Here is a 71,658-nt window from a genome sequence, read left to right on the forward strand (position 1 = left end):
TGATCGTTTTGCACCATAAAACGGTCAGTAAAAAAGGTGAAAATCACAATTTCCAATTTTTTAACATTGAAAAAACAAATAATAATAATAATAATAATAATAGTAAAAAAAGGCAGCTTATTTTTTTTTTTCTAACTTATGTGTTCCCCAGGCACAGAATATAGGCGTCCGAGTCTCAAGAAAGCAGAAGCAGCTTGGAAATTGTGCTACATGTAGTGTGTACAGCGGTCAGAAAAAAATAAAATAAATAAACCATAGAATAAGGACCAGATAATTACATTTTTGATAAACTATAATTGAGAAAAAAAAAAAAAAAAATTATATATATATATATATATATATATATATATATATATATATATATATATATATATATATATATATATATAATTCCGAGAATGAATTACCATATTTGGTCCGTTAATCAATGGGATATTTTTTTTTTTTTTGTTTCTTTCTGCAACTCCTATCCAAAAATTCTATTAATTTTGTATTTGTCAATTTAAGATCTGTGGAATAAAAATTGAATGAAGTCAGCAAGAAATACACCGGATAATTCAATTTCTTATCCACAAGATCTTAAGACAGAAAGAAAAAAAAAAAAAAATAGTAATAATAATAATAAAAAAAAAAAAACATTGAAAGGCAAAAATCCATTCCCACAAATTGCTTTCCAGCCTGCCGAAAATAATCCACACTTCACAGCCCCTCCTGTTCCTCCTTTCTGCGCGCTGTGACGTCACTGTGTCAGCGATGCCTCCGGGCGTCTCTTACGGGTTTTGACATCGGTCATTGGTAGTAATTGTCACCCCGCCAGCCGAGCCGTCCGCCTGTTCCTCGATGCTGGTCTGATCTCCCGGACGATCAGAGGAATGATGAAGAGGATGGTCAGGAAAGTCTGCGGAGAACGGAAGCTTGGGTCAGTCACAGACCAGAACTAGGCGACCATAGAGGAGCCGACACCTGCAGCCTGCAGACCCCTATATCTGTTCTCTACCCCATATACTCATTCCACTGTCTCTGTCTTTGGAGGACTCGACATGTCCATGCCCTGTAAGGCCAGCCCATTGGAGTCACTGGGCACCATGCAGTACCACCATTTCCCCTCTGGAGGTGCTGCAAGAAAACAGAACGGCAGCCAAGATCCTCCATAGATAAAAGTCAATGGCTAGGGAGATCAGGGGGGGATTTAAAGAAACACCCTTTATGTTGGGTATTTTTGGGTACTCCCCCAAAAAGAGAGAAATGCTGGAATTATATTAGGTGACTGATATTTAAGCAATTCCCCATATTTAAGTAAATGTAATAGGATTTATCTACCAAATATTGATGGGATTGTCCCATTCTGGGTCTTTTATGTCAAATCCACCACTAGGTGGCCCCGATGTATGCCCTCGGGGTGGAGAGGTGTCTGGCATGTGCGGCTCTCGACATTCATTTCTACGGGATCTCAAAAAAAAAAAATTGCAGAGCGCCCACTGAAATGAATAAAGAGGGCAGTGACCCATCCTCTGTTAACAAATAAGCAGAGCGCACTGTCAGTGCACATTGTAAAGTGAGTAACAGAGCGAACTGTCAGTGCAGGTTGTAAAGTTAATGACAGTGTGCTCTGTCGCAGTTTCATTAATACTGATCGGAGCCAAAATAAAACTTCACTAGGTTGACAAAAACAGTAGGCTGCAGACAAAAATATATATAACCCCAAAAAATATCATAGAAAGGAAATGGGATAATACATTCTTCTCTTACCATAAGGATGAAGAAATAGAAAACCCACATCCAGCCCAGGGCGCCCTGTATCACCGACACCAGCACCTGCGGGAGAGAGAGTCAGAACCGGAGTAGTCATACATGGACAATACAGATCCATCTCGTGTCTGTCGATATATCCTGTCACAACTGGGCTTTCACTGCAGAGTAAACTTATAGCCACACACATATCGGGGGGCTGTGATCTGCCCACACTTATACAGTCACAGCTGAGTGCACTGCACCCCTGCATTCACCAGATGTAACCCATGCCATACAGTTACGGGGCTGAAGGGTTCTTTCCGGCTTCATAAATGGATATTGTGTCGGATAGAGAAGGTAAGAAAAAGCAATTTTGCACTTTACAGCTTGTTAAAATTTTCATCCGTTCTTGAAATATTAACGTTTTTCTTTTGTTTACAGCTCGTTGCCTAGGAGACCGACCACCGCTGCTTTCTAGTTTATAAGCAAAAAGTGTTAATATCTCCAGAACGGCTGCAAATTTTAACAAGCAGTAAATTGCAAAATTACTTGTTTTTACAAACACTAGCCAAATTTTATATATATATAAATATTTATTTTAAAAAGTGTGAATTCTCCTTTAAATAGCCACCTTACTTCCTACACACTCCATAGAACTGAACTGACTGGCCTCAGTAGATTATATTCATGCACCCCAAACAGGCATTATCCACAACTCATGAACCTACCTGGCCTAACGCGGCCCCGACGCTGCCTGTACCGTCCACGATGCCGGTGACCGTGGCCAGAGCCTCGCTGCTGCCTCTGACCATCTCCTGCCGCCCGAGGTCCGCAGAGATTGCAGAACTGATCATGTTGGAGGGACCCCCAATGAAAAATCCTACGAAGAAGCACATTTTCCAGTAAGGATTAGACAATGGTTTGCCAGTATTGCTGGTCTTCTCTCGTTCCCAACCCCCAGGGGCTGACATTTGTAAACGCGTATGGGCGGTGTCACATTTGGGACAAGCTGCGAGCCCATCTAGAAAACCAGGGGCCATGGCAAAACCCTGATATTGTTTACAGCCTCTCACACTTTTTTTTTTTTTGTGTGTAGCTAAAGACTGAGCTTGCTTCACTGGCGCAGTAAAAAGTTGTTGTCCAATTGAGGAAAAAAAAATATTTTTGCTCAGATCACTATTAACAAAACGGCAACAGAGCGCACTGTCAGTGCACATTGTAAGATGAACACCTTGCTTGCAAAACCAGTGCGGCCGTCCCCGGCAAGTGATATCACTGGCAGGGGCTTCTCTGGTCTCTGCAAACTGGGTATCCGTCTTACAACCGCAGTGCCAGTGCGCTTGGTTGCCGCATCATTACCCCTGATCTGAACCAGCGAAAGAGTGCACTGTCACTGTGCACATCCCATAGTGACAGAGCTGGGACTAACTAGCCCAGGCCCCTGAAAAGAAGGTCACTGATGACACTTTATTTCAGGATTTGGGGTTCAATTTCTTTAAAGGGGCAGTCAAACACAAATTAACGCAATATTTTCATACATCCGATTTTTGTGGCGATGCAGAAAACATTTTTTTTTGTTGTGTGATATCTTGATATCTGGATTGGGAAAAAAAAGTGTGCATGACGGGGGGGGGGGGCTCTGCATGTGCAAAAGAAAGATGCTCAGGGGTGTATGAGAATTCGGGAGCCATACCTGTGATTGCCATGAGGAGGCCGTTGATCAGCTTACTGTTCGGTGAACCTAAGAACAGGAAAATCAACAGTTAACTCCACCCGATGACGAGACACTGTACCAAACCCTCAGCTTTCTTATGGCAGCTAATGAGTTAAACCACATCAATCCCTGATCTCGAGGGAAACCGCAGACGCGGCAGCAATAGACGTTATCTACTTCCCCTTTCTCTGCGAAACACCAAGACCACCCAGTACAGTCAGCCGATACCAGCATCCTATGTACTGGTTTGTACTGGGATCACCCCCACACACCACAGCGACTCACGGCTGTATCCAAACAGGGAGCCCACGGCGAGCAGCAGACTCACGGCCAGGACCGGGGACCTCTGCTGCATCAGGTCAGAGATCCATCCTTGGATGGTGCCACCTGAAGGAGGGGGCAGAGCGAAACACTTTAGGACCAAGCGATTCCTACGGGAGTCTGAGAGAAAATAAATAATCCCTCACCTATGATTCCGCCTATGTCGTACCAGATGGACAGCTGGTCGGCCTCGGCCTCCTTCCAGTGGAAGTTATTGCTCAGGTAAAAGGGCAGCCAGAAGAAGAAGGAATAGTTGACCAACTTCAGACAGGCGTAGGCCAGAGAATACTACACAAGAGAACAGAGATTACACCTACGGAATCAGAGCAGCGCCTCCACAAACAGCACCCCCTTTACCTACAGGCCATGTCTGGTATTGCAGCTCATTCTTACTACGGTAAATGGGGCTGAACAGCAATAGCGACTATCAAAAGGGATGCCATAAAGGTGGTCACCCCCAAATCTGACACAGGGGCTGCAGATTTTCAGTTCTGGATTCAGGAAAGCTGGGTGATGATGACTGTGGAGGCCATAATCATAAGGCAAAGGTATAATGTCCTTCTCATAGCGAGGCAATAACCTCCACTGACACAATCTACACAGTGACTGCACCAGCAGAATAGTGAGTGCAGCTCTGGAGTATAATTCAGGATTTAACTCAGGATCAGTAATGTAATGTATGTACACAGTGACTGCACCAGCAGAATAGTGAGTGCAGCTCTGGAGTATAATTCAGGATTTAACTCAGGATCAGTAATGTAATGTATGTACACAGTGACTGCACCAGCAGAATAGTGAGTGCAGCTCCGGAGTATAATTCAGGATTTAACTCAGGATCAGTAAGAGTGGCTGGGACCCTAGGAGGTAGTGAATTTTGGATAACTAGAGGAGGAAGACCTGTGAAGACACAGACTTCAAGGTTAGATTTCAGAAAGGCAGATTTTAAGGGACTCCGAAAAGAATCTGAGGGATCCAATGTCCTTAAGGACAAAAATGTCCAGGAAGGATGTGAAATCTTGAAAAATTAGATTCTCAAAGCACAATCGTTAACAATTCCGAAAAGAGGGAAGAATAGGAAGCATTTAAGGAAACCAGGATGGATGAACACAGAACTTAAACACATGCTAAAAAGGAAGAAACAAATGTTTATCAAATGGAAAGAGTGAGGCATATCTAAAGAAGAATATAATGCTGTCTGCAGAACCTGCAGGGCACGAATCAGATTATCTAAAGCTGACAATTAATTAAGGCTTGCAAGAGACGTCAAAAGCAATAAAATAGGATTTTGGGGATATGTCAAAAGTAAAGTCAAAAGATGCTATAGGATTTTTACAGGATGGAAATTATGGAATGGTAAGAAAGGATGTTGAAAAGGCTGAACTTTTAAATTCCTATTTTGCATCTGTTTTCTCTCAGAAAGGAAATGTAACATCAACTGATCTTCACTGTCCTATTAAAGGAATAGAACAATCCAGGAAATCAATAAACAGAAAGATAGTGAGGAAACACTTAGCTAACATAAATTAATTCAAGTCTCCAGGTCCAGATGAATTACACCCCAGATTAATGAAGGAGATAGCAGAAGAAATTTTTGAACCACTCTCCATAATCTTTGAAAATTCTTGGAGAACAGAAGTCCCAGAAGACTGGAGAAGAGCAAATGTTGTTCCTATCTTCAAAAAGGGGAAGAAGGTGGACCCAGGGAACTATGGGCCGGTGAGTGACTTCCATACCAGGAAAGATCTTTGAACAAATTATTAAACAACATGTATGTAAGTCCCTGGATAAGAATGAAGTGATTAACCAGATACAGCATGGGTTTGTAACTAATAAGTCACGTCAGACTAACTTAATTTCCTTCTATGACAGAATCACTGACTGGGTGGATCAGGGAAATGCTGTAGATATAGTATATCTTGACTTCAGCAAAGCATTTGACAAAGTATCTCACAACATCCTTATTGAAAAAAAAAAAAAGAGTAAGTATGGAATGGACAAGGCAACTGTTAGGTGGATTCATAACTGGCTTAGTGATAGGACCCAAAGAGTGGTCATAAATGGCTGTGCATCCAGTTGGAAGAATGTCTCAAGTGGGGTACCACATGGCTCTGTCCCGGACCCTGTATTGTTCAACATCTTTATCAATGATTTAGATGAAGGAATTGAGGGTACACTGAATAAATTTGCTGATGACACAAAGCTAGGCGGGATAGCTAATACTAGAGAAAAGAGAGGAATCAAAAAGACATACATAAACTAGAGCAGTGAGCAGCAACTAACAGAATGGTTTTTAATCAGGAAAAATGCAAAGTACTACATCTGGGCAATAAAAATGAAAAAAGCATATACAGATTGGGAGGAATAGGGCTAAGCAACAGCACGTGTGAAAAAGACTTGGATATACTAACAGACTTCCCTCTGCTCTTTGCTTTCATATGGTATGCCTTTCAGCTAACCCCCAACTTACTCTGTGATATTTATGACCTTGTTTACTCTGGCTTGATTGTATGCATCTGGTCCACCCTTAATTCTCTGACCAAGATGAGCAGAGACCACTCCTCTCTGCTCCACACCTGAACGCACTTAGTTTTCCATATATTGCATAGCACAAGTCTGCAGGACTTTAGTCTGCAGTGTGATTTCTAGAAGTGTGTTCTAAAAGTGTGGATTACATTAGAATTAAAACCTGAATTGAACCTAAAGGGAACTGGCCAATCACTGCAAACAATGTTTCTGTTTGTTGTCACTTTTACCCCTATAATCTTTCACTTTCTGCTACCTCCCCCAATCCCCACACCAAGTAAGGAACTGTTCATCTCCTCTTCAATCCTCCCCATCCATCTCACCTCCTCCTCAGAACTGTTCCTTAACATACAATCCTCTGTCTCAAAGCACAGGCAGCCCCCTCACGCTCTCTCCTGCTCCCACCTGCTAACACTATCTCTGCTCCTTCTCACTGCTGGTGATATCTCTCCAAATCCTGGTCCTCCTCACCACATTCCCACAGTCATTTCTACCTCCCATCCACGCTCCATCACAAACTTCCGTAACCTCTCTAACCTTATACCCATTCGCCCAGCCCCCGCTTCCCCAGTCCCACTAACAGGAGCTCTGTGGAACGCTCGCTCTGTCTGTAACAAGCTTTCCTACATCCATGATCTTTTTGTTACTACCAAACTTTCCTTCCTCGCCATCACCGAAACCTGGCTCACCCCTTCTGACACAGCCTCTCCTGCTGCACTCTCTTACGGTGGCTTCCACCTTTCTCACACACCCCGCCCCAGCAGCAAGCATGGTGGAGGAGTTGGTTTTCTCCTGTCAGATAACTGCTCCTTCACCCCAATCCCACTGCCACCCTCTGTTACCCTCCCTTCCTTTGAGGTGCACTCTGTGCGCATCTACTCCCCCTCCAACCTCCAACTGGCTGTCATTTACCGCCCCCCAGGGCCAGCCACCATCTTCTTTGACCACTTCACCACCTGGCTACTTCATTTCCTTTCTGCAGACATCCCCACTATCATCATGGGCGATTTCAACATCCCCATTGACACTTCCCTCTCAGCTGCCACTAAACTTCTATCTCTCTCTTCCTCCTTCGGCCTCACTCAATGGTCTTCTGTAGCCACTCACAAAGATGGTCACACACTGGACCTCATCTTCACCCGCCTCTGCTCCCTATCTAACCTCTCTAACTCACCTCTTCCTCTCTCTGACCACAACCTTCTCACATTCTCATCTCTCTCCACTCCATGTCTAGAGTCCCCACCCCACAAACTTTCACACCCTCGCAGAAATCTTAAACATTTTGACCTACATTCATTCTCTGAATCCCTCCTCCCTCTCACAGACATAAGTTCCATACACAATGCGGATGACGCTGCCGCTCTATATAACGCCACAATAGCTGTAGCTTTGGAATCTGCTGCCCCACTTACACATACCAAAGCTCGCAAAATCAACAGACAGCCCTGGCACACCAGCCTGACCAAAGAACTGAGGCGAGCTTCCAGGGCTGCTGAGCGCAGATGGAAAAGATCCCACTCCAACGACCACTTAATCGCATTCAAACAGTCCCTCATTACTTTCAAGACTGCACTCGCCACAGCAAAACAAACCTACTTCTCATCTCTCATATCCTCCCTGTCTCACAACCCTAAACAGTTATTCAACACCTTCAATTCTCTCCTCCGTCCCCCAGCACCTCCTCCCTCCTCACTTATCTCTGCTGAAGACTTTGCCTCATTCTTCAAGCAGAAGATTGATAACATCAGAGACAGTTTTGGTCAACAAGCCCCAGAGCCCTTCCTCCCAACTTCCCTACCCTCCACCTCCAAAACCAACTACTCCACCATTACAGAAGATCAACTCGCCACTCTACTCTCAAGATCGCATTTCACCACCTGTGCACTTGACCCGCTCCCATCCCACCTCATCCCAAACCTCACCACAATCTTCATCCCAACCCTAACCCATCTCTTCAACCTATCACTAACAACTGGTGTTTTCCCCTCAAGCTTTAAACATGCCTCCATCACACCTATCCTCAAAAAGCCCTCTCTTGACCCATCCTCTGTATCTAGCTATCGCCCTATATCACTTCTCCCCTATGCCTCAAAACTACTGGAACAACACGTCTACCTTGAACTGTCCTCCCATCTCTCTTCTTGCTCCCTCTTTGACCGCTTACAATCTGGCTTCCGGTCACACCATTCCACTGAAACTACGCTAACTAAGGTCACCAATGACCTCTTAACCGCCAAGAGCAAGCGACACTACTCTGTTCTCCTCCTCCTCGACCTGTCGGCTGCCTTTGACACAGTGGACCATTCCCTATTATTACAGACCCTCTCATCCCTTGGCATCACAGACTTGGCCCTATCCTGGATCTCATCATACCTAACAGACCGGACATTCAGCGTCTCCCACTCACACACCACCTCCTCACCTCGCCCCCTCTCTGTCGGAGTCCCACAAGGTTCAGTCCTTGGGCCCCTGCTCTTCTCCATTTACACTTTTGGCCTGGGACAGCTCATAGAATCTCATGGCTTTCAGTATCACCTCTATGCTGATGACACACAGATCTACATCTCTGGACCAGATATCACCTCCCTACTAACCAGAATCCCTCAATGTCTGTCCACTATTTCATCCTTCTTCTCCGCTAAATTTCTGAAACTTAACATGGACAAAACAGAATTCCTCATCTTTCCCCCATCTCACGTGACCCCCCCAACGAACCTATCCATTACAGTAAATGGCTGCCCACTCTCCCCAGTCCCACAAGCTCGCTGCCTCGGGGTAATCCTTGACGCTGATCTCTCCTTCAAACCACATATCCAAGCCCTTTCCACTTCCTGCCGACTTCAACTCAAAAATATTGCACGAATCCGTTCATTCCTCAACCAAGAATCTGCAAAAACCCTAGTCCATGCCCTCATCATCTCTCGCCTTGACTACTGCAACCTCCTGCTCTGTGGCCTCCCCTCAAACACTCTCGCACCCCTCCAATCTATTCTAAACTCTGCTGCCTGACTAATCCACCTGTCCCCCCGCTATTCTCCGGCCTCTCCCCTCTGTCAATCCCTTCACTGGCTCCCCATTGCCCAGAGACTCCAGTACAAAACCCTAACCATGACATACAAAGCCATCCACAACCTGTCTCCTCCATACATCTGTGACCTCATCTCCCGGTACTTTCCTGCACGCAACCTCCGATCCTCACAAGATCTCCTTCTCTACTCCCCTCTTATCTCCTCTTCCCACAATCGTATACAAGATTTCTCTCGCGTATCACCCCTACTCTGGAACCCTCTACCACAACACATCAGACTCTCGCCCACCATCGAAACCTTCAAAAAGAATCTGAAGACCCACCTCTTCCGACAAGCCTACAACCTGCAGTAACCACCGATCGACCAAACCGCTGCAAGACCAGCTCTACCCTCACCTACTGTATCCTCACCCATCCCTTGTAGATTGTGAGCCTTCGTGGGCAGGGTCCTCTCTCCTACTGTACCAGTTATGACTTGTAGTGTTCAAGATTATTGTACTTGTTTTTATTATGTATACCCCTTCTCACTTGTAAAGCGCCATGGAATAAATGGCGCTATAACAATAAATAATAATAATAGATCACAGACTGACCATGAGTCAACAGTGTGATGCAGCAGCAAAAAAGGCAAATACAATTCTGGGAAGTATTAACAGAAGCATACAGTCTAGATCACGTGTAGTCATTATTGCTCTCTACTCCTCTTTGGTCAGACCTCATCTGGAATACTGTGTCCAGTTTTGGGCACATTTAAAAAAAAAAACAAAAAAAAACAAAACACATCAACAAACTGGAGCAAGTTCAGAGAAGAGCGACAAGAATGAGGACATGGTTTGCAGACCGGTCACATGAGGAACGGTTACAGGATTTGGGAATGTTTAACTTGCAAAAAAGAAGACTGAGAGGAGACGTAATAGCTGTCTACAAATATCTCAAGGGCTGTCACATTGTAGAAGGATCATCAATATTTTTATTTGCACAAAGAAAGACTAGAAGCGATGGGATGAAACTGACTGGGGGGAGACACAGATTAGATATTAGAAAAAAAAAAAACTTTTTGACAGTGAGGGTGATCAATGAGTGGAAGAGGCGGCCAGGAGAGGTGGTGAGTTCTACTTCAATGGAAGTCTTCAAACAGAGGCTGGACAGACATCTGTCTGGGATGATTTAGTGAATCCTGCTTTAAGCAGGAGGATGGACCAGATGATCGAGGAGGTCCCTTCCAACTCTACCAATCTATGATTCTATGACTGCGCCAGCAGAATAGTGAGTGCAGCTCTGGGGTATAATACAGGAGGTAACTCAGGGTCAGTAATGTAATGTATGTACACAGTGACTGCACCAGCAGAATAGTGAGTGCAGCTCTGGGGTATAATACAGGATGTAACTCAGGATCAGTAATGTAATGTATGTACACAGTGACTGCACCAGCAGAATAGTGAGTGCAGCTCTGGAGTATAATACAGGATGTAACTCAGGATCAGTAATGTAATATATGTACACAGAGACTGCACCAGCAGAATAGTGAGTGCAGCTCAGGGGTATAATACAGGATGTAACTCAGGATCAGTAATGTAATGTATGTACACAGTGACTGCACCAGCAGAATAGTGAGTGCAGCTCTGGAGTATAATACAGGATGTAACTCAGGATCAGTAATGTAATATATGTACACAGAGACTGCACCAGCAGAATAGTGAGTGCAGCTCAGGGGTATAATACAGGATGTAACTCAGGATCAGTAATGTAATGTATGTACACAGTGACTGCACCAGCAGAATAGTGAGTGCAGCTCTGGAGTTGACCATGCCACTATATGGAACAAGACTGGCGCTCACCAGTAATACTCCGGGTAAGCAGCAGGCCTGTACGAAGCCGATCGCTTTGGTCTGACTGACAGCAGTGTTAGGAGTCTGTATGGAGTAGTTGGACTCGCTGTCGCCCTCGTCCTCATCCATGAGGGGTCGGTTGGCCTCCTCCTCCTGTGCTGCGCTCTCGTCCTCCTGCTCCCCAGCATCGGGCAGACCTATGAATATAATGATGGAGACCATGGGCCTCACTGCACCGTGACACGGATTCCTATGGTCGGGTTACCGTCGGCGACTTACCCAGCTCTTTCGGCGAAGTCACCAGCCCGAAGAATATAACCAGCCCTCCGGCAAACTGCACCGAAGCCGTCACCAGGAAGGCGTACTGCGGAGAGACACGGGAGCGGTGAGGTCGCCAGGAGAGGAGAATGGCTACCGCTCATCGTAGAGGGGGCTCGCCGGCCTCGTGGGCCTATAGCCAGCCCCCGATTACAGTCTACAGCCGCGTACCTCGTATCCATACTGGAGGACCGATGACGCAAGGAAGGCCCCCAAAATATTTCCCACAGAAGCACAGGCGCTCCACAGTCCGAACACCACTCCGCGTCTGTACGGGGAGAAAGAACACAACATGGCGTCACCTCCTCACTCTGCGGACAGCCGGATGCCCCAATATAGGGGAACAATCAGCAATTAAAGGGGCGTATCAGCCGTGAATCTGACAGGACCCCCCCACTATTTCATAACATAAAGAGACAGTGCAGCACAGAGGCTCCTCTATGTAGTTTTCCATATTTTTTATTTTTTTTTAAACTTTATTTAATAGTCCCCTTAGGGGACTTGAAGCTGTGATCAGCCGATCGCCTGTCCTGTACCTATAGGGCTTCAGGGCTGCTATGTGTAACAGACATCGCGGTTATAATGACAGGCGTGGGGATCTGGTTTGTTTAAACAAAAGCGTAGATTAAACAAAAGCGTACCCCGATTTCCCGAACCAGTTCCCCATGACGGCCACCACGCAGGGCCACCCCGTCGACTGCAGAAGCCCGTTAATCACCCACGTGACGCAGTAGAAGATCTTATTGTAGAAGTGCAGCCATTCGGTGACTGTGCCGAACACGAACATCTGAAATAGACAAAGGGGAGGGGACAGAGTCACATGACGGAGGCGGCCATCGTACCATTCCCCAATGAAGCAGTTACATTGGCCTCCACCTTAAAGAAGCAGAATTAACCTGTCGGGAGACGAAGAGACACAGATTTAGTAACGGGTTGTGAAACCTCGCGGCGAAGAGGAACCTTCTCTCTACAGGAAACAGCCTCCGATTCCTGAAACCCTGACATCTACGGCCGCCCCACCCCATAAAGCCACAGGGGTGGAGGCTTCCGAGTGTCTCATTAGGTTCAAGGGGCTGTGTAATGTTAGGAAATGTCAACGCCCTGCCAGAAACAGCGCCACATAGGACTAGTGGCAGGACCTGGTATTGCAGCTTAAAAAAAAAAAAGTTATCTAATTATTGCCCAAATGAAAAAATGTACTAAATCGCTAATGTACTTACACACTGAATACTGAATACATCACCGCTGCAGCAAAATAGAAGTCGCTGATTGGCTGCAGCAGTCACCCGATACCCTTTCACCAATAGGGAGGAAGGTATATATTATTTTTGGTATGTATTTTTTTTTTTTAATAGTAGCATCTTTTAATATAAACTGAAAGCTGCAGTACCGGGCATGGCCACTAGACAAAAGAGGCGCTGTTTCTAGGAGAAAATTTATTCTGCTGTTATGGTGCCACCGAGTGGTAAGCTCTTGGAACAGGTACAACCATTACTCACCATTACTGCGGACCAGCACATGCCAAAAGTAAGGACGTAGCGCATGTTCAACCGATCCCCGATGATCCCACTGATAAAGAGACCCTGCAACCAGAACAAACCATAGAACATAAGGGATCCCCCAAATAGGAGGAAGGACGAGCAGCTACATAGAACACACTCCCCCAATACACACTGCGCAATGCTTCCTATCCCCTCTGGGGGTGCTGCAGGAATACTACAGCTCCTGAACCCTTTAAGAGGACAATCCCTTTAATAGGAAGCCCCTGTTTAGATTGCATTCACATGCAACTTTTTGCAGTAGCTTTTTCAGGTAAATGGTAGGAAAAAAAAGAATTAAAAAAAAAAAAAAAATGCACGAAATCTGATTATCCACCCCACCCGAAAAAAAAAAAAAAAGGCATAAAGGAGCCCTTAAAGGGGATGTCTGGGCGCATAAAAAAATAAATAAAAAGGTGAAAATTAAAAAGTAATATGTCACTGATTCTACATTCATGATTCCCAAGACCCCAACTTGTTTCTGTACTTCCAGCCTTGTGACCGCTGCGGCCAATCACTGGCCACAATGGTTTACAATACACATGCTGAAGCAAACTTTTTTTTTTTTTTTAACTAAATCCTAAGATTTAAGGTGTGGAATAATGAGCAAATAAATACTCAGGTCGTCTGATTTGCTCTTGGAATGAACTACAACTCCCAGCATGGTCCGACAGCTGCAGGTTAGAACCTCCGAACCTCACGGACGTGATCTGACCTGTAGGACCGAGGGTCTCCTGCCCATAATCAGCAACCATCAATGATGTAAGAAAATCGGCCGATGCGGATTTAAAGGCACGGTACGATCAGCCTTGGGAGATCAAAAGATCCTTTAAAGGGACGGGGACTCACCGTTGCATACGCGAAGAGGAAGATGGTGTCCAGTAGCCCCAGGAAGATGGTGGCCGACTTGTCGTTGGGAAATAGATGATTGTCATTCCAGGTCTGAAAGAGTTAAACAGATTTTACACCCCACCCCCATCTCGCGGCACGGCAGATTATCAGCGTCTGTGGATCGGGGGCTCACCACGTTGGGGTCCACGTTGTAGATGGAGACGTTCAGGTCGGTCGGGGTCCACTGGTTGCTGATGCTGACCTTCACGTTACTGAATGCCTTCCTGGAGGCGTGGAGCAGAGAGTAGCTGCGGAGCAAGAGAGGGGGTCAGCCGCCAAACATTCCGGATTATCGGACGGAGGAGTCCAATCACTGACAGCAAACGGTCCGACGTATGGCAGCAGCCAATCAGCACGCCCCGACAGCTTCACCTGGAATTCAGGTCAGACCGGGCGAGTCTGGGACGGCGGCCAACAGGAGTCATGAGACTACAGCACAGGGGAAAGGATCCCGCGCCGCGCCCTGCGGCCGTACAGACGTGTGCAAAAGGAGCGAATCATGGGGAAGTCTGGTAATCCAGAAAATGTCAGAACGCAGCATCTGCTGGGAAACACCGCTGCCAGAGCAAAGGGACGGATCACATCTCATACCTGTGAGCGCGCAGGAGCCAGGGCCCCCCCTCCAGGCTGAGAAAGGCACGGGCACCCCCCGAATAGAGGAAGGCACGGGCGCCAGAGGCTCCCCCAAATAGAGGAAGGCGCCAGAGGATCCCCCCATAGAGAAAGGCGCCAGAGGCCCCCCCAAATAGAGGAAGGCACCAGAGGCTCCCCCCCAAATAGAGGAAGGCACAGGCACCAGAGGCTCCCCCCAAATAGAGGAAGGCGCCAGAGGCCCCCCCCCCCAAAATAGAGAAAGGCGCCAGAGGCTCCCCCCCAAAATAGAGAAAGGCGCCAGAGGCTCCCCCCCAAATAGAGAAAGGCACAGGCACCAGAGGCTCCCCCCCAAATAGAGGAAGGTGCCAGAGGATCCCCCCCAAATAGAGAAAGGCACAGGCACCAGAGGCTCCCCCAAATAGAGGAAGGCGCCAGAGGATCCCCCCATAGAGAAAGGCGCCAGAGGCCCCCCAAATAGAGGAAGGCACCAGAGGCTCCCCCCAAATAGAGGAAGGCGCCAGAGGCCCCCCCCCCAAAAATAGAGAAAGGCGCCAGAGGCTCCCCCCCAAAATAGAGAAAGGCGCCAGAGGCTCCCCCCCAAATAGAGAAAGGCACAGGCACCAGAGGCTCCCCCCAAATAGAGGAAGGCGCCAGAGGCTCCCCCCCAAAATAGAGAAAGGCACAGACACCAGAGGCTCCCCCCCAAATAGAGGAAGGTGCCAGAGCCTCCCCCCGAAATAGAGGAAGGCACGGGCACCAGAGGCTCCCCCCAAAATAGAGGAAGGCGCCAGAGGCTCCCCCCAAATAGAGGAAGGCACAGGCACCAGAGGCTCCCCCCAAATAGAGGAAGGCACCAGAGGCTCCCCCCAAATAGAGGAAGGCACAGGCACCAGAGGCTCCCCCCCAAATAGAGGAAGGCACAGGCACCAGAGGCTCCCCCCCAAATAGAGGAAGGCGCCAGAGGCTCCCCCCAAATAGAGGAAGGCACAGGCACCAGAGGCTCCCCCCCAAATAGAGGAAGGCACCAGAGGCTCCCCCCAAATAGAGGAAGGCACAGGCACCAGAGGCTCCCCCCAAATAGAGGAAGGCACCAGAGGCTCCCCCCAAATAGAGGAAGGCACAGGCACCAGAGGCTCCCCCCAAATAGAGGAAGGCACAGGCACCAGAGGCTCCCCCCAAATAGAGGAAGGCACAGGCACCAGAGGCTCCCCCCCCAAATAGAGGAAGGCGCCAGAGGCTCCCCCCAAATAGAGGAAGGCGCCAGAGGCTCCCCCCAAATAGAGGAAGGCGCCAGAGGCTCCCCCCCAAATAGAGGAAGGCGCCAGAGGCTCCCCCCCAAATAGAGGAAGGCGCCAGAGGCTCCCCCCCAAATAGAGGAAGGCGCCAGAGGCTCCCCCCCAAATAGAGGAAGGCGCCAGAGGCTCCCCCCCAAATAGAGGAAGGCGCCAGGGGCTCCCCCCCAAATAGAGGAAGGCGCCAGGGGCTCCCCCCCAAATAGAGGAAGGCACGGGCGCCAGAGGCTCCCCCCCAAATAGAGGAAGGCGCCAGAGGCTCCCCCCCAAATAGAGGAAGGCGCCAGAGGCTCCCCCCCAAATAGAGGAAGGCGCCAGAGGCTCCCCCCCAAATAGAGGAAGGCGCCAGAGGCTCCCCCCAAATAGAGGAAGGCGCCAGAGGCTCCCCCCCAAATAGAGGAAGGCGCCAGAGGCTCCCCCCCAAATAGAGGAAGGCACCAGAGGCTCCCCCCCAAATAGAGGAAGGCACGGGCACCAGGTTCCAGGCAGGAGGACGTGCAGGTGCTGGGACTCGTTCCTCCCGGACATGCATTACTCCCTGGCCGGCGGTGTCGGTGCTCCTCTGGTCACTGGGGGGCGCTGAGCGCTACCACTGCCCCATCACAGGAGACCGGTACCGCCAGCTGTCAAATCACCCACCTGAAAAACGTGAGAAGGAAAACCGCCAGGTGGTGATGTGTGTACTGTGCGCAGAGCCCTCTGCGGGCGGCCGCTCTGCGGGGAGACACCGGGAACTCCATGGCGGCGGCGGCTCGTCGTGGATCAGCCCTCACACCGGCGCCTCATCGGGGGCAGTCTGCCGTCACTGGTAGGAAAGGAGAAAAAACATTGGTATTAAAGGGTCCTCCGACACAAACAGAACCCTTAAAGGTATCCTCCTAGGCTCCATCCGCCTCCATGCTATTCATGCAGCGGGTTAGTGTGGGTGTATCGCTTTAAAAATTCCCATGAATCCCCACTGCCCCATATAACACTAGTCACACTTGTCTCCCCTGTAGCCGCCTCGCACCTGCCGCAGCGTCCCCCGCTCCTCCGGCCGCGCTCAGCTCCGCTCCGTCATCCTCCCGGAGTCCGCTCATCTGGCAGCTGCAGACCCGGCAGAGGAGGACGTCAAAACAGCGAAACCCATCACGTGATTCTCCTCCCCAGAGCGGGGCACGCCGGGAGCTGTAGTCTCCAGCTTTGCAAATGGGAGGGGTTTGAAGTCCTCCCTGTATGGTGAGCGGCGGAGCCCAAACTAGTAATAAACGCAAAAAAGGTCAGAAAACAGAAGTGACATTAATTCAGAGAAATGGAAACCTTGTAAAGGGAATAATCTATATAATATATATTCTGTAAGTCTCCTGCCACCACCAGGGGGAGCTGCACTGGACACATGTCAGGGGGCAGAGCAGGACCTGAGCCTGCAAGGACATGCTCACAGGCAGCACCCACCTGCGCCCCAATACTTGCCCAGACCACCAGGGACACATATATTAACTCCTTAATGCCTCAGACCACCAGGGATACTGACATTAACCCCTTAAAACCCCAGACCACCAGAGATACTGACATTAACCCCATAAAACCCCAGACCACCAGGGATACTAACATTAACCCCATAAAACCCCAGACCACCAAGGATTACTAACATTAACCCCTTTTTATCCCAGACCACCAGGGATACTGACATTAACCCCATAAAACCCCAGACCACCAGGGGTACTGACATTAACCCCATAAAGCCCCAGACCACCAAGGATAGTAAAGTTAATGCCCCAGACCACCAAGGATACTATCGTTAACTTCTTTCTACCCCAGACCACCAGGGATACTGACATTAATCCCTTAATGCCCCAAACCACCAAGGATATTAACATAAACCTCCAGGGATAATAAAGTTAACCCCTTAATGCTCCAAGGCACCAGAGATTGCTAACATTAACCCCTTAGTGCTCCAGACCACCAGGGATACTAAAATGAACCCCTTACCGGCCCAGACCACCAGGGATACTGACTTTAGTGGCCTTATAACTCAGGACCACCATGAATAATGACATTAACCCCTTAATGTCCCAGACCACTACGGATGCTAACATATCTGCACCCGATCACCAGGAATACTAATATAAAAATTTCAATGCCCCAAACTACGAGAGATACTAAAATTAACCCCTTTATGCCCCTAAATCAATAAGGATACAACATTAACCTCTTAATTCCCCTGACCACCAGGGATAATAACATTAATCACCTTACAGCTGTAGATCATCTGTAGATCGATAACCAGGGACACTAACATGAAATATTTCACTGCCCTGAATCCCCTGAGATCTTTGCATTTTCCTTTGCACTGCCCTAGACCACCAGGGATATTAGATAATAAAGTGATCATTCTTATAATGATCTCGGATCAATCACATTTATCTATTCAGTACCAACGATTACCACATGGTGGTGCTGCAGCGCTCCTCTGCCATAAAGGCCAGATCGATGCCCCCTATCCCATACTAAGTACTGATAGCAAACTTGGTGTGGTCCTGAACTCTTCTCTGGGGGGAGTGTCTCCATGAAGACCACGCCCCTTTGGTAACAAGACTATATTTACATACTGATATTAGAATGCGCTAAAGTTGGACTTATAAAACACTAAATTTAACATCAGGGAGACAAAAAAAAAATAATACAACCATTCTACTCTGGAATTTGTTTTCAGAGCAAAAACACCAGCATCATCAGGTATCAGATATTTATATAATAAAGTAGACAGTTTTCGAATATGAAATCTGGTGATTGATCCCCATGAAGGGGTACTTTATTAGAATAGACTGTCCTGTAATACCAACTATAACCACATGGCGGCGATATGGAACTTGATGGATGGAATGATCAGTGCTCTCTGTTCACTTGCAGCGCCACCTATGCCCATGGGTTGTGGGCGGTATTGCAGCTCCATTGGACTGAATGTGGAAACAATACTTGACCAATTGGATGTAAGATCATTTTTATTTTCATTTTGAGGCTATGGGCACACGTTCAGGAAAGTGTGCAGAATTTTCCTGAGCAAATCCGGACTACTTTCGCAGGAAATCCACACACATATTTTTTGCTGGTTTTTTTCACATTTTTTTGTGCGGATTTTTAGCATTTTTTCTGGAACTTCCCAATGCAATAATATAGCGGGAAATCCTCGAAAAATCCGCAAAATTAATGAACTTGCTGCGTTTACGCAAAGCGTTTTTATCGTGGAAAAAAAACGCAACATGTGCTCAAAAATTGCAGAATGCATTAAAATTGATGGGATGCTTAACATAAGCGGTTTTTAAGCGTTTTTGCTGTGGAAAAACGCCGAAAAAAACGAGAAAAATCTGCAACGCGTGCACATAGCCTAAGGGGAAATATTAAAATAATTTTTAAAATAAATAGGGGAAATATATAAAAAATTAAGGATAAATAGTAAAATAAATAGGCAAAATATTAAAATAAATTTTCTGTGGAAATATGAAAATAAATAGGGTAAATATTAAAATACATTTTAAGGGGATATATTAAAATAAATAAGGGAAATATTACTTGTAGATTGTGAGCCCTCGCGGGCAGGGTCCTCTCTCCTCCTGTACCAGTTGTGACTTGTATTGTTTAAGATTATTGTACTTGTTTTTATTATGTATACCCCTCCTCACATGTAAAGCGCCATGGAATAAATGGTGCTATAATAATAATTAAAATAAATTTTAATGGTAAATATTAAAATAAATAGAGGAAATATTAAAATAAATTTTAAGGGTAAATATTAAAATAAACAGGGGAAATATTACAATAAATTTTAAGGTGAAATATTAAAATAAATAGGGGAAATATTACAATAAATGTTAAGGTAAAATATTAAAATAATTAGGGGAAATATTAAAATACATTTTAAGGGGAAATATTAAAATACATTTTAAGGGGATATATTAAAATAACATTTAAGGGGAAATATTAAAATAAATAGGGGAAATAAAATACTTTTTAATGAGAAATATTAAAATAAATTGTAAGGGGAAATATTAAAATACATTTTAAGGTGAAATATTAAAATAGGGGAAATATTAAAATACATTTTAAGGTGAAATATTAAAATAATTAGGGGAAATATTAAAATACATTTTAAAGGGTAAATATTAAAAAACATTTTAAGGGTAAATATTAAAATAGATTTTAAGGGGATATATTAAAATAAGTTTTAAGGGGAAATATTAAAATAAATAGGGGAAATAAAATACTTTTTAAGGGGAAATATTAAAATAAATAGGGAACATATTAAAATAAATTGTAAGGGGAAATAGAAAAATAAATAGGGGAAATATTACAATAAATTTTAAGGTGAAATATTAACATAATTAGGGGAAATATTAAAATAAATTGTAAGGGGAAATATTGAAATACATGATCCCTTATAAGAACATAGAAATGAGATGTGGAGCAGAGGCTTCAGCGAGTCGGCGTCTGCTGTATCCCGTTACATTAATGACAATGGCGCCATTGTGGCCCCAGCCGTGTATTGTAACCGTGTCACTCAGTACGGGACGGCCAGAACAAAGCCAGAGGCCTGGATCCGGTATCACATTTTTTTTTAATTCTCCAGTCTCCCCCATCCTTGACCTCTTGCACAAAACTGAAGGGCACAATAAGGTTGTTTGTCTCCTTTGGTGCTTCCTTATTGCTGCTGCTTCCAGAACTACATCTCCCATGATGCACTGCAGCGGAGGCGGCAGGCTTACCTGTTGATCCAGGTGAGGGCAGACCCAGGAAGGTGTGTGACAGGTGAGCAGGTCCTGGCAGCCGAGGCGACAGGTGAGAGATTGTATCGTGTTCTAGAGGAAAAAGACAAAACCGGCGAAATTCTGCCGACATTCCGAATGTTCTTTGCGTCTTTGTATTCGAGACGGGAAAAAAAAGGATAAAATTCTGGGCCAAAGACCCTAGAAAGGAAGATCTGCCCTGTACAGATGTGCTGCCGACAATGTGCCGCCTATGGGGACAGAGAGGTGATTTTCGGCTTTTGTTTTTCCTTCCAAGAGCCGTAACTTTTTTAAATTTTTTTTATATTATTGATTTTTAATGTTCATTTTACGATATAATATGACGAGACAACGCAATTCCACCATTATTTTTTTATACATATATTTTACGGCATTCGTTGTACTACAAAAATGATCTGCCAACGAGATTCTCCAGATCAGTACGATTCCGCCGATACCAAACTTATAACATTTATTTAGAAAGATTATATATATTTTATCTTTTTCATTTATTTTTTTCTGGTGTTTTTCCACATTTTTCAAGAAAGACTATAGAAAAAAAAAAAGCTCTTAAGGCCACGTTCACAGTATTTTAGTCACATAGAGCATTATAGAACGAAAAACTCCTTTAAGATGCTCATCATGGGAACTTAATATCCCGTCTCCTAGATCCTATCACCATATGTAGTAGGTGTGATAATGATAATATTACCAAATACCTCCAATTCGAAATGTTGCGTAGTTCTTCTGATTAACGATTTTACTTACCCATTTGCAAGGCATTGCAGTAGCTTAGATATCCATGGTTACGGCTACTGATATGGTGAGTTAGTTGTTAGTGGTTGTAACCATGGATACTTAAGAGACTGCAATGCCCTGCACATGGGGTAAGCGACATAGCTAATCAGAAGAACTATACTACATTTCTAAAATGGAGGTATTTTCTAATATTATTATTATTGCAATCTACTACGCTTTGGGATAGGATCTTGGAGAGGCGAATAGCCCTTTATCCTGAAGAAGTATTTTATGGAAAATGATCCTCTGATGACATGTTACTTTCTCGGTAGAACTAGAAGTCCCAGCATGGCCTGTTATTACCAGTAGTTCGTGTTCTTCCACTTCGGGGGACCATATATTGACTAAATATACAGCTGACATTTGTCTCGGTATGTGACCTTTACAGATAGACCTGAATGGCGAGAAGCGCATCAATGGAAATTCTGCTAATGGCGACTCGAGATCTGTGAAATTTCGGCCCTAGATTGAGAGGCTCTTGTGAGATGTCATAGATAAGATGTGAAGGGACAATATGGGTGACCTTTGTAGGCTCAGATCATCACTGCTTCTGAATGGTCTCTGTAAATGTATTGAACCCCTTGGGTACTGCTTGGATATTTCTCCTCCTGGAAATGTTATATATTATGACATCTTTAGGTTGATTTTAATGGATCTGTACTTAGAAAATGATTAGATTTCCAAGATCAGCAATCTCTGAGTCGTACCAAGGGAGTTTAGATGTTCTACAGAGCCCGTCATAGATAAGCAATCTCCAAGTCGTACCAAAGGAGTTTATCTGTTCTACAGAACTCCTCATAGATAAGCAATCTCCGAGCCGTACCAAAGGAGTTTATCTGTTCTACAGAACTCCTCGTAGATCAGCAATCTCCGAGTCGTACCAAAGGAGTTTATCTGTTCTACAGAGCTCCTCATAGATAAGCAATCTCCGAGCCGTACCAAAGGAGTTTATCTGTTCTACAGAACTCCTCATAGATCAGCAATCTCCGTGTCATACCAAATAAGTTTAATAGTTCTACAGAACTCCTCATAAATCAGCAATCTCCGAGTCGTACCAAAGAGGTTTATCTGTTCTACAGAGCTCTCATAGATCAGCAATCTCCGAGTCGTACCAAAGCGGTTTAAATGCTCTATGGAGCTTGTCATAGATCACCAATCTCCGAGTCATACCAAAGGAGTTTAATAGTTCTACAGAACTCCTCATAGATTAGCAATCTCCGAGTCGTACCAAAGGAGTTTAATAGTTCTACAGAACTCCCCATAAATCAGCAATCTCCGAGCTGTACCAAAGATGTTTATCTGTTTTACAAAGCCCTCATAGATCAGCAATCTCGGATCTGTACCGAAGATGTTTCTCTGTTCTACAGAGCTCTCATATATCAGCAATCTCCAAGTCATACCAAAGGAGTTTATCTGTTCTACAGAGCCCCCATAGATCAGCAATCTCCAAGTCGTTCCAAAGGAGTTTAATTGTTCTACAGAACTCTTCATAGATCAGCAATCTCTGAGCCGTACCAAAGGGGTTTATCTGTTCTACAGAGCCCCCATAGATCAGCAATCTCCGAGCCGTACCAAAGGAGTTTAATTGCTCTACAGAGCTCATCATAGATCAGCAGTCTTCGAGTTATACCAAAGGGGTTTAATTGCTCTACAGAGTTCGTCATAGACCAGCAATCTCCGAGTCATACCAAAGGGGTTTAATTGCTCTACAGAGCTCGTCATAGACCAGCAATCGCCGAGCCGTACCAAAGGAGTTTAATTGCTCTACAGAGCTCATCATAGATCAGCAATCTCCAAGCTGTACCAGTGGTGGGAAGTGATCACAGATTGCTATCTTCTCACTTGTGTCAGTCCCGATTTTTCCGGGACTGTCCAGGAAAATCAGTTAGCAAAATGTTGGACCTTGCCGAAATCAGGCCCCTAAATAAGCAAAGAAAGGTCCCAAATTTTGTGTTATTCAATGTTGGTATGTAGTGGGCACCTCTCACCACTAAATAGTGGAAAAAGAGGCCTAGTCAACATTAGCAATGGAGCACATCCAATCAGAACAAAGGTTTCTTATTTCAAACTGCTGTGGAAAAATTAAACGTGGACTGTGATTGGTTGTTGTGGGCAAAACACAAGGCCTAATCATGTTTTTCCAGCCTGCCTTGTCCTTACGCTGAGTGATGGCAGTAATTTTAAGTAATGGAGTCCTGAGATAATCACACACCATAGACTATGTAGCTGAGACTGGGTGACAATCAATATGGCTGCCATGAAAGACAGTCTGAAATTTGGCCTGATTCAGATCCAAAAATGCTGCCCACAGTCCTGAATTTCCTGCTCAGAAAGTCCAGTGGAAGAGGGGTTTAGAATAAAAAAAAACATTCCTGAATTATATGTTTTGAGCCATTTCTGGGCTGCTCCTTGGGGGCTGGACTTGTCTCTAATTTTTTTTTTTATATATGTTGGAAATTATGAAACTAACACATCCGCCAATATAGATCTTAAAGATGTCGAAAATTCCATTAAGCCATTTGTGTTCTCTTTTCCTTTACCCCAGATTTACAGTATGTCTTGTGGCCCCTAATCTGCATATCTTCAAACTTCTCTTGAGCTATTGACCACGCCCACGAGGAGCATGCCTGGATCTGAATGTGCAGAGGAGGATCCTTTTGATTTTTTATTTAAAATTATTCTGATTGGTGACTCCAATGTGGGCAAGACCTGTGTGGTTCAGCGGTTCCAGTCCGGAGTCTTCAGTGACAAGCACCAGAACACTATCGGGGTGGACTTTACCGTGAAATCCCTGAATATCGAAGGCAAAAAAGTCAAGGTAATAATTTCTACAGCTTATTTTCCCCCCTAGATAGAATATTCATGCAGATCTTCCATGACATCTCCTTGGAACTTCAGACATCAAACAAGTCTCTGCAGCATAAAGAAGCAGTCTACTGTATAGCAGTCAGAACATACTATGACTTCTTTTGTACACGTAACTAATATTATAATTATGTATGATTGATTGTCCATCTCTCGTAGGTACAAGTTTGGGACACGGCTGGCCAGGAGAGATTTCGGACGATCACGCAGAGTTATTACCGTAGTGCACATGGAGCCATTATTGCCTATGACATCACCCAACGCAAGACATTCGAGTCCGTTCCCCATTGGATCCATGAAGTGGAAAAATATGGAGCTGCCAACTTGATGATGATGCTAATCGGTAGGTCTACCAACGATTTTTATAAAGGGGTTTTCGGTATTGTCTAAATTTTGCAGCCATGACCATGTTTACAGCCCTCCATCAAGCCAGGCAAATCTCATTTTACAATAAAGCTGTACCACAGTCTTTCTCGAAAAGACCCTTTTGTATGGGAACCTTTTGTCCATGCCTAGTGTCTCCCTCTGTTCAACAGAGAACCCTTGCTTTCCATGTGGCTTCAGCCACACACTCCCGAACTTCCTGCTTACGACCAGGGGGCATGTGTAGCACATGAGGTCCACCCCTAGTCTTTGCCCACTAGACATCCTTAAGAGTTTTCCGAGACTCCTGTATGGTTAATTTTCTTAGTTATAGGTGGTATTCGGCTTATGGAAGCAGAACATCTCTCACCCTTTATCTTATCTGTGTTTGAAGGCAACAAATCCGACCTGGTAGAGAAAAGGCAGATCCTGTTTGAAGAAGCTTGCACTTTGGCCGAGAAGCATGGACTGCTGGCGGTCTTAGAAACCTCAGCCAAAGAGTCCCGTAACATTGAAGAAGTTTTCCTCTTGATGACCAAGGTGCTGATTGACCGCAATACCCCTCACTTTCACAAGGAGAGTCCACGGAACAGCTTTGTGCTGGACTCTCGGCCTATTCTGGACACAAAGGAGCCGGAGAAAAACTGTCTTTGTGGGTAGAACATGAAGTAGATATTTGAAGCTTCCACTGGATGAGTTGCGTTGACTAAGGCCACTGGAGCATGAGGCAAGGTGGACAGTTAAGAGGAAGCTCCTAAGGATGTCGTTGGACCTTTCCCATTTGATGGTGTCCAACTCCTTCCCGACAGGTGTCTACTTGCAACTCAAGTTTTCATCTACAAGGGGTCATGGAGACTCAAACACGGACTAACCTACCCCTAGAAGAGAAGTAGATGTGGGGTTGTAAGAAGAAGGTCCTCCATGTGTAGAGTCAAAGGAACCCCCTTCCTGAAAATGAAGACCTCTCCCTTTGTAGGAAAAGCCTGAAGACCAACATTTAGATATTCGTCTTGCTCTGGTCGCCCATAAGGCACTGATAGTTGTCTACTGTAGACTTTGAGATGTCATCCGAGATTCTTTACGTAGAAACCTAGTCTGTTCTGTAATATTTTATATCTGTCTACTATAAATACAGATAGTTGAGACAGGAGGCGGCGTAACCATGGTCACGTCTCAAAAACACTGATATTTCTTTATTCGATAATACACCTCCAGGGTATGGTAATTTTTTTTTTTGTACTTGGGATTTTTCCTGGCTGAAACTCCTCACAAAAAAATAAAACATTTTGTGCACAAGGAGAATTTTTTTTAAGCAGAAATGGCTCAAATTGATTTTTTTGGTTTTCCCCATGTGGAAACCCCCCCAGCACCTAACGTACTACAGCAATGTGTTTCCTTTAACATTAATAAAAAGTTGAAAGAATATTTGAAGCGGTTTTTCACGTGGAATTTTGGAGCGGAATCTGCTCCAAATCCACAACAGTTTTTGTGTTTTTTTTTTGTTTTTTTTGAGGCTGAAAAGTGTAGATCTCAAATTTTCAACTTTTTTTTTCCCCTCGAGAATTGATGACACGTTGCTTCATTTTAGGTAAAAATGGTAGTCACATCTCCAAGATCTTATTCCAATACGTAGTAGGTGTAATAATTATAAGCAAATACCTCCAACGAAAAATGTAGTATAGTTCTTCTGATTTGCTATGTCGCTTTCCCCATGTGCAGGGCATTGCAGTAGCTTAGGTATCCATGGTTATGACCACTGATATAGTGAGTTATTTGTTTGCAGTCGTAACCATGGATACCTAAACTACTGCAATGCCCTGCACATAGGATAAGCAACATAGCTAATCAGAAGAACTATGTTACATTTCTAATTGGAGGTATTTGCTATTATTACTACTCTTAGTGTATATATAGGGATAGGATTTTGGAGATATTACCCCTTCAAGAGATTTTTTTTTTTGCCATGGCTTTAGAAACAGATCTGCTTCAAAAACTTTGAATGAGCAAATTATTACCGTAGTGTGCATAGTGTTGTTTTTTTGCGTGTGGAAAAAAAACAAACATGATATGGATTAGTTTAAAAATCCACAGCAAAAACCTCTTCCTATTGATTTCATTGGGAAATCAACATTCCTGTTCATACAGAGTATTTCTTGTCCCAAAAAAACTACTTTAAAAAGAAATGAGCCGCAGCATAAGCCGGCATACAGGCACCATGTAAGAGCACGTTCACACTGTGGCCATTTCACAGACAAAATCCAAGATATTATATATATAAAAAAAAAAAAAGAATTAAAAAAAAAAAAAGGAACATCTACCCCATGGTAAATAAATAGTAATTGTACATTACAAGAATGCGTAAGAGGAAAAAAAAAAAAAAAAAAAAAAAAAAAAGGAAAAACACAGATTTTTATGTGGTTTTCTCTAAAAACCCGTCAGATTTTTCCATCTAAAAAAGTCTCGTGAGCTTAATCGTAGACTGTATTCTCATGCCGTATGGAACTAGTATTGCGCTGTACGGCAAAGCGTGCTCGTTCGGACTGACCACAAACACGGTGACTGTCTCGTAAATCCGAGTCTATCCGATCACGCTAATTGCATGTATGACACACGTCACAGAAATTGTATATGAATTTATAGCCAGATGCCAAGAGTGCGACGTACGGGATAAACTGGATTGACGACATTGAGGTCGTTCCATAGGTTCTACGGTCACCTACACGGTCACGTTTAGAATCCTGCCCAGTGCTATAGAAAAATTACCCATCACCACAAAACAAGAGACCATATCTGACCCATTTAATAATGAGGCCGGGTCTTATCAGGGTGGAGATAAGGTGCACAGTATAAACAGAAGAGATAGCACACCATTTGTTTCCTTTATTGCCCCTGCCTGACACTGAGCTGAACAAAGGTCATGGTGCAGAGACAGGCGCGGCCGCCTTTGATGAACAGACGTTACAGCCCTCTACTTATCACTATGTAGTGAACACAAAGGAAGCAATTCAATATAGTAAAAGGTGTGCATACTTCTGAAACAATTTTTTTTTACCTTCTATGGATCAGAAATTCTAAAGAACCTCAGTTAAATATTATGAAGTGTGGTCTCCATGGTAACAGACTACAAATAGACCTTGTGTAGTCTGATCCGGCAGCCGCAACCTCCTTCCTACCATTTGTCCTCTCTGCTTACGGTCTATAGATAACAGAGTAGCACAACTACAAGAACAGGCAACAAGGGCCTGATCTGTAACCATGGAGGCACATAGGTGTGGTTAGGAGCTGAATACACGAAATGGTGGGTAATTTGAAGGTAAGAGAAATTGCTATAAGGGTACCGTCACACATTGAAATTTCCATCGCTACGACGTTACGATTCGTGACGTTCTAGCGATATCGTTACAATATCGCAGTGTCTGACACGCAGCAGCGATCAGGGATCCTGCTGAGAATCGTACGTCGTAGCAGATCGTTTGGAACTTTCTTTCGTCGCTTGATCACCCGCTGACATCGCTGGATCGTTGTGTGTGACAGCGATCCAGTGATGTCTTCGCTTGTAACCAGGGTAAACATCGGGTAACTAAGCGCAGGGCCGCGCTTAGTAACCCGATGTTTACCCTGGTTACAAGCGTAAACTTAAAAAAACAAACCGTACATACTCACCCGTCGGTGTCCTTCAGGTCCCTTGCCGTCTGCTTCCTGCTCTGAGTGCCGGCCGGAAAGTGAGAGCAGATCACAGCGGTGCTGCGCTCTGCTCTCACTGTACGGCTGCACTCAGAGCAGGAAGCAGACGGCAAGGGACCTGAAGGACACCGACGGGTGAGTATGTACTGTTTGTTTTATTACGTTTACGCTGGTAACCAGGGTAAACATCGGGTTACTAAGCGCGGCTCTGCGCTTAGTTACCCGATGTTTACCCTGGTTACCCGGGGACTTCGGCATCGCTCCAGCGCCGTGATTGCAACGTGTGACCGCAGTCTACGACGCTGGAGCGATGCTCATACGACGCTGCGACGTCACAAATCGTGCCGTCGCAGCGATGAAAATTTCAATGTGTGACGGGACCCTAAGTTCTATTTCAGATCAGTGTTGCATAAGTATACACACACACTATTAAAGTTTTTTTCTGTTTTGTTTTTTTTTTACCTCCACATTTCCTCATGTGATCATTGGGTGGGCCAACCACTGAACCCCTTTAAGGGGCGATTTGTTTATAAATCCAAGGGTCAAAACCCTTTAAGTTATAGACACCCTTCATCAACGTCTACCAACAATATGACCATTTCGCACTAGCACCCAACAAATCAGCCAAATTATAATGAGACGTTGTGTAATGCTTCCTCTCTCCTGTGGGGGCACTGCAGGGAAATCAAACAGTTGCTGCCAGTTCCATTACCGCAGTAGTTTCCCAGCAGCTTGTGGCACAGCTCACACACAATTTGACTTGAATGGTTAAAAATATGTGACACACCCCCCCCCCTCCTAATATCGAAGGCTTTATATGGTGGCATATAATGCTGAAAACTTGTTTGACTGGAAAACAATCCAATGGGACATTTCCGCTTCGTGAGCCTGGCCCTGGGCCACTTACCTCCAGGCTGGTCATAAACCGGATCTCATATAGGATTAATAAAATTCCAATAAACTTAGATGCTTGTCACCTGCTGTTATTAGGGAAGTAGTCTACAGCATGTAAATCTTAGTGAACTACAACACCCAGCATGCTAAAGATCTACACGTTCGAGATCCCAGACATTCACACCCACCTACCTCCCATGACACCTCCTTCCATACAATCTGCTTTCTCGAAGGGGCATCATTGCTACCACCTTATTGATTGATCACTGGCTTCCCGCAGTTAGGAAGTGGGGAGCCGGCTGTTGCTTCCTCACATGTCAAGAGGAGAGAGTGAAGCAAATTGCTGAGTAGCCACAGGGATTACATGACATAAAAGTGTCACAGGAGCCCCGGTTCCAGCACTGGAGGGGAGTGCAGGTATTTTACTGGGTGGAAACATATGGATTCAGAAGGGGTTGTCACAGTTATGAACAACCCTTTTAAGCCCATGGACAGTTTACAAGAGCTCAGCTTTAAGGAGTTGTCCACTACTTCCTATAGGCTCTCGCGTGGTTATGTCAAGCACTGAATCAGCTGACTTCACTGTCCACGTCTTCAGACAAAATTGGACAGCAAGAGGAAGTCCGGGCTACGTCTGCTCTCTCACTTCCTCTTGATGTTCGATTTATCCAAAGGCGCAGACAGTGACGCCAGCGCCGATTGGGCATCAGGCTCAAGTGTCACAACCGCGTAAGAACCCAGGGACCGCGAGGCAAGTACAGGAGGCAAGTATAAGTTCTATTTTATCAGCACCAAACATTTAGATCATGAAGGCTTTGTCCTAGTATTGGACAACCCCCCATAAAACTTCTGCCCCTCCATCTACTGTTCTGGGGTCTCAGCACCTACCCTCCTATTAGTCAGAACTTCAAATATATGTTTGTCTCTATGCCAAGTGAAATTAATGAACACCACAAAAAACTAAGCTATACAAATCATTGCCTGCGTGCCTTTTTTTCCCCCTGTGCACTCGACTGTTATTCTTTCCGTTTTCCGCGCTGTGGGCAGTCTCAAAAGAATCTTTTAGGCTGTGTGCACACGTTGCAGATTTTTCGCGTTTTTTTCCGCTATAAAAACGCGAGAAAAATGCATACATTATGCATCCCATCATTTAGAATGCATTACGCAATTTTTGGGCACATGACGCGTTTTTTTCCACGAAAAATGCATCGAGGTAAAAAAACGCAGCATATTCATTAATTTTGCAGATTTCCCACTATATTGCATTGGGAACTTCTGGAAAAATCCACAAAAAAAAAATAAATAAATAATACACCGCACCAAACGCATGCGGATTTCTTGCAGAAAATGTCCTGTTTTGCTCAGGAAATTTCTGCAAGAAATCCTGAATGTGTGCACGTAGCAAAAAAAAAACACAAAAAAAAAAACAAGATTTGCCACAACTCTACTCTGGTCCACCCCATTGGAGTATTTTTTTTTTTTTTTTTGTATGTTCGGTGCAATTTTTGCAACTCGAGACGCCAAAAAAGGGACAATTTTTAACTTAGCACCAAATTCATAAACCTCGTGCAGTTTTGCGGGAGTTTGGCACACTAAGGAAAGTGGGGGGGGGGGGGGGGAAATTTACTAATTTCCACCAGAGCATGAAATGTACATTCAGTAAGTAAATCATATGGAACAGATTGATACCACTGTGACGTGGGATCTGACTACACGGGGTGTATTTGTAGTCTATAACCATAGTAACACATGACATTTTTAAAAAAAGCGACTAAGCAAGTTTTACGCTGATGTAGAGGGGATATCAGAGAGGGGGCCGATAATCTTATTGCCATCTTATGGTGACTTGGAAGAAGAGGAAGAAAAAGAAAAAAAAAAAAAATCACTTGCAACTCTAATGGATCGGCGCCCTCTACTGGTGCAGCGCTAGGGAGCCTACCTGGGAGGTACAAAATCCATATAAACCACAGTCTGCGCATGGTTCTATATTTTATACTTTTGTGCATTATTTGTTTTTTTATTCATTTAATTTTTTTTTTTCTTTTATACCTTGAAACAGAGAAACAAACACTCTGGGGGAGGAAAAAGGAGAAGGGGGGAAAAAAAGACAGACATTAGGATAAAAATTATTACAACAGCACCTGGAATTGATAGGCCTGCCTAGGAGAAACACAGGCACTGCCACAACACCACAGGAAATAGCTACTGTCTGGCGCTGCCCAGACAGTCCAAACTCCTTTATTTTTGACTGGCGCTATAGGTCCAGGTCATAAAAATCGTCCAGATCCTCATGGAACAAGTCCCACTCGTCCTCCGAGTCTGTTAGGTCTTCGTCGGCGCCCGCTGCCAACAGCATTAGGAGCATTTCCCCCAGTTCAAAGGTCATTACTTCTTCGTCGTCGTCAAAAGGGTCGCTGCCGTCACGCTCCTCGAAGTCCCAAAACCGGTTCCTACGCTGGGCCTAGAAATAAGGAGATATTAAAAAATAAAAAAGTTATGTGAATCTGGAGTATTATAATCATCCTGTACAACTCCATTGTAACAAGTGAGGAGGTCACTGCCTCCTACAAGATCAGAACACTCTTCCTCCCATTGAAAACTGGTTATTGATTGTGTTTCTTTTCCATCTTTCTCAAAATTAACTCCATACTTGATCAACACGGTCACATGGATTTACAGGACTGGTTATGACTACAAGATGAGTTGGGGGTCCGGCTATTAGGATGCCCAGAAATTACTTAATATCTGTAGCTGCGGTGAGTTTATAGGATGCTGCAGGAGTCAGAAATCACAGTCACCTAAATTAAAAAGGAGCTCCCTGGGTCAGACCCCCTACTGATCTAGTAGATATGACCCATTCCTTCCATAGGTGATAATTAACCTTAACCCCTTCACCCCCGGAGCTTTTGTCGGTTTTGAGTTTTCGTTTTTCGCTCCCCTCCTTCCCAGAGCCATAACTTTATTATTTTGCCGTCAATATGGCCATGTGAGGGCTTGTTTTTTGCGGGACAAGTTGCACTTTTGAACGACCATTGGTTTTAGCAAGTCGTGTACTACAAAATGGGAAAAAAAAATTTAAGTGCGGTGAAGTTGCAAAAAAAAGTGCAGTCCCACACTTTTTTGGGCTTTCTTGCTAGGTTCACTAAATGCTAAACTGACCTGCCATTATTTGTGCAATTTTCCGTAGCGTCTCCATTTTTTGTGATCTGGGGTTAGGTGAGGGCTTATTTTTTGCGCACCGAGCTGACATTTTTAATGACACCATTTTGGTGCAGATACGTTGGTTTGATCGCCCGTTATTGCACTTTAATGTAATGTCGCGGCGACAAAAAAAAAAAAAAAATCGTAATTCTGGCGTTTCAATTTTTTTTTTTCTCGCTACGACCTTTAGCGATCACGTTCATTTTTTTTTGACAGATCAGGCGATTCTGAATGCGGCGATACCAAATGTGTAGGTTTGATTTTTTTTTATTGTTTTATTTTGAATGGGGCGAAAGGGGGGTGATTTTTTTTTTTTTTTTTTTTAACTTTTGCCATGCTTCAATAGCCTTTATGGGAGACTAGAAGCTGGCATAGCCCGATCGGCTCTGCTACATAGGAGCGATCGTCAGATCGCCTCTATGTAGCAGAATTACTGCATTGCTATGAACGTAGTCCCACAGGGTGGCGCTCATAGCAATCCAGCATCAACAACCACAGAGGTCTCAAGGAGACCTCTGGTTGTTATGCCAACGCATCGCTGACCCCCGATCACGCAACGGGGGTCGGCGATGCGCTCATTTCGGTCCCGATGGCCAGAAGCGCTAGTTAAATGCCGCTGTCAGCGTTTTGACCGCAGCATTCAACTAGTTAATATCGGCAGGTGGATCACGATTCTACCAGCCGCCATTGCGGGTACATGTCAGCTGTTCAAAACAGCTCACATGTCCCGGCTTTGATGGGGCTCACCACCGGAGCCCACATCAAAGCAGGGGATCTGACCTCAGACGTACTATCCCTTCCGATGTCAGAAAAAGGTTAATCGGGTTTAGGTTATTATATCCAGCACCAAATCTCCGCTCCATTGAGATGGAATCTGAGCTGCACTACCAGACAACCTATAGACAGGTGAGGCACAATTTAAATTTTTTTTTCTGGAACATGTATTCACTCCTAAAAGGGAAGAGCTGTGAACACTTACCCGGTATCTACTAGTCATCCCTCCTTTTTGTCGAGGCTGTGGTTCTTCTATACGACCATCGGGGTACGCGTGTTTGTAGAAACAGTTGCCGCCGAATGGACAAGTGCCACGTCCCTCATCAAAATACCGACAAGATTTGTTGCTGGAGAAGAAACAGAATCATTTACAGAGTCCCCATTAAAAGGGTTTTTTGTCTAGTCCTAGGACATGTAGTCTTAAAAAAAAAAAAAAAAAGTCTGACCCCAAGAACCCCTATACAGGCCAACTGAACACCAGAAACAAGTAGTATATGGCTTCAGGGGTGCAGTTTACAGAGGAAGAAAACCTATTATATTTTATGTATTTCATCTGGAAAGGTAGGCAGCGATTAAAAAAAATAAATAAATAAAAATATATAATAATAATATTATTATTATTCAAAGATGATATAAAATGGGAACAAAAAAGTATGATATATACAATTATGTAAAATAAAAACAAATAAAAGAAGTACGAAAACTGAAATTGCAGGAATGGCTCTTATCTTTATGGAGAGAAGCGCTCCGATTAGGAAAATGAAACCCTCACAGCAAATTAGGTCTTCCACAATGAACAATGAAGCCAACCCAAATTCTGCTTTTTAGATCAAGGGATGCCCATACACTTCTGTCACGGATCCCACTCCATGGTGTCACTAATTTGTCACGTACTCGCTCTCAGTACATGACTTGGGTTGTGCCTGCAAGGGTAAATCTATCTCCCCTCTCAGTCCAGCATTCAACTTCTGTCCTATGCTGTAACGGGAGCATAAATCACACACCGACCCAGGCCGCACACCCCGCCAACTCTCACCGAATACACAGGTGATGAGTCCCGGAAATATTACTAATAATGTCTACCACTCATAAGGCTCACACACCTTAGGCTATGGATTCGTTAGAACATTCAAGGTTCAACTTGTTAAAGTTTTATACTTTAATACAAAAAGGTTCAGTGCTTGCAATAAAGAAAAAGGTATAAAAATATAATAAAAAGACATACAACACAGTATAAAGTAAACAGGAGAAAACTTACAGGAATCACCTAACTTTGTAGTCTGCTTCTGCTCCCTAAGGGGGGGGGGGGGTTGAATATTGAGTTGGTGGAACACATCAGCTTCCCACGGCTGCCCTCACATGTATACAGGCCTGATTTATAGCTTTACTCTTGCGGTCAGATTTCTAGACCAGCCCCTCTGGTTAAGGGGTTAAAAAAGCAGGTTAAAAAAATTGCTTGTTTTTGATTGGACCGCAGCCAAAGCAAAAAAAAAATAAAAATGCGGATTTCCTGAAGAAAACCGGAAATTTTCTGCAAGAAATCCGCATTTTTTTTTTTTGCTTTGCGGTTTTTTTTTTTAAGCATTTTGCAAGCGAAATTAGCTTGCAGAATGCTAAAGTTTTCCAAGCGATCTGTAGCATCGCTTGGAAAACTGACTGACAGGTTGGTCACACTTGTCAAACATACTGTTTGACCAGTGTGACCAACTTTTTAATATAGATGCTGCCTATGCAGCATCAATAGTAAAAGATAGAATGTTTAAAAAATATAAAAAAAATGGTTATACTCACCTGCAGACAGCCGATCTCCTCAGCTGCATCCGTTCCTATAGATGGTGTGTGTGCAGGACCTTCGATGACGTCGCTGTCACGTGAGCGGTCACTCAACCAATCACAAGACCACGACGTCATCGCAGGTCCTTCACACACACCATCTATAGGAACGGAAGCGGCAGCATGCACAGCTGAGAGGCGGGAAGACTCCGGGGCCATCGAAGTTGAGTATATCACTATTTTTTATTTTAATTCTTTTTTTTTTTTTTACCAATTATATGGTGCCCAGTGCGTGGAGGAGAGTCTCCTCTCCTTCACCCTGGGTACCAACCGCACATGATCTGCTTACTTCCCGCATGGTGTGCACAGCCCCGTGCGGGAAGTAAGCAGATCAATGCACTCCTAGGTGTGCGGAATCCCCGCAAATTTAACTAACATGTTGCTTTTTTTCCCCCACGATGTGATTTTTTCGCGGAAAAAAATGCAAAATTTGCACAAGAAATGCGGAATACACTGTAAATATGAGGCATATGTAAGCGGTTTTTTTTTCGCGGTTTTATCACGTTTTTATAGCGAAAAACACTGAACGTGTGCACATGGCCTAAAAGTTGTCAGATAGCATCAGGCTAATTGAAATCTCTCTTCCAAAGATCTAGGAGCTGTCAAATCTTTCCTAGCATGACCCCCAAGGGAGAGTGGAGACAGTCTGCCTTCTCAAGATATGCATGATGTGACCTTTGTGAGGCCTGCAGTTTCAGGACAGATGTTCAACTACTGCTAGTTACACATATAACCCTAGACATACGTCACTACACACATATAGATATATACATATTTCACCACAACTTCCCCTTGATGAGCTCATGTGGGGGCTGATTGTGGGATGTGCTTAATCTGTTAGAATTTTAATAGATTCCTTACTTTCAGGATATCTTAGCCCTAAGGCCGGCGTCACACTGGCGAGTTTTACGGACGTAAGAGCGCAGAAACTACGTCCGTAAAACTCGCATAACATACGGCACAATTATTCTCAATGGGGCTGCTCCTATTAGCCGTATATTACGGTTCAGTATTATACGGCTTTCTACGGCCGTACAAAATCGCAGCATGCTGCGTTTGTCAGCGTACTGCGCAAAAAAAATCGCCAATGAAAGTCTATGGGGGCGTGAAAAATACGGATTCCACACTGACCAGCAGTGTGACTTGCGAGAAATACGCAGCGGTGTTAGTGAAAAGTCGGTAATTCAATTGCCGGCTTTTAATTTCTCCTGCACAAACCCGACAGGATATGAGACATGGTTTACATACAGTAAACCATCTCATATCCCCTTTTTTTTTGCATATTCCACATTACTAATGTTAGTAGTGTGTATGTGCAAAATTTCAGCGCTGTAGCTGCTGAAATAAAGGGTTAAATGGCGGAAAAAATTGGCGTGGGCTCCCGCGCAATTTTCTCCGCCAGAATGGTAAAGCCAGTGACTGAGGGCAGATATTAATAGCCAGGAGAGGGTCCATGGTTATTGGCCCCCCCGTGGCTAAAAACATCTGCCCCCAGCCACCCCAGAAAAGGCACATCTGGAAGATGCGCCTATTCTGGCACTTGGCCACTCTCTTCCCACTCCCTGTAGCGGTGGGATATGGGGTAATGAAGGGTTAATGCCACCTTGCTATTGGAAGGTGACATTAAGCCAGATTAATAATGGAGAGGCGTCAATTATGACACCTATCCATTATTAATCCAATTGTAGGAAAGGGTTAAAAAACACACACACACATGATTTAAAAGTATTTTAATGAAATAAACACAGCAGTTGTTGTAATAATTTATTGTACTCTCAGTCCATCAGGAACACCCTCGCTTGGAAAAATAATAAACGCACAAGATACATACCTTCTGCTGTCAGATCAGGTCCCACGAAGTAATCCATCTGAAGGGGTTAACTAATATTACAGGCAGAGCTGCGATAATCCACTCGCTCTGCCTGTAATCCCCGGGTGCTGAAAGGAAAGCAGTGATCTATACTTACATTCAGTTGCGGTGATGCGCCCCTGCTGGATGTTCTCATGAACTGCAGCCTGGGAACTTTTTCCCACGCTACAGGTCATATGAGGACATCCACCAGGGGGCGCATCACCGCGAATGAATGAAATGTAGGTCAATGACCTACATTTCCTTCAGTCGCGGTGATGCGCCCCCTGGTGGATGTCCTCATATGACCTGTAGCGTGGGAAAAAGTTCCCAGGCTGCAGTTCATGAGAACATCCAGCAGGGGCGCATCACCGCAACTGAATGTAAGTATAGATCACTGCTTTCCTTTCAGCACCCGGGGATTACAGGTACGAGCGAGCGGTTTATCGCAGCTCTGCCTGTAATATTAGTTAACCCCTTCAGATGGATTACTTCGTGGGACCTGATCTGACAGCAGAAGGTATGTATCTTGTGCGTTTATTATTTTTCCAAGCGAGGGTGTTCCTGATGGACTGAGAGAACAATAAATTATTACAACAACCGCTGTGTTTTTTTCATTAAAATACTTTTAAATCATGTGTGTGTGTGTTTTTTAACCCTTTCCTACAATTGGATTAATAATGGATAGGTGTCATAATTGACGCCTCTCCTTTATTAATCTGGCTTAATGTCACCTTACAATAGCAAGGTGGCATTAACCCTTCATTACCCCATATCCCACCGCTACAGGGAGTGGGAAGAGAGTGGCCAAGTGCCAGAATAGGCGCATCTTCCAGATGTGCCTTTTCTGGGGTGGCTGGGGGCAGATGTTTTTAGCCACGGGGGGGCCAATAACCAAGGACCCTCTCCTGGCTATTAATATCTGCCCTCAGTCACTGGCTTTACCATTCTGGCGGAGAAAATTGCGCGGGAGCCCACGCCAATTTTTTCCGCCATTTAACCCTTTATTTCAGCAGCTACAGCGCTGAAATTTTGCACATACACACTACTAACATTAGTAGTGTGGAATATGCAAAAAAAATGGGGATATGAGATGGTTTACTGTATGTAAACCATGTCTCATATCCTGTCGGGTTTGTGCAGGAGAAATGAGAAGCCGGCAATTGAATTACCGGCTTTTAACACATATCGCGCTGAATGAAATCTAAATACAGAATATATATATATGTGTCTCAATGACATATATATATATATATATATATATATATATATATATATACTGTATATATGTTTTCCCGAACATTTGAGCACATAAATCCATTAGATGTCGGTTTTGCAAGCCTGCGCGAAAATCTCGCAGTACGGATGCCATACAGATTACATACAGAGGATGCCATGCGCAAAATACGCTGACACACCCTGACTACGGATCACTATTTTGGGAACATTTCACCGTATTTCGGCCGTATTACGGCCGTAAAATACGGACCGTATTGTCTTACGCCGAGTGTGACGCCGGCCTAAAGGTCCCAGGCAGTAGATATTGTCATCATGCTTTTTATCACTATTTTACCTTTATATAGAATAAACATGATCTAGACTAGCGTCATCTATCAGACTAATATTAAGTTGAAGGAGTTCTGCCAGCCTTAACCCCTTAACGACCGCCGATACGCCTTTTAACGGCGGCCGCTAAGGGTACTTAAACCACAGCGCCGTTAATTAACGGCGCTGTGGAAAAAGTGAATAGCGCCCCCCAGAGTCGGATTTTCTCTGGGGTCTCGGTTGCCGAGGGTAGCCGAGACCCCAGAGAACATGATTCGGGGGGTTTTTACCGACCCCCGATCGCCGGTAATTAACCGTTTACCGGCGGTCGCAACAAAAAAAAAAAAAAACGCGATTTGCCGTTTAATTTCTCTGTCCTCCGATGTGATCGCACATCGGAGGACAGAGAAATGTGGTCCCCGATGGCCCCCAATAGCCCCCCAATACTTACCTACCTCCCCCGGTGCTCCTCGTGTCTCCCCATGAGCGCCGCCATCTTTTTTCGCGCAGTGCGCCCGCCGCCCGGCACCCGGATGTTCTTTGGGGTCTCGGCTGCCGGGGGTAGCCGAGACCCCAAAGAACATGATCGGGGTCGATTTGCACCGACCCCTGCTTTGCGATCGCCGGTAATTAACAGTTTACCGGCGACCGCAAAAAAAAAAAAAAAAAAGCGATCAGTTATTTCTCTGTCCTCTGATGTGATCGCACATCAGAGGACAGAGAAATAGGGGGATTCGGGGACCCTATCATACTCACCCGGGGTCCCTGGGTCCTCTTCTGTCTTCTCCTGCCAGCCGGCTTTTTCATCATGGCGGGCGCATGCGCAGTGCGCCCGCCATCTGCTGCCATCTGCCGGCCGGCAGGAGAAGACAAGTTGGGGCTAAAATTAGGGTTAGGGTTAGAGTTAGGGTTAGGGTTAGAGTTAGGGTTGGGGTTAAATTTAGGGTTAGGGCTAGGGTTAGGGTTAGGCTACTTTCACACTAGCGTTTTTTGGCTTCCGTCGCAATGCGTCGTTGGAGAAAAAACGCATCCTGCAAAAGTGCTTGCAGGATGCGTTTTTTCTCCATTGGCTTGCATTAGCGACGCATTGCGACGGATTGCCACATGTCGCATCCGTCGTGCGACGGATGCGTCGTGCTTCGGCGGACCGTCGACAAAAAAAACTACATGTAACTTTTTTGTGCGACGTGTCCCACATATTTCAGTGCCACGTATTTAAGTGACACGTGCCACGTATCAAAGTGCCACGTGCCACATATTTCAGTGCCACGTATCAAAGTGCCACGTATCAAAGTGCCACGTATCAAAGTGCCACGTGCCACATATTTCAGTGCCACGTGCCACGTATCAAAGTGCCACGTGCCACGTATCAAAGTGCCACGTGCCACATCTTTCAGTGCCACGTGCCACGTATTTAAGAGACACGTGCCACGTATCAAAGTGCCACGTATCAAAGTGCCACGTGCCACGTATCAAAGTGCCACGTGCCACGTATCAAAGTGCCACGTGCCACGTATCAAAGTGCCACGTGCCACGTATTTAAGAGACACGTGCCACGTATCAAAGTGCCACGTGCCACATATTTCAGTGCCACGTATTTAAGTGACACGTGCCACGTATCAAAGTGCCACGTATTTCAGTGCCACGTATTTAAGAGACACGTGCCACGTATCAAAGTGCCACGTGCCACGTATCAAAGTGCCACGTGCCACATCTTTCAGTGCCACGTGCCACGTATTTAAGAGACACGTGCCACGTATCAAAGTGCCACGTGCCACATATTTCAGTGCCACGTATTTAAGTGACACGTGCCACGTATCAAAGTGCCACGTATCACGTATTTCAGTGCCACGTATTTAAGTGACACGTATCACGTATAAGTGCCACGTGTCACGTATTTAATTGCCACATATTTAAGTGCCACGTATCAAGATTTTCCATGGAGAACAGACACATCCAGAGATATGTCTGCTCTCCACGGCTGCAGCAACACACTGACAGGAGCCATAGTTCCTGTCGGTGTGTCACTGCGCATGCGCGAGCGAGTTTACCGGCGGTCATTGACCCCGGCACTCTCGCTTAACGGCAGTGCTGCGTGGGAAAATTCAACGCAGCTGTACTGCTGTTAACCGAGACGCCGGAGTCATTGAACTCCGGAACAGTACGCGATACACTGCTAGGAGCTTCGCTCCTGGCAGTGTATCGCCGGAGAGCAGCCGATCGGCGTGGGACACTCGTTTTATGGATTCTGCGGACAGGGAGTATGAATTTGGTTTATTATTTTTGGATTTTTTCCTGGAGGATCGAGGGCTTCGCCTACAAGTGTGCTGTTGGTGAGTATATACTCTGTGTTATATGTTGTATGTACTGTGTGTCATGTATGTGTATTGTGTGTAGGTGTTTTGTGTAACTTTACAATTGTGCTAAGTCGCCGGACACAGGGACAACTCTCCCATCCTAATACCGGATGGGAGTAGTAGTCCCATACGGCGACTTAGCACAATGGTGGCACTAGCGTCGCATGGGGACACACACACACACGCACACACACAGAAGGACTCCATGCTGCTTCACTGGGGGGCGGGGGCTTCCCTCTTCCTGTCCGACGTCACGTCCGGTCCTGGGTGTCAACCCCTCCGTACAAAGACGCCGACACCCAGGACAAAGGCGCTGTGTGTGGAAGGTAATATGGGGCCCTAGGGGGATACGCAGACACGCCGCTGCGTAAAGAATTGACATGTCAATTCTTTTTACGCCGGCGTGTTTGCAGACAAAAGCGCCGCGTTTTTTTGCGGTGTGTCTGAACGGCAAAGTGAATTTCTCATTCACTTTGCCGGCAGACGAAAATGACATTGCGCATTTTTGAAAAGCGCCCACAAAATAGCGCTCAAAAATGCGCTATGTCTGAAAGTAGCCTAAGGCTTCTTTCACACTTGCGTCGGTACGGGGCGGTCGCAATGCGTCGGCCCGATGTACCGACGCACGTTGTGAAAATTGTGCACAACGTGGGCAGCGGATGCAGTTTTTCAACGCATCCGCTGCCCAGTCTATGTCCTGGGGAGGAGGGGGCAGAGTTACGGCCACGCATCCGCGGAAATGGCGGACGCGACGTACAAAAAAAAGGTTACATTGAACTTTTTTTGTGACGACGGGGGCTAAAGTTATGGTTAGGGCTGGGGCTAAAGTTAGGGTTGGGGCTAAAGTTAGGGTTAGAGTTGGGATTAGGGTTAGGGTTTGGATTAGGGTTGGGATTAGGGTTGGGATTAGGGTTAGGGGTGTGTTGGATTTAGGGTTTTGATTAGGGTTATGGTTGAGATTAGGGCTGTTTTGGGGTTAGGGTTGTGATTATCGTTAGGGTTGTGATTAGGATTATGGATCGGGTTGAGATTAGGGTTAGGGCTGTGTTGGGGTTAGGGTTGGAGTTAGAATTGGGGGGTTTCCACTGTTTAGGTACATCAGGGGGTCTCCAAACACGACAGCCAATTTTGCGCTAAAAAAGTCAAATGGTACTCCCTCCCTTCTGAGCTCTGCCGTGCGCCCAAACAGTGGTTTACCCCCACATATGGGGCATCAGCGTACTCGGGATAAATTGGACAACAACTTTTGGGGTCCAATTTCTCCTGTTACCCTTGTGAAAATAAAAACTTGGGGGCTAAAAATCTTTTTTGTTGGAAAAAAATATATTTTTTTATTTTCACTACTCTGCATTATAAATTTCTGTGAAGCACTTGAGCTTTCAAAGTTCTCACCACATATCTAGATAAGTTCCTTAGGGGGTCTAGTTTCCCAAATTTGGTCACTTGTGGGGGTTTCTACTGTTTAGGTACATTAGGGGTCTGCAAACGCAACATAACGCCCGCAGACAATTCTATCAAAGTCTGCATTGCAAAATGGCGCTCCTTCCCTTCCGAGCTCTGCCGTGCGCCCAAACAGTGGTTTACCCCCACATATGGGGTACCAGCATACTCAGGACAAATTGGACAACAACTTTTGGGGTCCAATTTCTCTTGTTACCCTTGTGAAAATAAAAACTTGGGGGCTAAAAAATCTTTATTGTTAAAAAATATATATTTTTTATTTTCACGACTCTGCATTATAAACTTTTGTGATGCACTTGGGCATTCAAAGTTCTCACTACACATCTAGATAAGTTCCATGGGGGGTCTAGTTTCCAAAATGGGGTCACTTTTGGGGGGTTTCTGCTGTTTAGGCACATCAGGGGCTCTCCAAACGCGACATGGCGTCCGATCTCAATTCCAGTCAATTTTGCATTGAAAAGTCAAATGGCGCTCCTTTGCTTCCGAGCTCAGCCATGCGCCCAAACAGTGGTTTACCCCCACATATGGGGTGTCGGCGTACTCAAGACAAATTGTACAACAGCTTCTGGGGTCCATTTTCTCCTGTTACCCTTGGTAAAATAAAAATTTGGAGGCAAAAAGATCATTTTTGTAGAAAAAATGCGATTTTTTTATTTTCACGGCTCTACGTTATAAACTTCTGTGAAGCACCTGGGGGTTTAAAGTGCTCACCACACATCTAGATAAGTTCCTTAAGGGGTCTAGTTTCCAAAATGGTGTCATATGTGGGGGGTCTCTACTGTTTAGGCACATCAGCGGCTCTCCAAACGTGACATGGCGTCCGATCTCAATTCCAGCCAATTCTACATTGAAAAAGTAAAACGACACTCCTTCTCTTCCAAGCTCTGCGGTGCGCCCAAACAGTGGTTTACCCCCATATATGGGGTATCGACGTACTCAGGAGAAATTGCACAACAACTTTTGTGGTCTAATTTCTCCTGTTACCCTTGTGAAAATAAGAATTTGTGGGCGAAAAAATCATTTTTGTGAAAACAAATGCGATTTTTTATTTTCACGGCTCTACGTTATAAACTTCTGTGAAGCACTTGGGGGTTCAAAGTGCTCACCACACATCTAGATAAGTTCCTTGGGGGGTCTAGTTTCCAAAATGGTGTCACTTGTGGGGGGTTTCCACTGTTTAGGCACATTAGGGGCTCTCCAAACGCGACATGGCGTCCGATCTCAATTCCAGCCAATTCTGCATTGAAACAGTCAAACGGTGCTCCTTCACTTCCAAGCTCTGCGGTGCGCCCAAACAGTGGTTTACCTCCACATATGGGGTATCGGCGTACTCAGGAAAAATTGCACAACAAAATTTGTGGTTAAATTTCTGTTTTTACACTTGTGAAAATTAAAAAAAATGGTTCTGAAGTAAAATGTTTGCAAAAAAAAGTAAAATGTTCATTTTTTTCTTCCACATTGTTTTAGTTCCTGTGAAGTACGTAAAGGGTTAATAAACTTCTTGAATGTGGTTTTGAGCAGCTTGAGGGGTGCAGTTTTTAGAATGGTGTCACACTTGGTTATTTTCTATCATATAGACCCCTCAAAATCACTTCAAAGGTGATGTGGTCCCTAAAAAAAACATGGTGTTGTAAAAATGAGAAATTGCTGGTCAACTTTTAACCCTTATAACTCCCTAACAAAAAAAAAAAATTGTTTCCAAAATTGTGCTGATGTAAAGTAGACATGTGAGAAATGTTATTTATTAACTATTTTTTGTGACATATCTCTCTGATTTAAGGGCATAAAAATACAAAGTTTGAAAATTGCAAAATTTTAAAAATTTTCGCCATATTTCCATTTTTTTCATAAATAATCGCAAGTAATATCGAAGAAATGTTACCACTAACTTGAAGTACAACATGTCACGAAAAAACAATCTCAGAATCAGCGGGATCCGATAAAGCGTTCCAGAGTTATAACCTCATAAAGTGACACTGGTCAGAATTGTAAAAATTGGCTCGGTCATTAAGTACCAAATTGGCTCTGTCACTAAGGGGTTAAGGTGATGTGACTGAATAAAATAATAATAATAATAGTCTTTTAATTTTATATAGCGCTAACATATTACGCAGCGCTTTACAGTTTGCACACATTATCATCACTGTCCCCGATAGGGAATTTAGATTGTGAGCCCCATCAGTATGTCTTTGGAATGTGGGAGGAAACCAGAGTACCCGGAGGAAACCCACGCAAACACAGAGAGAACATACAAACTCTTTACAGATGTTGTCCAAGGTAGGATTAGAACCCAGGACTCCAGCGCTGCAAGGCTGCAGTGCTAACCACTGCGCCACCGTGCTGCCCATAGTGTGTGAATACATTATGTTTGTTACTTCGCTGCAATGATGTAAATGTATCTCCCATAATTATCAGATGAGTGCAAACCCAAAATATTCAATCAGTGACCACTGGCACCTATATGGCTACAAAGATCCTTTCAACAGAGGTAGATCTATGGTTCGGAAGTGTATTTTCCCGCCTCCAAGTAAACAAATGTTACTTTGTTTTCTTCCTGGCAAATCTTCCTGCTGTAATTATCTGGTCACTGCAGGGGGCCCCTGCTTCAATGGAAGTGTCAGATCTCTTAATTAGTTTTTTCTTCAGTTGTAATTAGTTTCTCTCACTTCCCCATGTGTTCAATGTGAGGGTGATATGTCCCCTCCTCTTGATTTAAATGTTTCCCTATGACTGAATATATGGGACTGGCAGCATTTCTTTGCACAGAGAATAGCTGGGAGCGCCTTGGCAGCACTAAAGGGCAACTCTGGCTCCTTTTATTCTCAGGGTTGGAGAGATTCAGAGGTTAGACCCAACATGATTTATGAAGTCAAGGCATAACATAGCAATATAACATTATGTAGCAATCTGCAGACACTACCTCATGGCCTCTTTGTACTTCAGGATCATCTTCTGCTTGTCCTCTTTCTCCTCCACCCAGTATTCGCTTGGAATGATGAAATTTGACGTGATGCGGCATTCAGGACACGATCTGTGAACATGCAAAACAGGATAATGTCAGTAATTACTCATATTACTGTAAATCTAAAGCCATTAGTCTGCACAAATGGGACCCTGACCGGTCAGATTGTGTCATAGGTCAGATTGTGTCATAGGTTTACAGGCTGCAAGATTTAAAAGGGACTATTCCAGCCCCCGTCACCCGAGGTGGCAGGATCTCCCCATGTGCGGCTGGATTAATAGGACAGGTCAGGTTAATGCGATTGCTTGTTCTTAATGGCGGACCCAAATTATTTTGGCGGAAGTTTCCATCCTAATCAGCTTTTCTTGACAAGTCACATTAGGTTGTAAATTGATCTGAGCAGATTCTTCAGTGGATCTTACGAATGTCTAAAAGCAGTGTTAGTAATGGTGAAGCTGAAGTTATGTGTTCCTGCAGATCAGTGACTAAATTTATACTGTGGAAGTAAAAAAAAAAAAAAAAAAATTAAATATTTCTATAGAAAATAAATTGGTCCACCGGGATTAGTCTTAAAACTGATCGGATATGCAGCACTGACTAAACGCAGGTCAGAAACTGACCAGCCCCGTATACTTGTAACGAGTGAATATAGATGTGTAGCCATTGCAGGACTGCCTTAAAGAGAGTTGTTTGGCCTTGGCTTACAGTCTGCCGTCACGCAATGTGCCTGCAGATTGAATCTTCACAGCATGCAAACTGAGGATTCTCTGGTGCTGGGAGAAGGCAAGCATGCAATCGCAAATATGCAACTTGCATACATGTGGTCATGTGCCGACTAGACGTGTACAGCCTTGCTCAAGTCTAGTAAGAATGTGTCCGGAAGTATGCAATTCGCATACGTGCAATCACATGACCATTCACTTCCGATGCTAGAACTGAAGAATCCTCATAGTGCCGGGCAACCAAACAGTGTCAGATTATACATGTCCATGATTAATAAGACATAGGCTACTTTCACACTAGCGTTAACTGCATTACGTCGAAAATGCGTCGTTTTGCCGAAAAAACGCATCCTGCAAAAGTGCTTGCAGGATGCGTTTTTTCTGCATTGACTAACATTAGCGACGCATTTGCGACGCAATGACACGTCGCAACCGTCGTGCGACGGATGCGCCGTGCTGTTGCGGACCGTCGGGAGCAAAAAACGTTACATGTAACGTTTTTTTGCTCCCGACGGTCCGCTTTTTCCGACCGCGCATGCGCGGCCTGAACTCCACCCCCACCTCCCTGCACTTCACAATGGGGCAGCGGATGCGCTGGAAAAATGTATCCGCTGCCCCCGTTGTGCGGCGGGGACAACGCTAGCGTCGGGGACCTCGGCCCGACGCACGGCGACAGGCCGAGCCCGACGCTAGTGTGAAAGAAGCCTAAGCCAACAGGACAAAGGCAGCTTCTAGTCTAGTCAGTCAATCAATCTCCAGCCATATAAGTAATGCACCCTCACTTAATGATCTTGCTCTCGAACTGCTTGGCGCTCCTCCACCGGCGGATGCACTTGAGGCAGTAGGAGTGACTGCAGTTGGACAGGATACCGAAACGTCTCTCGCTTGGGTTCGTTTTCTCGTAAACCACCTCCATGCAAATCCCGCACACGATGTCTTTACTGCGCTGGATGGCAAATGACAGTTCCATGTCCTTCTCGTGAGCTTCAATGCAAGACTAAAAAGGGAGAAAAAAAAAAAAATGAAACATATCAAGTCTTATCCATTTGTTTTTGCTGGAGACTTCCATACGCCTGGACTAAACACGATCAGCTTCTTTACCTTAATATGTTGAGACCTTTGTGCCGTGTCCGTTGGATGAAGCACCTGTAGCCCGCACATATCACACGGGTCTCCATGCAGATACACGCAGTTTTCCCCATAGCGACACTCCCCCACTGTGGCGTATGGACAAAGCTGCTTCTTCAGCTCCGGGTCGGCTGGTTGCTCTTTGTTCTCCTCTTGCGGTGCAGTTTCCTGAGTGTCAGTGTCCGGGCCGGACGGTGCTGCAGGTAAAACATACAATCAGCTAGATCTCACTAGAGCCCTCAAACTAAACCTGATCTTAATAGTCAGCAAAATTTGTCGATTTCAACCATCCATTGGTCAGCAATTCTACATGATCAGTTGTGTCCGACAATTAAGTTTGCGATACATAGGCAGAAACAGGACGGTCCATCTAATGATTTGGCCTATAGTAGCCTAAAAAGGTCCCTAAACATCATGTCATGTAACACGAGGAACAAAACAGGATGAATAATCTGAATGGCCAGGCCCACATTCCTCACATTTTTTTTTTCTATTTCAGCTCACTTCACTCTGAGAGGATCAATTCTCAAAGAGGAGGACAAGAAAAGTAAAAAATAAAAATCAAAACAAGTCACCAGAATGTGTTATATCCTACTTATGAGTGTTTAGTGCCTTTAAGAGACCCCAAGATGAAGCCTGTATCTTAATAAGCTCAGCAATGATGGGGGAGGGGTAACTATGGCACTGAGACACCAGGGAAAGGAATGCCGAGTCCATGGTCTCCTCCCTGGGGGATTCACATACCCAGGGATAGACATGGTCCCACCTCCTCACTGTTCCCTGGAGGACTCGCTCTGACTACATGTAAATACTTTCGATGAGTAAAGTTACAGCTTCTACCTCTGGTTATCTAAAAACTTCTATAGCCAGATTTAAAAAAAAGGGACGAGAAATGGGGCTCTAGAGGATCACAGTAGGTTTGTGTGCTATACATGGATAGTTTTGTTTTTATTTTTTATTTTTCATACACCCCATTAAAAAACCAAACACACATTGATGTGTATTGACACTGTGTAATATTTTATTTCCCCAAAGTTGGCGCGGCTAGAAAACCCAAATACCTTCTGCCAAGTTTCCTCACAGATTACAAGAGATCACTTTTTAGGGTTACTATAATCCTTTTTAAAAGTAATTCATATGACTACGAAATGCCACCACTCTGGTGAAGGTGTGACTAGAGTGGAGCGAATTTTTCAAAGTTTGGTTCCGATTATGATCGGTGGCGAATATTGCTTTTGCAATATTCGCCGAACGTCATTGCAGTCAACGGGAGGAGAAATGAACAAATATGTTCGGAACCAAACATAAATTTGGCAAGAATAGGATACCAATATGGCAAATTCAGATTCGGCGACCAATTCCGAACATATTCGCTCAACTCTCGGTGTTTCCTGGCTAGAGGTCACACCTAAAGAGACGCAGGACTGCCACCATTCAGTTATCAGGATTGATGGGATTCCCAGAGAAACCCTTAATGATCATACAGTTAAAGAGGTTTCCTTTTTGACAGAAGTGGTCCCCAGTTACTTTTATTAATGTAAAACCACGACAGACAGCACTAGAATGCCCCCGGTCCAGTGATTCTCCAGTCTGCCTTCAGTGTGCATCACCTCCGAAGCCGATCACTGATCAGTGCACATTACTCTACATTGGCACAGGAGGTGTCGTCAACGTAGAGTCACCACTTTTGTGAAAACCCTGTTTACGGCAATTCCTAGTGATATGCCATCATGTTATAACATTTGAGGATTTGCTGCAAACTCAAGGAGGAATCCATTGCTGTATCCCAGTAAGCTATTAACAAGGTATGATTCCTTATGGTCCATCCTCCCTTCCCTGCGCTCATCTGATTGGGTGCTAAGCTTCTTCATGGATCCATAATACTCTTAAGGGACCCAGGTGATAAATTCGAAAAGGTTTATCACATGTAGATGTGCTATTTCTTACATTTCCTCTTGGTCTGAGCTATCCCAATAAATTAAAAACAACTAATCGGGTTAAATAATATAAAAAAAAAAAAAAGTTCCCTCCCCAGCAATTACCCCGTCCACAGTAGAGTTGCCCCGGCACAAACTCCACGGCATTGACCCAGTCTTCAGCTTGGGAGACCCCAGCTGCCACCTCGCTAGCTGCCTTCTTACTGTTAATGTTGCTGCTGGTTTCCGGGAGGGACTCGTGTTGACTACTCCTCGCCCCAGAGGCGTCACCGATTATTTCTTGCTTTAGTGGTTTTGAGTGTTCATACCTAAAACAAATAGGAGAAGAGAATATAGAACAGGCGTGAGAAAGATTTAATCTCAGTTTTTATCGCTGACGAGGACAGAAGCGCGCTGTCAGCAGTGTCCCCCACCTGCAGTGGTCTCCGTAAGCGCAGCACCCGCGTTGATAGTATCTGCAGATCATAGTTGAGTGGCTGGTGGACAGATCGTGGGAATAGCGGCAGTTGTTTCCTTCTTTGCAGACTCCGTGTATGAAATATCTGCAAGGACAAGTCCAATAACAGACAATAAGATAACAAACGTATCACATAGGCCTTTAAAAAGTACTTGTCAATTGCCATAAAAAAAAAAAAAAAAAAAAAAAATAATACATATTTAACCTGGTGTAAATTTATTTTTCGGTCCTGTGCCTCTCCATCACCCAGATGTAGCCTGCTCTTCCCTGTATATAAATTAAGTTGGTTTTTTTTTGGAGTGGTCCTCAATTCTTCTCTGCAGATGTCTTCTTGAGGACTACACCCACTTGGCTAACAAGACTAAATTGATCTACAGGGAAGGAAATTTGCCATATCCTAGGAATGAAGAGGTGCAGGAAGAAAAAGAAAGACATAGCTGGATTACTTTACACCAGCTAACTTTTTTTTTTTCAATTTCTTCATGTTGGGAGACAGGTCATCTTTACGACTGTCATATTGAGAAGTATATAATTTTAGAGCACAATCAATTCCAGGGTGCTGCACATGAGAGAGGATTACATTACATACAAGATAGATAGAAATACAGGGAACAAACTAACAATGATAGATAGGTACTGAACGGAGAGGGCCCTACCATTAATTCTACAGGATAGTGGGGAAGGTAGATTAAGGGGTTGCGGCAGCTTTGGTGGTGGTGAGGTAGCATTGGGGTCATTGCAGGCTGTAAGCTTTCGAGTTCCATATTAAAGTTCAAAAACTGGCAGAATCGGACGTGTTGGGAGCACAGAATTCCAGAGTAGAGTATGGGGGATGATTGGGGGAAGTCTTGGAGGCGATTTGGTGAGGAACATATACGGTAAGTAGGGAGCAGAGAAGGAGGTCGAGAGGACCGGAGATTATGTGTTGGATGGTAAAGGGAGATTAGTTCAGAGATACATGTAGGGGACAGATTATAGACGGCTTTGTAGGTCAGTGTTAACATTGGGGAATTGGAAGACCGTGAAGGGATTTGCAGAAGGGACAAGAGGAGGAATTGCGAGGCAAGAGGTGGATTAGTAAGACAGCAGAGTCAAGGACTGACTGGTATGATGCAATAGTGTTAGCAAGAAGGACACAAAGGATACTGCAATAGTTGGGGTGGGAGAAGATGAGGGCATGCACTAACATTTTAGTAGATTAATGGTTGCGTAAAGAACAGCTTCTGGAAATATATTTGAGTTGGGGGCGGCAAGAGGTGGAAAGAGCTTGGATATAGGGTTTGAAGGACAAAGCAAAGTCAAGAATTACGCCAAGGCATCATACTTGCAGTACAGGAGAAAGCACGACATCATTTATTGTGATGATTGATCAAGTAGGGCAGTTATGCGAGATGGAGGAAAGATGATTAGCTCGGTTTTGTCCACATTGAGCTTTATGAAGCACGATGAGAAGGAGGATATGGCTGACAGACCCTCTGGGATTCTGGACAGCAGAGAAGTAACGTGTGGGCCAGAGAGGTATATCTGAGCATCAGTAGCATTTCGATGGTCTTGAAACCATGGGATTTTATGATTGGCCCAAGGCCAAAAAAGGTACAGATTGTAGGGGGTCCCAGAAAAGAGCCTTGAGGGACACCAACAGAGGGCAAAATGTGGAGCTAGTGTGGGAGTGGAAGACACTATGTGCAGTTGGAAAAGTATGACAAGATCCAGGAAAGGGTAAGGTCTGTGACACCAAGGTAAGAGGATTTCTAGTAGCAGTGGTCAACTGTGTCAAAGTAAATAGTTAGTAATTTTGGTCAGGGCAGTTTTGGTGGCATGGTGGTGATGGAAGCCAGATTGTAGCACGTCAAAGAGTGAGTTAGATGAGAGATGGGAGGAAAGTTCAGCACGAACATGCTATTCAAGGAGTTTGGAGGTGAACGGGTGCAGCAATATGGGGTGATAACTGGGCATAGAGTCGTGGGATGGTTTCTTCAGAGTAGATGTAATTGTGGCATGTTTGAAAGCCGAAGGAAAGGTACCAAAAGTTAGTGATAGGTTGAAAAATTGGGTTAGGACAGGGCTGAGCGTGGTGGGGAGGTGGTAGAATGGGGTAAAGTGGTGAGGTATGATTTGAAGGTGAGATCAGCAAGATCTCCTTCAGTGATTGTGGGGAGGAAGGTTATGGAGGAGGGGCAATGGTCTTTTATACATACATACATACAGGTCAATGAAATTAACTTTTTTGGTCAAAATGGCCATGCGAGGGCTTGTTTTTTGCGAGACAGGTTGTATTTTTGAATGACACCATTGGTTTTAACATATCGTGTACTGGAAAATAGAAAACAAAATCCAAGTGAAACTGCAAAAAAGTGCAATCTCGCAGTTTTGCCTTTTTTTTTTTTTTTACCATGTCCACTAAATGCTAAAATTGACCTGCCGTTATGATTCTCCAGGTCAATACGAGTTCATAGACACCAAACATGTATAGGTTCTTTTTTTTATGTAAGTGGCGACAAAAAAAAAATTCCAAAGTTTGTAGAAAAATAAATATTAAAAGCACCATTTTCCGATACCTGTAGAGTCTCAATTTTTTGTGGTCTCGGGTTGGGTGATTACTTATTTTTTTGCGTGCCGAGCTGACACTTTAAATGACACCATTTTAGTGCAGATATGATTTTTTTATCACCCGTTATTACACGCTAACATATGCCTCCCATTATTTTCAGTGTATTCCGCATTTTTTGTGCAAATGTAGCCTTTTTTTCCCGCGAAAAAAATCGCATCGCGGAAAAAAAAGCAACATGTTCATTAAAATGCGGAATTGCAGGGGATTCCGCACACCTAGGAGTGCATTGATCTGCTTACTTCCCGCACGGGGCTGTGCCCACCATGCGGGAAGTAAGCAGATTATGTGCGGTTGGTACCCAGGGTGGAGGAGAGGAGACTCTCCTCCACGGACTGGGCACCATATAATTGGTAAAAAAAAAAAGAATTAAAATAAAAAATAGTGCTATACTCACCTTCGATGTCTTCCCACCTCTCCACTGCACGCTGTCGCTTTGGTTCCTGTAGCTGGTGTGCGGTGAAGGACCTGCGATGACATCGCCGTCTTGTGATTGGTTGAGACCGGTCATGTGACCGCTCACGTGACCGCAACGTCATGGAAGGTCCTGCACGCACACACACCATCTATACGGAACGGACGCCGCTGAGGAGATCAGCTGTCTGCGGGTGAGTATAAGCATTTTTTTTATTTTTTTTTTATTATTTTTAAACATTCTATGCAAAAGCAGCATCTATAGTAAAAAGTTGGTCACACTTGTCAAGCGCTATGTTTGACAAGTGTGACCAACCTGTCAGTCAGTTTTCCAAGCGATGCTACAGATCGCTTGGAAAACTTTAGCATTCTGCGAGCTAATTACGCTTGCAGAATGCTAAAAAAAACACGAAAAGAAAACGCAAAAAAAAAAAAATGCGGATTTCTTGCAGAAAATTTCCGGTTTTCTTCAGGAAATTTCTGCAAGAAATCCGGACGTGTGCACATACCCTAAGGCTATGTGCACACGTTCAGGAATTCTTGCAGAAAATTCCTGAGGAAAACCTGAAATTTTCTGCAAGAAATCTGCTAGAAAACCGCATGCGTTTTTTGCGCGTTTTTTGCCGGACATTTCCCAATGCATTTTAAGTGGGAAATCCGCAAAAAAAACGCAAAATTAATGAACATGCTGCGTTTTTTACCGCGATGCGTTTTTACCGCGGAAAAAAACGCATCATGTGTACAAAAAGTGCAGAATTCATTAAAAATGATAGGATGCATAATATAAGCAGATTATTTGCGGTTTTATAGCGTTTTTATAGGGAAAAAACCGCGAATAATCTGCAACGTGTGAACACAGCCTTATGGCGACCGAACCTACCGATATTCGTTTTCTCGTCTGACAGTCTATTGTATACAGAAGCCCCTGACAGACCATATCACAGGAGATAAAGATTGGGCATGTCCGATTTCAGACTGCAGATCTATTTTATAAACCATAGCTAGAGTATGAGTACTCGTCAGAGAGCGCACTCCTGTGTACGTGGGCAGGGTGGAGGGAGATAATCATCTATTGCTTATACGGCCCCTTATGGGACATACTAAAGAGAAATAAACAGGAATAAATAAAAAGAATGAACACAATTTATTGATCCAAAGTTATGGAGATGTATAATAGGTTTCTTGGGCATCTTAGACCAGGAATGAACATGGAATATATGTAGACTATAGGGAAATCAGCACATTCCATATAAAACAGGTGTACCGTATTCTGCAGATCATAAGACGCACCCCAAGAGAAAAATAGGGGGAAAAAAAAAAACTTTAATAAAATGGTGGTGCTTGTTATAATCCATGCGTCTTATTGCTTACCGGGGGTGGTGGCTGCGGTGAAGTGGGGGTCCCAGGGTTGCTGTTGGAGGAGGCAACAGTGGAGCGTTGCTGCAGGCTGGGATGAGGGGGTGTTCGAATGTGCGGCGTGCCGCTATGGGTGTTCGGTGGTGTGCAGGCTTTGCTGACATTTTGTGAAATCTCAGAGCCCCGGCACTTACATGGTTTCTTATACGGTGGATTCTGGGAAAATGGCCGCCGGGGGCGGTGCATGCGCAGATGGAGATCTCAGCACCAAGATCTCAGGAGATGAGTTACAGAAAGTACAGGGAATATAATATATATGTTTATATAAAATGTTGGTGTCCATTCTCCCATTATCTACATATACTCTATTTCTAAGGCCGGGTGCACACGATTCGGAAGCAGCAGCACTTTGGACGCAGCACATGTTCACTACGTCCAAAGCATTGCCGTCTATTGAACGCATGTGAAACTGCATGTGTTCACTGAACCATGTGGATTCACTGCATTCAATACATTCTATGGGTGAAACTTCTCTTGCGGAGAACAATAGACATACTGCAGTCTGGAGAGACGTGCTGCATGCCCATCTCCACAGGTGAGCCGCTGGCATCTGGGACTAACAGTGGGCATGAGATTTCTTAAAATGCCATTCACTATGATGTAACATCTGGCTTCTGCGGGTTGGACGCTGCACAAGTAACAGCGTCCAACCTGCAGCACTTATTGATTGCACGTAACCTAAGATGCACAAGAAATCTAATATACCGCAATTTTTTAGACCAATAAAATTGTTAATTAGTTTTCTTCATTCATTTTAGTACACCCTGCCCTTTATATGCAAAAATCGAACAACAATATGTAGAAAACACATTTCCATTACAGACGCATCATATAAAACAAAGCCTAAGCAGATACAATACCTTGAACGCCTCTTAAAGCGACAGTACACCCACACAACCCAAATCCCATAAAATCGTCCCTCTTACATACAGATTATAAATCCCAACCTCATCTCGGGATTATCCAGACCAAATCCGGCAAAACTCCCTTCCCATTATTTTTTTTTTACATCCAGATAATACAAAAAGGGATAAAATATGAGACATTTGGACCCCACAAAGATTGTTCAGCCAATATCACATTACCTCAAGTTGCAGTTTTAACTTCCATACAATTTACCGGATTATCAGATGCCAGATCAGTGGAATTTCACTAATATAGGAGCATTACTGCCATTTCCCCCCCCCACCACCACCACCACCTAATTCCCCTTACTCATAGTCCTATATACATGTTGATTGCCCCCCAAAATAGACATAAGACCCCAAATCATCATCCATAATGGACCTCCTGACTTTAAAGTGACCAAAACACCTATGTCTTCCATAAGACCCCCCAGCCCTAAACATGAGGTGTGCCCGGGGCAAAGACCCCACTACACTTCGTCATGGAGGTGTCCTCACATAACCTACTGCCCCCACCTCCACTGAGCAGCCATCTTGCCCTCCCCGGCGTCACTGACCTGCAAGTCACCTGTCGTGTCCAACCACCCACGGGGGGATTGTCTGGGAACGCGGGGAGCGAGCTCTTCCCTGCTGCTGCGGCTGATGTGAGAGGAGCAGGCGCCGCCGCAGCTGCCTCCGCCATTCCTGTTTATCCCCCCTTTCCTTCACGACGCCGGAACTTCCGGGAACACTACTTCCGGTCGAGGGCGGAGCTTTAGGAATCTAAAACTTCCGGTTAGGAAAAAAAAAAATCAACAAAAACAAACCGGGAGCCAATTAGAAAAGGGCAGAGCTGGGCTGAAACACGCCTACTAATCTCTCACGTATTAGCCAATGGGAAGAGGGGATATAGCTAGCCACGCCCACGGCATTCTCCAGTGTCGTCGACTCGTTGTAATGACTACAGAATTGCCAACGGTTAACGGACGGCACATAGCGCCACAATACACACCTCAGTTTTTCGTTTTATCACACCCAGTGCGGTTTTTTTACTCCCTTTTTTCTCTTGTAGGACATTGTATTTTCTGCCTTTACCTCAGTGACAATTTTGGCGCTTTTTTTCCTTTCTATGAATAACAACGAGTTATTTTTTATTTTCATGAGGTAAAAAAAATGGACCTTGAACACGAAAAGTATTTTTTTATATATTTTAGTGAAGAGGAAGCGGATGTGGAGCAAAATAATTGTGTTTTGGGGCAGAAAATAATCAAAACTATCGTGTAACTTGCTCCCTTTTTGACATGGTTAATTTTCGTTTTTTCGCCTCCGTTTCTTCCTCCTCTTCTTCCGAGAGCCATGATTTTTTTCATTTTCTCCTCGAAGACTCAAAAATAGCTTCAAAATTACCGTGTGAACTTATTCCCTTCTTGATGCGACCAATTTTTGATTTTTTTCCTCCGTTTCTTCCCCGTCTTCCGAGAGCCATCATTTTTAATTTTCCCTCGCCATAGCTTCGAAAATCGCCTCAAAACTAATGTGTGAACTTATTCTCTTTCTGACTGAGTCCATTTTCATTTTTTGCTTCCATTTCATCTTCCCATTTTTCCAAGAGCCGTTATTTTTTTATTTTTCCCTCGACATAGCCTCGAAAATCCGTGTCAAGACTCTCGTTAACTTATGCCCCTCTTGTCTGTGTCCAGTTTTGTTTTACACCTCCGTTTTTTCCCCCCTTCTTTTAAGAGCCATATATTTTATTTCTCCCGCGACATAGCCTCGAAATTTCGCATCAAAACTGTCGTGTGAACTTCTTCCCTTCCTGATGGGGTCAGTTATTGCTTTCTCTCTTCCATTTCTTCCTCCCCTTTTTCTGAGAGCCATAACTTTTATTTTTCACTCAAAATTCCGAATCAAAAAAATCCTGTGAATGTCTTTTTTTCTTGACGGGGTGAGTTACCACTTTCTTCCATTTCTTCCTCCCCTTCTTCCGAGAGCCATAACTTTTATTTTTCCCTTGACATAGCCTCGAAATTCCGCATCAAAATTATCGTGTGAACTTCATCCCTTCTTGACGGGGTCAATTTTAGTTTTTTCGCTTCCATTCCCCCCCCCCCCCCCTTCTTCCGAAATGCTTTTTCTCCCCCTCAACATTGCCTTCAAAATCCGCATAAAAACTATCTTATGAACCTATTTCTTTCCTGACGGGGTGAATTTTCATTTTTTTGCCTCCGTTTCATCCTCCCCTTCTTCCAAGAACCACCAGTTTTTTTTCTCCTTATGGCATCTACCATATTTGTTTCATTTTATATTTCGGTAGGTTACACTCTTATGGATGCAATGATGAAAAAAAAATTATATAGTTTTTTAATTTCTTTAATTTTAATTGGGTAGAAGGCGGGTGATTAAAATTTTTATACATTGTTTTAAAATATTTTTTAAACTCTGTTTCCACTTTATTGTTTCAGTTCCTTTAAGGGACTTGAAGATAAAATCTTCTGATAGGTGAGTACTGCATTATACAGCGCTGGCAAAAATTAAGAGACCACTGCTCAGTTCTATAAAAATCAGCTTCTCTCCATGTCTGACAGCCATTCCATTCCAGTGTCAGTTGAATTCCAACCAGAGTACACCTCATTCTACTTAGGCCTGTCCTACACGTCCAGATAATTCCGGTACCGGAAAAATCGGTACCGGAGTTGTCCGTGTGCTCACGTGACACATCAGTGTGGCACACGTGCGGCAGCCGTGTGCCGACTGGGTACCACACGGACCGTGCAGGAGACAGCGCTAGAGATAAGTGCTGTCCCCTGCATCTGGTGCTGAAGCCGCCATTCATTTCTTCTCTCCAGCAGTGTTCGCTGGAGAGAAGATATGAAAAATCTTTTTTTTGTGTGTTTAAAATAAAGATCCCTGTCACCAACCCCCTTCCAATCCCTGTGCGCCCGCCCGCTGGAAATAAAATACTCACCCTGCTCCCTCGCTGCTTCCTCCTCTCAGCGCCGCAGCTTCTTCCTGTATGAGCGGTCACGTGGTACCGCTCATTACAGTGATGAATATGCGGCTCCACCCCTATGGGAGGTGGAGCCGCATATTCATCACTGTAATGAGCGGCACCACGTGACCGCTCATACAGGACAAGCTGCGGCGCTGAGAGGAAGCAGCGAGGGAGTCGGGTGAGTATTTTATTTCCAGCGGGCGGGCGCACAGGGGGTGGGAGGGGGGTGGTGACAGGGATCTTTATTTTAAACACAAACAAAAAGATTTTTCATATCTTCTCTCCAGCGAACACTGCTGGAGAGAAGAAATGAATGGCGGCTTCAGCACCACAAGCTGGGGGGACAGCGCTTACTGTAGCGCTGTCTCCTGCACGGCACACGGACAGCATCCGTGTGCGGTACGTGTTTTACACGGACCCATTGACTTTAATGGGTCCATGTGATACGTGCGCTCCCACGAACACTGACATGTCTCCGTGTTTTTCAAACAGACACACGGTCCGTGAAAACACGCTGACATGTGCAGAGACACATTGATTTTAATGTGTCTATGTGAGTCAGTGTCTCCGGTACGTGAGGAAACTGTCACCACACGTACCGGAGCCACTGACGTGTGAAACCGGCCTTAATGTGCTTCTGATTAGGTGATCTCCTGATCCAAATCTTATTTAACAAAGGAAAGTATAAAAAACCCTGTTGTGGTGTTCACAATCCTCTTAGGACAAGCTGGGTGACAAAACAAGTGCTAGTAATATCCCGAAAGTAATAGGAATTAAAAAATAACTTTTAACCATGCCAAAGGAGTTGAAAATCAACTGGGGAAACCAGACCACAACCTTATACTATTGTCTCCATCATACCAACTTGTTGTTAGCAAACAATAAAACTAAAGGTACCTTCACACGAAGCGACGCTGCAGCGATAGCGACAACGATGCCGATCGCTGCAGCGTCGCTGTTTGATCGCTGGGGAGCTGTCACACAGACCGCTCTCCAGCGACCAACGATGCCGAGGTCCCCGGGTAACCAGGGTAAACATCGGGTTGCTAAGCGCAGGGCCGCGCTTAGTAACCCGATGTTTACCCTGGTTACCAGCGTAAAAGTAAAAAAAACAAACAGTACATGCTCACCTGCGCGTCCCCCAGCGTCTGCTTCCTGACACTGACTGAGCTCCTGCCCTAACAGCACAGCGGTGGCGTCACCGCTGTGCTTTCACTTTAGGGCCGGTGCTCAGTCAGTGTGGGAAGCAGACGCTGGGGGACGCGCATGTGAGTATGTGCTGTTTGTTTTTTTTACTTTTACGCTGGTAACCAGGGTAAACATCGGGTTACTAAGCGCTGGTTACCAGTGTAAAATATCGCTGGTATCGTTGCTTTTGCTTTCAAACGCAACGATACACGGCGATCGGACGACCAAATAAAGTTCTGGACTTTATTCAGCGACCAGCGACATCACAGCAGGATCCTGATCGCTGCTGCGTGTCAAACGAAACGATATCGCTAGCCAGGACGCTGCAACGTCACGGATCGCTAGCGATGTCGTTTCGTGTGAAGGTACCTTAAGAAAGTGGACTCCAGCAACAGAGGAGGCTCTACAAGACTGCTTTGACCTCACAGACTGGGAGGTGATATGCGACGGGAGAGCATGATGATGTAAATGATATTGTCGGGCGAGTAACTGATTATATACATTTTTGTACTGACACTGTGGACTCCAGCAACAGAGGAGGCTCTACAAGACTGCTTTGACCTCACAGACTGGGAGGTGATATGCTACGGGAGAGCATGATGATGTAAATGATATTGTCGGGCGAGTAACTGATTATATACATTTTTGTACTGACACTGTTGTACCAGCTAAAAAGATTCGATGTTATGCAAATAACAAGCTTTGGATTACAAATTAATTGAAACACCAAACAAGAAAAAACTGGCATTTAAAATGAAGGATACAAAGAAACTGAAATTGATACAAAGGGATTTAACCCCTTAATGACCGCCAATACGTCTTTTAACTGACCTGAGATATAAGAGAATAGCCTCCCCATACAGGTGACAATCCAGCAGCCGACGGCTGTACACTATAGCTGACAACTTGCCGCATCAGCCACGATCAGTGTTTGCACCCTCCAAATCTGTTTAACCCCTTAGATGCTGCTGTCAATAGTGACTACATCATTATAAATGGTTAACAGAGTGTGGGGGCTTCCTCCTTATTCAAATTGGTGCCCTCATATCATCATTTTGTGGTTCTGATGTTTGCCATGGCAATTCACGACCAAATAGCGGCCTTACAGTCTGATGGCTGTAGTAATCTGTTCAGAAGTTAGCGGCATTTACGTGGTAAAAATACATATTTTCATTTGTCATGTCACTTTGCATTAATTCCTGAAAATCACCTGAAGGGTTAATAAACTACCTGACTACAGTTTTCAATTTGTCAGGGGGTGCTGTTTTTAAAATGGTATAAGTTTTGGGGGTTTCCCAATATATGGGACCACTAAAGTCACTTCAAACATGGATACGTCCCTAAGAAAGTAAAGTTTGTAAACTTCCTTGAAAAAATGAAAAACTGCTACATTTTTAAAGCTCCTAAAATGCTAACAAAATAAAAGAACATTTTACAAATGGTGCTGATGTAAAGCAGACATGTGGGAAATGTTATTTATTAATGTTTTGCTGTGGAATGACTATCTGTATTAAATAGATATTCATTCAAAGTGTGAAAATTGCTAATTTTTTAACATTTTTCTCAAATTTCTGATATTTTTTTTATAAATAAACACAAAACATATCGACTTAAATTTAACATCATCATAAAGTATAATGTGTCCCGAAAAAACAGTCTCAAAATCACTGGGATTTGTTGAAGCGTTCCAGAGTTAATGCCACATAACGTGACACTGGTCAGATTTCAAAAATTTGGCTCCGTCACTAAGGGGTTAAAGGGGAAAATTAAGAATGCCTGTGAGGCATTCCGAATTAAATTACAAAATTAATTGTCACACATGTTGTCGCAGGTCTCGACCTACTCTGATGAGTCCACTGTAGAGATGACGTCACGGCACCGGAGAGACATGACACAGTACACCAGGGCTGTATCTGAAATATCTCTAGTTTATTTAAGCTTACACACACTTTTTATGCATTCTTGTGTTGGAGGCGGATTCTCCATATATTGGCTAAGCGTCGGAGTGTATTACTCCCTTGACTCCCTATGGTTTCGCAAACACATTTTACACAGTACATTATTCGTTATTTTACCAAGGACATTCACTGCTACAATTAGTTCTTAGGAATCAGCGATAACAGCACAATGAAGAATAGTGAATTATGTCTTATTTTGCTGACCTTAGGTAACACTTATATAAAATGGAGGCAAGCAAAATAAAATGGATTCTGCTCTAACACACAACAATTCCATGGAGGTGTGGTCGGGCATGAAACAGCTAACTGGGTTTAAAGGGAACCTGTCACCCCCCTCAGGCGTTTGTAACTAAAAGAGCCACCTTGTGCAGCACTAATGCTGCATTCTGACAAAGTGGCTCTTTTAGTTATGATGCCTGCACACGCTGAAATAAACGTTTATAAAATGTGCCCCCTTATACCCTGAAATCGCCAGGGAGGCGGGTCTTTCCTTCCTAATCAGACGCAGCACAGCCGTCACTCCAGGCCTTTGGGTGCCGCCTCCTCTTGCTGCATTATCGTCCCCGGTGGCTCTTTTAGTTACAAATGCCTGAGTGGGGTGACAGGTTCCCTTTAAGGCAAAGCCAGAGCGTGGGGAAGTGGATCTGCCCTTGGCTAATGAATGAGTTTTTCAACAGATTCACCAACACAAGCACAGGGTCATCAGGAATGGGGGATGGAGCTGTGAAACGATCGGCAGCATTGACATTGGGGGATAAACTGCCTGCTTTCACTGTCTCCCAAAGCGACGTGAGAAAACAGTTTAGTAGACTAGTTATTTGCAAAGCTGCTGGGCCTGATGGCTCAGTCCACGTGTCCTCAGAGCGTGTGCAGACCAATGTGTACTGTCTTCCAGCACCTGTTTAACAGGAACCTTCAGTCACAGGGTGTACCAAAACTGTGGAAGACCACTTGCCTGGTGTCGGTTCCAAAGACCACTTTTTCAACTTCCCTACAAGACTATCGTCCAGTGGCCTTAAAGGGACTCTGTCATCTCAAATTGGCAGGATATTTAAATGACTTTATACCTGTCTGACGGGCGGTGTTTCATCTTCATTTCTCCACCCCATCCATCCCTGTTGTCTGCAATATGTTAGTGAATTAGAGTACTTGTGCTCCATAGTTGGCGCATGCGCAATGCAATCTTCAGTCGCACATGCTTTGCCCAACTGCGGGCAAAGCCGAAAAGCATTACTGCGCATGCGCCCACGCACTATGTCCCGCAACACAGTGAAATACTTCCGGGACATAGTGCGCAGGCGCATGCACAGTAATGCTTTTCGGCTTTGCCCGCAGTTGGGCAAAGCATACTGCGCGTTCACGACCGAAGATTGCATTGCGCACGCGTCAACTATGGAGCACAAGTACTCTAATTCACTAACATATTGCGGACACCACGGACGGACGGGGTGGAGAAATGAAGATGAAACACCGCCCATCGGACAGGTAAAAAGTCATTTAAATATCCTGCCAATTTGAGGTGACAAGAGTCCCTTTAACATCAAATGCTATGAAGTCCTTGGAGAGAATAATACTCACCTACTTGTGTCCGAGGGTGAGGGCTTTTACTGACACCCTACAGTTTGCGTACCAGCAGAGATTGGGAGTGGATGATGCTGTAGTGTCTCTGCTACATACAGTACATTCATTCTTGGACAATGTTGGAACTGTAGTGCGCGCCATGTTCTTTCACTTCTCAAGTGTTTTTAATACCTAACAGTCACTCTTACTACGTAATAAGTTGACTGATATGTCTGTAGCTCAGGGGATGGTGAACTGGATAAGCGACTACCTGACAGGCCGCAGTGTGTAAGGATGGGGGAGGGTGGTATCTGGCAGTGTACGGAGCAGTGTAGGAGCCCCTCGGTACAGTGCTGTCGCCCTTCCTCTTCACGTTGTATACAGCTGATATTCACTATAAATCAGATTTTTGTCACCGCCAAAAATTCTCAGATGACTCAGTGATTATAGGGGGCATTGTGGGGGGGAGGAGGAATATAGAAGGGTGGTTTCTGACTTTGTGGATCGTGCCGAACTGTCTAGGAAGTTGGTGGTGAGTTATAGAAGGAAAAAGGAGAATTACTTACCGATCAATATTGCTGGCCAGGAGGTTGAGATTGTTGAGAGCTACAAATATTTGGGGGTTCACCTTGACAGTAAACTCGATTGGAGGTGTCATACAGAAAAGGTTTACAAGAAGGGAATGAGCAGACTGTACTTTCTTCGGAAGCTCAGGTCGTTCAATGTGTGCAGTAAAATGCTGGATATGTTCTATCAGTCCGTTGTGGCAAGTGCCATTTTTTTTGTTATCATTAGCTGGGGCAGTAGTGTGTGAGTATCTGACGCTAATGAGCTCAACAATCTTATCAAGTAGGCAAGCGTGGTTGTTGGCCTCCATCTGGACTCTTCTGAGGAGGTATTGGAGGATAGAATTCAGAAGAAGTGTAGGGCTATAATGGTCAATAATACACACCCACTATACGAGCTGTTCTTGAAGCAGAAGAGCACATTCAGCAGCCGTCTAATCCTACTAAGGTGTAAGAAGGAGAAATTCAGGAAATCATTTGTACCTACCGCTATGCGGATGTATAATTCTTAAGGGTGGTAGACAACAATGACTGCAGGTGTACTAATGTCAATTAACAGTGGCTTATATACCTGAACTACCCACATTTATTTGTTATGTAATGTTGGTATACATGTGCAAGATTTGTGTCCTAATATTTTATGTACTGCTGTTTGTATTTCTGCTGTAATACCGTAATTTCCCCCGGGATCAATAATGTGTATCGTAAAAGAAAAGTCTTGAGTGAGGAAAAGAAGGGCTCAATTCTGGCTTTACTAGCAGAGGGATACAGTGAGCGTCATGTTGCCTCCATCCTTAAAATTTCTAAGATGGCAGTATATTACAACAAGGTCACGCAGCAGACATTGGGGACAACAAAGCTACAGACCGGCAGAGGGTGAAAACGACTCTCCACTGACCGGGATGACCGTCATCTTATTCGAATGTCACTCAGCAACCACAGGATGACATCAAGTGACCTACAAAAGGAATGGCAAATGGCAGCTGGGGTGAAGTGCATGACAAAAACATATTGTAACAGGCTTCTAGAGGCAGGGCTCAAGTCATGTAAAGCTAGAAAAAAGCCTTTCATCAATGAGAAGCAAAGGAGAGCCAGGCTGAAGTTTGCCAAAGACCATAAGGATTGGACCATAGAGGACTGGAGTAAGGTAATCTTCTCTGTTGAGTCTAATTTTCAGCTTTGCCCAACACCTGGTCGTCTAATGGTTAGACGGAGACCTGCCAAGCCACAATGTCTTGCACCCACTGTGAAATTTGGTGGAGGATCGGTGATGATCTGTGGATGCTTCAGCAAGGCTGGAATTGGTCAGGTTAATCTTTTCGAAGGACGTATGAATCAAGCTGCATGCAAGGTTTCCTGTAAAAACAGTCGATTCCTTCTCAGGCAATGTTCCTCAACTCTGAGGACTTTTTTTTCCAGCAGGACAATGTGCCATGCCACACAGCTAGGTCAATCAATGTGTGGATGAAGGACCACCACATCAAACCCCTGTCATGCCCAGCCCAATCTCCAGACCTGAACCCCATTAAAAACTTCTGTAATGTAATCAAGCGGAAGAAGGATAGTCACAAGCCATCAAACAAAAAAGAACTTCTTAAATTGTTGTACCAGGAGTGGCATAAGCTCACCCAAAAGCAGTGTGAAGATTGGTGGAAAGCATGCCAAGATGCATGAAGGCTGTGATTAAAAATCATGGTTATTCCACAAAATATTGATTTCTGAACTCTTCCTGAGTTAAAACATTAGTATTGTTGTTTCTAAATGATTATGAACTTGTTTTCTTAGCATTATTTGAAATCTGCAAGCAATGCATTTTTTTTGTTCTTTTGACCATTTCTCATTTTCTGAAAATAAATACAAAATTTAGCGCTTGGAAATTCGAAAACATTTTGTCAGTAGTGTATAGAATAAAAGAAGAATTTACATTTTACTCGAAATTATACATATAAAGAGAAAAATCAGACAAGAAAATTTTGCAGTGTTCTCTTAATTTTTGCCAGAGCTGTATATTGAAACCCTAGAAAGATATAAAAGTAACTGTGGAAAAGATGTTGACTCAGGCTACATTCCCACGGTCAGTATTTGGTGAGCTTTTGACGTTGCAAAATTTACGCACTTATTTATGTAAATTAGGTTACTTTCATGTATTCATTGCGTTTTTGTGTGCGTTTTTAAACATGCGTTTTTGTTGCGCTTTTCATTGCATTTTTTTGTCTCTGTTTGGTGTGTCATGCTTTAAATGAAACTGCTTAGTTTTTTAAACCTCCTTGTATTTTACATTCTTAGGTGCAGATTAAAGGTGTTTTTGATGTGTTTCCGCAGCAGAAACGCACTAAAAACGCACATACGTTTTTTACCTTTGGATTTTAAGTATCTAATGCAAGTCTATAGGGAGATTTGGATAAGCTGGCGATGAGGTTGTCTAGTACAAATTATGTTAGTAACGGGTCTATTAGTGGAAACAGCCACGGCCTCGTCCATCTCGCGTCAGTCAATTGCATAATTGTCTTCACGATATGAGGCAACAGAGTTGCGTCTCCCTGGCAAATTGGTGGTATCTGTGTGATCTCTCCCGTGGTCTCCCTAAGGGTATGTTTCCACGTTCAGGATACGGCAGCACTTTGGACTGCCAGCTTTTGTACGCGCGGTGATTCCGCTTGTTTTTATTGAACCATGCGGAATCACCGCATCCTATACATTGGACTGTGATATTTATCTTGCGGAGACGGAGCGTCTCTGCAAGATAAATAGACATGCTGCTGTCTAGAAAGACGTGCTGTATGTGCGTATACGCAGGGAAGCCACAGGCGTCCTTGCACGCATAGTGGAGATGGGATTTCATAAAAACCCATCCACTATGCTGTAACACCTGGCTGCTGCAGCTGTATGCAGCGTCCAATCCGCAGCGTTTACTGACCGTGGAAACATACCCTAACAGTATGTTCTGATCAGATTTGGGGTTTTTTTGCAGAACCACATGGTAAAGCCTGAACAAGGTACAGCTTTCTTGTCCACCCAAGGGAAACCATCTATAAGCATTAAGGTCTCAAACTGCGTGCACATCAGATGAAAGTTCAAAATGGGAAAGTCTATAATGTATCATCATATTTGCATAGACCTCTGATTCCAGTGCATATATATATATATATATATATATATATATATATATATATATATATACTGTGACAAAGTCACTGATTAAGTGCTGGAGGGGAGATATGTTTCACTACACTTGATGGCAGCAGTGATATAAAACCCAGTTTTTCCTACAGCACACTAAGTGCTGGAGCGGTTAAGCTAATTTGTTATAATGGGCTGACTTTTATGTGGACATCCATAGAACGGGTGGGAGGATGTCCACCTTATCTCCACCCCAAGGTGTGGTCTGGCGCTTAAGTAGCTGGCCTCCAAAGGCAGCATTGCTCAGTGTCTGGAGAGGAACACTCCAGGGAATTGTTGGTGCCTGGTTAAAAGGACCTGAACTATGGACATTGCTAACCCTGAGCGGGTTGATCCCCGCTAGGAGAAGGACTGTGTTTTGTTTTTATTAGTTTGCTCGGAGGGCCGTGTTTACTTTTTTCCCTGCACTTAATAAACCAGCGACATTCTTAAAGAGACAGTGTTTCGTTTCTACCTCTGTGTACTGCTGAGAGAGATGCCCTACCACAACCCTGATACGATCACTGTAAACTTCACAATAACAAAAGAAACTACTAGCTGCCACCCCCAATCCTTTGTAGCGGCCGATTGGACACCCGATACAGGTAGTGTATGGCTTCAGGGATGCGAGCTACTCGTTTTTTTTAGGCCTTAGGGCTCCTTTATGATGACCTTGACTGAGTAGCTTTCGCTGAAAGTAAATTAACTGCACTCTGTCAGGGGCGACTTCATGCTGAGGATTATTGTATAGAGTTTCGACGTTGGGTCACAGACTTAGTAGAATGACCAGGCCCTTCGCTATCGGTTTCTTTCTGGACTCCGACCAAGTTAAGGACATGATGATTCTGTTCCCTTCTCCTGACTCTCTTGATACTGCCATGTTTCTGGCTATCCATCATGATAGACAATTGCGCAAACACAGGCAGGCACGCAATTCTGACTCTGTACCTTCTCCTAAGACTTGTGCACCTACTACTCTCACTGAGGAACCCATGCAGATTAGGGTTACTCAAGCTCATCCACTTCAATGGATCAAGCAAGACAAGCCGGTTTTTGGTAACCACTGTGGAGAGTGTCGGCAAGACAACTGCCACCAGAAAAACATTAGTGTCTGGATGGGCCAGAGGATGCCCACAGGCACAGGTATTTACTTATGCTTCTGCAAAATTATTGTTACCTGTTTATCTTACCTAGAAAACTCTGTGAGGCTTCAGGCCTTTATTGATTACGGTTCTGCAGCAAATTTTGTTGATGCCAAGATGGCAAAGGATCTTGGTTTACCTTGCTAAAATGATGTGTTCCTATAAAAATCACTGCTATTGATGACACATCTCTCACACAGTGCGTGGTGAACTACGTCACTAAGGCCTCTTTCAGACGTCCTGATATTTCCGGTACTGGAAAACCGGTACTGGAGATATCAGTGTCCGTGTGTGTACCACGTGTGGCAACCGTGTGCTGCATCAGTAGCACACGAACAGCAGCTGGGGAAGAAGCGCTACAGGAAGCGCTGTTCCCCCGGCACCTGGTGCTGAAGCCGGCTGTCATCATTCTCCCCTGCTCTGCCGGCGAGCAGAGGAGAATGATGAGCGTTATTAAAGTCCGAATGACAGCAGGTGGGGGCTTTTGGGACTGTTACCCCCATCATCCGACACCTACTGTCGCTAATAACAGTGACAGTAGGTGCGGAGGATGGGGGTATTCCACAGCCGCCACCTGCGATCGATTGGAAATGAATGAAAACCCCGACTTGGGTTCCCCCTATTTTATTAACCAACCAGACAAAACTCACAGCTGGTTGCTGCAACCCCCAGCTGTCAGCTTCAGCAAGGTTGGTTATCAAGAATACCGGGGTCCCCACAGTGTTTTTTTAATTATTTAAATAAATAATTTAAAAAAACAGCGTGGGGTCCCCCCCATTTTTGACAACCAGCCTTGCTAAAGCTCACAGCTGGGGGCTGCTATTCTCAAACTGGTAAGGGGCCATTGATATAGCCCCCCCATCCTAAAAACAGCAGCCCTCAGCTGCCCAGAAAAGGCACATCTATTAGATCCGCCTTTTCTGGTGCTTTGACCAGCTCTTCCCACTTGCCCTGTAGCGGTGGCAAGTGGGGTAATATTTGTGGGGTTGAAGTTACCTTTCAGGTGACATCAAGCCCACGGCTTAGTAATGGAGAGGCATCTATAAGACACCTATGCATTACTAATCCTATAGTTGTTATGTTAAATAAAGACACAGCCAGAATAAAGAATTTTAATGAAATAAAACACCACACAGTTTTCCCATTTTATTATTTCTCCTAATCCATGCGACGCCCTCGATCTGTAATAAAAATAAAATAATAAACCACCAATATACCACACCTGTCCATCGTTCGATCCCACGCTGTAATCCAAGTCTGGGGGCTAAATAGTTTTCAACCAGGACGGTGCCAATATGCGACTGTCCCAGCTGAAAACCACTGGTGAGTGACCTGCAGAGATACTTATGACCAGGGCCGTATTTGTCACTAGTCACTTGAGGGCACGTGCCTAGGGCGCCAGGATGCGGGGGGGGGGCGGCACCTGAGCAAGTTGTGTGCGGTTTTTTTTATAATTAATGTCCAGGGTCACCGCCCGCCCAAACCTACCTCCCGCCCACCCACCTCTCTACCTCCCTCCTTACAGACATAATATTCACCTTTCTCCTCCGCTTCGAAAGTCCCTGCATCTGTGTCCCCGCGCTGCAGCTTCTTCCTGTGTGAGCAGTCACATGGTACCGCTAATTAAGGTCATGAATATGGATGCATATTCATAACCTTAATGAGCGGTACCACGTGACCGCTCACACAGGAAGAAGCTGAGCGCCAGGACACAGATGCAGGGACTTTCGGCGCAGAGGAGAAAGGTGAGTATGACAGGGGAGGGAGGAAGGGGGATGGATGGGGGAGCCAGCCATGCATACAAGATGGGACGGGGGGGGGACCGAGCCATGCATACAAGATGGGAGGGGGGAGCAGAGGCCATACATACAAGATGGGAGGGGGGAGCAGAGGCCATACATACAAGATGGGAGGGGGGAGCTGAGCCATACATACAAGTTGGGACTGTGGGAGGTGAGCCATACATACAAGATGGGAGGGGGGAGCTGAGCCATACATACAAGATGAGACCAGGGGAGCAGAGCCATACATACAAGATGGGACGGGAGGAGCAGAGGCCATACATACAAGATGGGAGGGGGAAGCAGAGGCCATACATACAAGATGGGATGGGGGAGCAGAGGCCATACATACAAGATGGGAGGGGGGAGCCGAGCCATGCATACAAGATTGGACGGGGGGAGCAGAGCCATGCATACAAGATTGGGGGCATGTATGAAGAAACAATATGGGAAAATGAGGGCATGTATGAGGAAACAGTACAGGGGAATGGGCATATATGAGGAAACAGTATGGGGGATGGGTGCAGACACTATGAGGAGCGAATGGGGGAACGTATGCGGACACAGTATGAGTAGCGATGTGAAAAATGTATGTGGACAGAGTTCGGGGAGTGAGGGAGATGGGATGTGTGCAGACACAGAATGTGGACTCGGGTATGTGTGAGCTGGCAGTATAGAAAGTGAGGGGGTAAATATATGAGGAAACAGTATGGTGAACAGGGGAATAGTGTGAGGAGACAGTATGGGGGAGAAAAGTGAGTGGACACAGAATAGAAACTGAGTAGTGGGGGCGTAGCATGGAGGGACAGTGTACCAAGGAGGGAGAAGTGTGATGAGAGAGTATGGGGTGGGGGGGGGGCACAGCATGAGAGGACAGTGTGAAGAGGGGGCCGGTATGGAAAGGAGAGGTCAGTGTGAAGAGCATGTACCATAAGAGGGACAGTGTGGGGGTCATATTTTGTGCAGACAATATAGTGAGGGGCAAATTTTTATTCAGGAGCATTTTAATGACACTTGTATCTTTAAAGGCATCAAGTGGAAATTTTCTGCAAAGGAGCAGAGAAGATGGAAGTCTGCAGAGACAGCTGTGGATGAGAAAACTCATCATGGGGTCTGGACAAGATGAAGAAAAGAAGGAGAATGACTCCAGAGACTACATCATCTATAAGGTACCTGGATATAAATGTTATTTGTGATACTGACTAAGGCTACTTTCACGCTAGCGTCGGGCTCGGCCCGTCGCGGTGCGTCGGGCTGAGGTTCCCGACGCTAGCGTTGTCTCCGCCACACAACGGGTGCAGCGAATGCATTTTTCCAGCGCATCCGCTGCCCCATTGTGAGGTGGGGGCGGAGTTCCGGCCGCGCATGCGCGGTCGGAAAAAGCGGACCGTCGGGAGCAAAAAACGTTACATGTAACATTTTTTGCTCCCGACGGTCCGCCACAACACGGCGCAACTGTCGCACGACGGTTGCGACGTGTGTCAATGCGTCGCTAATGTTAGTCAATGCAGAAAAAACGCATCCTGCAAGCACTTTTGCAGGATGCCTTTTTTCGGCAAAACGACGCATTGCGACATATTGCAGTTAACGCCAGTGTGAAAGTAGCCTTACTCTCATGTTTTTATTTATGTTAGCATTAAAGGGAATGTCCAGGTTTGTAATGAGTCTGCATCATTCTTTGTGACTGCAGACTTCTGAATTTTCACAGTGCACACTGCACGTTGTCAGGATTCTCTTGTGCAGGCGATTTACATACATGCGGTCACGTGCTGACTAGACATGTGTGGCCTCATTCTATGAAAATGAACTGAGCGAGCCCGGGCACGTCTAGTCGGAATGTGGTTACAAATCACATGCTTGTGCTGACATGACTGTCCACCGGCCAGGGAGAATCCTAAAAGTGTGCAGTGCATTAGTTGTGAGAATTCAGAAGCCTGCAATGTCAGGATTCAGCTCTGCAGGTTCCAGTAGTCATTACATGGACACTTCACTCATATGCGATTTTCATACTTGGGGTCCTGTGACACGGAGCTTCTCTTCTGCTTCTCTCAGTTTTTCACTGAACACTGAGAGCATTAGGGAGAGCAGCTCGTGGGCACATGACTAAGAGTGCAAATCGCATATGTCCTGGGGGGGACCAAACTGAATTCTTGCCCCGGGTGCCAGAAACCCCAGATACGCCTCTGCCGGTATGCTACTGTGAGAGGTGATTACCGGGTCCGATGGAGGGATGTCTGTGCACAGTGCAGCACAGGCAGTGAGGCAGGGACTGAGGGTGTGCACAGAGAGAATGGAGACCCGGAGACTGCCCGTCCCAGTCTACGCCATAGCCTGGAGCCCTCATTATCAGAGGAATATGTCAGCTAATAAATTGTTTTGCTAAAGCTTCATAGTGTAGTTTTATCTCAGAGGGATGGTTAGAGATGAGCTAGCAATGTGCAGGGACAGATAGTGATGGCTACTTGCGGACATGTGCGGCACTTGTCGTTTTGAACTTGCTGTGAGACAAAAAAAAAAAACTCTACTAGCAGTGTTTTTTCCATTGCTGCAAGTACCGTATTTTCCGGCAAAACCGCAAGTGCCGCACATGTCTGCAGTCCCATAGGGAATGAATGAGG

The 71,658-nt window shown here is 44.7% G+C and overlaps 3 protein-coding genes across 5 annotated transcripts; 1 reads left to right on the forward strand and 2 right to left on the reverse strand.

The window, feature by feature from the left end:
- Positions 1-459: 459 nt before the first annotated feature.
- Positions 460-16,921, reverse strand: SLC37A3 (solute carrier family 37 member 3). Its single transcript, XM_077266675.1, has 15 exons — positions 16,789-16,921; positions 16,419-16,584; positions 14,027-14,141; positions 13,852-13,944; positions 12,964-13,047; positions 12,106-12,251; positions 11,636-11,732; positions 11,426-11,510; positions 11,156-11,343; positions 3,913-4,054; positions 3,731-3,832; positions 3,425-3,472; positions 2,460-2,611; positions 1,750-1,815; positions 460-898 (listed from the first exon to the last, which is right to left on the reverse strand). The coding sequence occupies exons 2-15, from the start codon at positions 16,517-16,519 to the stop codon at positions 806-808; spliced, it is 1,512 nt and encodes a 503-aa protein (XP_077122790.1). The 5' UTR covers positions 16,520-16,584; positions 16,789-16,921; the 3' UTR covers positions 460-805.
- Positions 16,922-20,492: 3,571 nt separating this feature from the next.
- On the forward strand, positions 20,493-25,864 carry RAB19 (RAB19, member RAS oncogene family). Of its 2 annotated transcripts, none has more exons than XM_077266676.1 (4): positions 20,493-20,594; positions 23,886-24,158; positions 24,365-24,548; positions 24,963-25,864. In XM_077266676.1, exons 2-4 carry the CDS (start codon positions 23,964-23,966, stop codon positions 25,226-25,228), a joined length of 645 nt encoding a protein of 214 aa, XP_077122791.1. In that variant the 5' UTR covers positions 20,493-20,594; positions 23,886-23,963; the 3' UTR covers positions 25,229-25,864. The 2 variants fall into 2 exon arrangements, with proteins under 2 accessions (XP_077122791.1, XP_077122792.1); XM_077266677.1 differs by lacking the exon at positions 20,493-20,594 and adding an exon at positions 20,603-20,788.
- Positions 25,865-31,116: 5,252 nt separating this feature from the next.
- Positions 31,117-55,474, reverse strand: MKRN1 (makorin ring finger protein 1). Of its 2 annotated transcripts, none has more exons than XM_077266682.1 (8): positions 55,273-55,474; positions 49,329-49,457; positions 49,021-49,223; positions 46,952-47,175; positions 46,633-46,847; positions 45,087-45,197; positions 33,327-33,468; positions 31,117-31,607 (listed from the first exon to the last, which is right to left on the reverse strand). In XM_077266682.1, exons 1-8 carry the CDS (start codon positions 55,395-55,397, stop codon positions 31,401-31,403), a joined length of 1,356 nt encoding a protein of 451 aa, XP_077122797.1. In that variant the 5' UTR covers positions 55,398-55,474; the 3' UTR covers positions 31,117-31,400. The 2 variants fall into 2 exon arrangements, with proteins under 2 accessions (XP_077122797.1, XP_077122798.1); XM_077266683.1 differs by having other exon boundaries at positions 49,120-49,223; positions 55,273-55,450.
- Positions 55,475-71,658: the final 16,184 nt, after the last annotated feature.

The sequence above is a fragment of the Ranitomeya variabilis genome, chromosome 5 (genome assembly GCF_051348905.1).
Source record: "Ranitomeya variabilis isolate aRanVar5 chromosome 5, aRanVar5.hap1, whole genome shotgun sequence".
NCBI classification, from domain to species: Eukaryota; Metazoa; Chordata; class Amphibia; order Anura; family Dendrobatidae; genus Ranitomeya; species Ranitomeya variabilis.

What these genes read in the sequence shown, in the direction of transcription:
- SLC37A3 (XM_077266675.1), bottom strand. Translation starts at nt 16,519, where the DNA reads ATGGAGTTCCCGGTGTCTCCCCGCAGAGCGGCCGCCCGCAGAGGGCTC. An exon ending in TGTGCTGGTCCGCAGTAATG is followed by an intron (nt 12,252 to 12,963) that starts GTGAGTAATGGT and finishes TGTCTATTTCAG; the next exon opens with ATGTTCGTGTTCGGCACAGT. An exon ending in CTCCCTGTTTGGATACAGCC is followed by an intron (nt 3,473 to 3,730) that starts GTGAGTCGCTGT and finishes TCCTGTTCTTAG; the next exon opens with GTTCACCGAACAGTAAGCTG.
- RAB19 (XM_077266676.1), top strand. Translation starts at nt 23,964, where the DNA reads ATGCCTGGATCTGAATGTGCAGAGGAGGATCCTTTTGATTTTTTATTT. An exon ending in TCGAAGGCAAAAAAGTCAAG is followed by an intron (nt 24,159 to 24,364) that starts GTAATAATTTCT and finishes CATCTCTCGTAG; the next exon opens with GTACAAGTTTGGGACACGGC. An exon ending in CTTGATGATGATGCTAATCG is followed by an intron (nt 24,549 to 24,962) that starts GTAGGTCTACCA and finishes CTGTGTTTGAAG; the next exon opens with GCAACAAATCCGACCTGGTA.
- MKRN1 (XM_077266682.1), bottom strand. Translation starts at nt 55,397, where the DNA reads ATGGCGGAGGCAGCTGCGGCGGCGCCTGCTCCTCTCACATCAGCCGCA. An exon ending in TTCGAGAGCAAGATCATTAA is followed by an intron (nt 45,198 to 46,632) that starts GTGAGGGTGCAT and finishes GCATGTTCACAG; the next exon opens with ATCGTGTCCTGAATGCCGCA. An exon ending in AAGTACAAAGAGGCCATGAG is followed by an intron (nt 33,469 to 45,086) that starts GTAGTGTCTGCA and finishes TTTCTTCTCCAG; the next exon opens with CAACAAATCTTGTCGGTATT.